The sequence below is a fragment of the Bos grunniens genome, chromosome 10 (assembly GCF_055505025.1).
Source record: "Bos grunniens cultivar Pamir isolate PY7600 chromosome 10, Bosgru_T2T1.0, whole genome shotgun sequence".
NCBI classification, from domain to species: Eukaryota; Metazoa; Chordata; class Mammalia; order Artiodactyla; family Bovidae; genus Bos; species Bos grunniens.
The window spans coordinates 75,753,172-75,809,020 of NC_141174.1; the positions used below are offsets into that span (position 1 = coordinate 75,753,172).

The 55,849-nt window shown below is 36.7% G+C and overlaps 2 protein-coding genes and 2 pseudogenes across 3 annotated transcripts; 2 read left to right on the forward strand and 2 right to left on the reverse strand.

Annotated features, from left to right (window-relative positions):
• The first annotated feature begins 10,824 nt into the window (after positions 1-10,824).
• LOC147364876 (olfactory receptor 4F15-like) lies at positions 10,825-12,305 on the forward strand (annotated as a pseudogene). The gene has a single exon (XR_015135056.1). The product of XR_015135056.1 is annotated as an olfactory receptor 4F15-like (transcript).
• Positions 12,306-22,621: 10,316 nt separating this feature from the next.
• Positions 22,622-27,952, reverse strand: LOC147364877 (olfactory receptor 4F4-like). The gene is made up of 3 exons (XM_086319048.1): positions 27,899-27,952; positions 24,727-25,649; positions 22,622-22,712 (listed from the first exon to the last, which is right to left on the reverse strand). Exons 1-3 carry the CDS (start codon positions 27,950-27,952, stop codon positions 22,622-22,624), a joined length of 1,068 nt encoding a protein of 355 aa, XP_086175174.1.
• Positions 27,953-39,295: 11,343 nt separating this feature from the next.
• On the forward strand, positions 39,296-40,231 carry LOC147364878 (olfactory receptor 4F6-like). Its single transcript, XM_086322104.1, has one exon. It carries the CDS (start codon positions 39,296-39,298, stop codon positions 40,229-40,231), a length of 936 nt encoding a protein of 311 aa, XP_086178230.1.
• A 6,901-nt stretch (positions 40,232-47,132) lies between these two features.
• Positions 47,133-51,434, reverse strand: LOC147364879 (olfactory receptor 4K14-like; annotated as a pseudogene).
• Positions 51,435-55,849: the final 4,415 nt, after the last annotated feature.

Sequence of the window (55,849 nt, forward strand, 5' to 3'; positions counted from 1 at the left end):
GTCCTTTCTCTTCCTGTGAGACTTTTAAACAATTATCTCACAAAATTTCTCAGCTACTTTTTAGCTCTCCGGATTAGGCTTTATGAAGACAATGGCATAATATTTAGTATCAGGAAATTAATTAATTGTAATTTCATTAACAACAATTAGTTTTTCATATTTACTTCAATTGAACCTATGTGTTTAAAGGGAACTCTTTTTATAGCTTTGAATACCTATGATTAAGATGTGTGTGATTGAAATTTGTACTTGCTAGATTTCTTTTCTGAGAAGAATTTCCAGTATTTAGTGTGTCTGGCATCGGTGCAGAATCTCAGGGTTAGATTATGAGTTCTTTCCTGTCTGCTGCCAAACTTATGTGAATCATGTATTATACATTCTCATTCTTAATTTAGTAAATCAGGAGAATATTACTCTTTTAATCCATTGGAGAATAGCCTTGCTATAAATGTGACATATTTTTCATATTTATTACAAAGTTTAAAAACTGCACAAGCCTGCAAACTTTTGTTAATATGTTATCACCATGATATACAGGGAAGCATAGTGGTTAATTACATGGCCTTTGAAATCAGACAGATCTGGATTTGAGTCTTGGCTCCACAATAAGCAGGGTGATGTAAATCAAGTTACTTACTTCACCTGAGGCTTAACTTCATTCAAAGGAGAACACACGCACAGAGTTTCTCAGTTAAGCTCTTTCAATGTAAATATCCTTCACAATAGAACTTTAAATTATGCTTAGTTAATATGTTCATCGCTAATCACTGATATTAGTTTCAAGGGTAATTGATAGACATTCTATTATCTGGAAATATTGACTCTAAAGGATTCCTCAGGTATGCTTGGTTGCACAAACATTTTTTGTTTTCCTTTAATTTAATTTAACTCTGTAGCAAACTTCTAATATTCCATGTTTCTTCAGGCCATGGGGATTTTAAGGCAGAATTCCCGTGTTGAATGGACTGAGGACTATTAGGTCACCACAGTATCAAGTGGTCACTGAGAGCTGATATTTATGATGAAGCAGCTATTACTTACTCTGGTTGTTGGTGGTTTAGTCACTAGGTCATATCCAACTCCTGAGACCTCATGGACTGTAGCCTGCTAAGCTCCTGTGTCTATGGGATTTCCCAGGCAAGAATATTGAAGCAGGTTGTCATTTCCTTCTATGGGATTTCCCAGGCAAGAATATTGAAGCAGGTTGTCATTTCCTTCTCCAGGGGATCTTTCCAGCCTAGGAACTGAACCCAGCTCTCCTGCATTGCAGGTGGATTCTTTACCAACAGAGCCACCAGGAAAGCCCCATAACTTACTCTAGATGTCCCAGTAAAAACCACAGGGGTAACAAAATTGAAAAAAAAATTTAAATGATACCGGCATATCTGAGGTTATTGCTTTCTACCAAACCTTTTTCTTCTTCATATTTTTTGTTTGTTTTGATATGGTAAGTAAACAAGCAAGATAAATTTGGTAGTCTGCTAAAATTCAGAATTTTATATTTTCTCTATTTTTCAATTCAATAAATATTTACTGAATACCTCTTGGGTGATAACATTTAGCAGGGAAAACTGAAACTTGTTTCAAGATATGTGGCTTGTTCTATACATCTGAATTTTACTCTTGAGTTATGGGAATATTTTTGTGTCTAGGTTGTAGCATATTCCAAGAGAGACTTGAATAATTTGTACAATTTATTATTACATGCACTGCTTTGGACTGGGCCATGAAGTTTTATGAAAACTCATTAAGATTAGAGCTGTTTTTTTTTTTTCCTCCGTATCACATACTTTTAGGTCAGATGAATTCTGCAGGTTGTTTCTATTTTTTCAAGTGTATTTCATAAAGTACTGGATTTTCTACCCAGGCTTGATATTATACTGTTCTCAAAACCCTACGAAAATCTGTGTGACCCTTGAGGTATTACAGGTATTGTGCATGTGGGTGAGCAGTGTAGGAGTGGGAAAGGAGTGAAATGGGCAGTATTCTACCAGCCACAGCAGGTTTGGTGAATACTCCTCTGGAAATAAAAATGTATTATGGGCATGAAACTCATTTAATAGAAATATACATTTTACGTAAGTTAGCTATACTTCAGTACCTTAGAAATTTCCTTATTTTAGGCATAGAAAAAGTTGTTTGAGGTTCACAAATCAGTGGATTCAAAATTATTAGAAAAATGTTCATACCTTCCCAGAGGGTTGACCTGTAGAAGGCAACAAAACTTCTCTGGTCATAGAATCTTGCTGGACACAAGTCAAGGAGTGTGTGATTCAGCTCAGTAAGGGAATGAAAACAGAAATGAAGGAGGCTTTCAGTGATTCTGCTTCCTCATTGCCAGGATCACATTGTGTTCCTTCATATTGTATTTTATTACTCTTTTCTGCACAGAATAAATTGAAGAAATAAACAGAAGCTTTCATTCCTCTGATTAAAAACAATTTAAACATGTAAATACATTATAGAATTTTCATAGTGATCTTTTTGCATTGCACAGGCATTAGAAATGTTTATAAACATGTACTCCATGCTTGTAATATTTCTTCAGTGGTATGGACAATATATTTGGATATTATTGGGTAGATCACAGACTTTTTAGTGAAAGGGATTTATTCAGAAGGAATCTCTTACCAAGACTTCTACAAATATTTTTCAGATAAAAATTTCTAAGATTATCTACAATGATTTCATAGTTTTTGGAAAAATGAGTCAGCAAACCAATATTAAAAAATATTTCCTGAAGACTCTTTCAGTTGTCATGACTATCAATTAATATAAGCATACCAAAGTTTTAGAAATTTAGGGAGGAGTTGAGAGTAGAGAAATACCAAATTGTTTATATCGAACATGTATTAAAAAGATAAAGGAGTAATAACAAAGGGAAGACACATCCAAGAAATTAAATAAAGACAAAAAGTTGTGTACATTTTCATAAAGGTTTTGATCTTTTTAAAATTGAAGTATAATCAATTTAAAATGCTATGTTAGTTTCTGTTATTCAGCAAAATGATTCTGATCATTTTGAAATAATCAACATTAGTAGAATATAGTGATGAACAGTGTAAAACTGCAGGATAGCAACACTTTTCTGTTTACTTTTTGAACATTTCAATTTTATTGGGGAAAGGCAATTTTTTCATGTAGCAATAACCAACTTTGTATACAATTTACAAGAGAAGTATGCATTGAGATAATTGTGGGTATCAGTAGGAGGATGTGGTAGATAAATCCACCATTCAGGTTAGAGATAGTTTTACGAAATAAAGGAAAGCACTTAGTATGATAATGACTGATTCACCAGGTCATTACTTGTATATGGTCCACAACATTCACTGCTTCTGTATCAGGAGTTTCTGGGTCCTGCTTCATTTAATGAGAATCAAAAATTGATTAGAAGCAATCAATGTAACTCTAAGCGGCAGTGAGGAGTGCTTTAGGATGTGAGGTCTAGAAGTTCCCTGAATTGATAGGATTCAGAGATGGGTGGATAAATAGAAATTAAAGTTGTGTGGAGGACTCTGAAACCTATTGTAATGTGCTTCCTAAGGGGGGAAAAAAAGTAGGACATAGACAGCTAGATAAATATTTAGCTAATAAATAGTAAAGTAAAACTCACCTGGACAGTGCAGTACCTAGAGGGAATGTCATCTCCATGTTCAGGACCCAGCCCCACTGGCTGTGTATCCCAACTTCTAAAAGACATAGTTTTTGACAATAGGCCCCGAGGACAGTTTCTTTAGTACAGCATGTTTCAACAGGGCTGTATACTTGTTAGGTCTCTCTCTTCTCTGACTTGCTGCTACTTGTTGGTCTGTGGGATATGATGCTATTTGAATTCCCTGTTATCAATTCTTTTTTGTTAAAATTAATTTGAACAAGAATGTATGCTTCAAAAGTCAATTTGGATTTATATTATTCTTTGAATGAATTGCTCTTTACTTGTTGGATTCAATTTCTTGGCTTATGATAAAGTGACAGGCAAGCTGTGAGGAAGTAATTTACACTGATGGTTGCTTAAAACAATGTTTTGATTAACAAAAATGAAATCCTTCTTTGGACAGGGTCAAAAATATGATAAAATATTAAACCAAAAATCTATCATCTTCAAATTATACATCCATTCATCCATCTATCCATGCATTCATAAACATTTATTGAACACTTACTGTGGGCCAGGGTTTGTTAATATATTATCTGTCCTTAGGGAACTCATATGTGTGATAGATGTCATACAAGATAGCCCAGGTGGCACTAGAAGTAAAGAACCCACCTGGCATTGCAGAATATTAACAGACATAGATTCGATCCCTGGGTCAGGAATATCCCGTGGAAGAGGGCATGACAACCCAGTCCAGTATTGCCTGGAAAATCCCATGGGCATATGAGCCTGGTGGGCTACAGTCCAAGGGGTCGCAAAGAGTCAGACATGACTAAAGCAACTTAGCACACATGCATCCATCCTAAACATTATGCTTGCACAACACATGGTTGTTGTTCAGTTGCTAAGTCATGTACGACTCTTTGCAACCCCATGAACTGCAGGATGCCAGGCTTCCATGTCCTTCACCATCTCCTAGAGTTTGTTCAAACTCATGTCCATTGAGTGGATGATGCCATCCAACCATCTCATCCTCTGTTGTCCCTTTCTCCTCCTCCCTTCAATCTTTCCCAGCACCAGGATCTTTTCCAGTGAGTCAGTTCTTCATATCAGGTGGCCAAAGTATTGTATATTCAGCTTCAATATCAGTCATTTCAATGAATATTCAGTGTTGATTATTGTCTGGTTTGATCTCCTTGCAGTCAAAAGGACTCTTAAGAGCCTTCTCCAACACTGCAGTTCGAAAGCATCATTTCCTTGACACTCAGCCTTCTTTATGGTCCAACTCTCACATCTGTACATGACTACTGGAAAAACCATAGATTTGACTATATGGACCTTTGTAAGCAAAGTAATGTCTCTGATATTTAACATGCTGTCTAGTTTTATCATAGCTTTTCTTCCAATGAGCAAGGGTCTTTTAGTTTCATCACTGCAGTCACCATCCACAGTGATTTTGGAGCTGAGGAAAATAAAATCTGTCACTGTTTCCATTGTTTCCCTATCTATTTGCCATGAAGTGATGGAACTGGATGCCATGATCTTTGTTTTTTGAATGTAGAATTTTAAACCAGCTTTTTCACTGTCCTCTTTCACATTCATCAAGAAGCTCTTTAGTTCCTCTTCACTTTTTGCCATTAGGGTGGTGTCATCTGCATATCTGAGGCTGTTGATGTTTCTCCTGGCAATCTTGATTTCAACTGTGATTCATCCAGCCCAGCATTTAACATGATGTACTCCGCATAAAGAAAGCTAAGTGCTGAAGAATTGATGCTTTTGAACTGTGGTGTTGGAGAAGACTCTTGAGAGTCCTTGGACTGCAAGGATATCCAACTAGTCCATACTAAAAGAAATCAATCCTGAATATTCATTGAAAGCATTGATGCTGAAGCTGAAACACCAATACTTTGGCCACCTGATGCAAAGAACTGACTCATTGGAAAAGACCATGATGCTGAGAAAGACTGGAGACAGGAGAAGAAGGAGACAACAGAGGATGAGATAGTTGGATGGCATCACTGACTCAATGGACGTGCGTTTGAGCAAGCTCTGGGAGTTGGTGATGGACAGGGAAACCTGCCATGCTGCAGTCCATGGGGTCACAAAGAGTTGGACACAACTGAGTGACTGAACTGAACTGAATCTGCATATAAGTTAAATAAGCAGGGTGACAATATACAGCCTTGACATACTCCTTTTCCAATTTTGAATCAGTCCATTGTTGCATGTCTGGTTCTAACTGTTGTTTCTTGACCTGCATATGGGTTTTTCAGGAGGCAGGTAAGGTGGTCTGGTATTCCCATCTCTTTAAGAATTTTTCAGTTTGTTGTAGTCCACACAGTCAAGGCTTTAGCGTAGTCAGTGAAGCAGAAGTAATGTTTTTCTGGAATTCCTTTGCTTTCTCTATGATCCATCAGATGTTGGCAATTTGATCTCTGGCTCCTATGCTAAATCCAACTTGTACATCTGGAAGTTCTCAGTTTGCATACTGTTAAACCCTAACTTGAAGGATGTTGAGCATTACCAGAGGAGCCTGTGAAATGAGTGCAATTGTATGGTAGTTTGAACATTCTTTGGCATTGCTCTTCTTTAGGACTGGGTTGAAAACTGACCTTTTCCAGTCCTGTGGGCAATGCTTATTTTCCAAATTTGCTGGCATATTGAATGTAACCCTTTAACAGCATCATCTTTTAGTATTTTAAATAGCTCATCCAGACCTGCTTATGAGTGTTTGGGGGTCTCCTGGAGAGGCATGGGTTGACAGTGGCCTGCCGTGGGGTCTCTGTTGACCTACTGGCAGCAGCTGTCCTGGGAGACATGGATTGTTGGCATAAGTCCTCTTGGAAGAGGTTGCCATTAACCCTACCATAGAGCCTCTAACCCTATCATAGAGATTTCAGACTCCAGGACTGGGCTGCCTTAGGCCAAACAACTAACAGGGAGGGAGCACAGTCCCACTCATCAGCAAAAAATTGGATTAAAGATTTACTTAGCATGGCCCTGCTTACCAGAGCAAGGCCCAATTTTCCCCACAGCACAGCATGACATGACCTCATAAAAGAAAAAGGTCAGTTTCAGCTGGAAGAAAGAGGGAGTTTTTCATGGATTGTACTTACAGGTGAGAAGCAGTCCACAGAACTAAGAGCATGCACTTGTCAATTCAGTCTTAAGCAAGCAAGAGGACTAACGTTAACAAAATGGGCTTATCCAAGTAGTTCCAGAAAGTTGGAGTGTATTCTTCAGGGGTAAGGGAGAATGAGCTGTGAGACTGGAGATAGAGGATGTGTGTGTGTGTTAATCACTTCAGTCATGTCTGACTCTTTGTGACCCTATGGACTGTAGGCTCTTCTGTCGATGGGATTTTCCAGGCAAGAATACTGGAGTGGGTTGCCATTTCCTGCTCCAGGGGATCTTCCTGACCCAGGAATTGAACCCACATCTCTTATGTCTCCTGCATTGGCAGGTGGGTTCTTTACCTCTAGTGCCTCCAGGGAAGACAGAGGATAGATCAGCTATATGAAGGAATCTGAACTTTTGTAAAGGAGTAAAGTTATTGAAAGAGTTTAGGCAAGACTATAAGCAATCAGATAACTCTTAGATTGCTTTCTATCTTTTCTTTTACTCTCAATAGCTTACCTATTTTTTCCTGTTTATTCTCCTTTTAAAAAACCCATCTCAATTCTTAATCAATGAAGAAATACATCAATACACATGCACACATATGCCTCCAGAAAAGATGGTGTTTCAAGCATAAAAATGCAAAGGTTACGCCTCAAAATGGAGCCATTGCTTAGAATTTTTGTTATACTACTAGTTTTGATTCAGAAAAGAGTTGATCATCTCTGTAAATTTTCATCTCATTTTTTTCAATACTCGTGTTATATTTTTTCATTTAATATGCTCAGCATCTTGAATTTTTATTTATATTTTATAAAATTAATGGTTTTTAATTACAAATGTTAATTCTTTGTAAAAGTTATCTGAAATACAGATGTAAGGATTTTAGGAAATTCAAATCACATATACTCATTCACAATTTACTATAGTAATATTTCTTAAAGGTTAAACATTTATTCTTTAAGGTGTTTTTACATGCATACAAACAGAATCATGCTATTGACTTTATTCTACAAGATTTTTCACTTTAGGCCTCTGTAATATAGAATTATATCACTGCTTTTACTATACTATATCAATATCAGTAACCTCAGTGATTGTCCCATTTCTTCTGTTCAATTCTACTCTGATTTATCCAGTTATTGTTTATACAGTTCTAAATCTAGTGCCCTTTTGTCAGGGTCTCCTAGTATAATCCCTGTCATGTTTTATTTTGGCTATAGTACCTGCTCCGTCTCCATAACCCTCATTTCTGCCTGGCCTGGCTGCCCTCAAATCTGTTATTGGCTATAGTGTTTCCATGGTGGTGCTCCTACTTGCCTATGTGGTGCAGGCTGTGCCCAAACTGGAAACTGGGCATGATGCACAGTGGCATAAGGAGAAGTGATGACCTGGGAAAGAACATGTGTTAGTGGTGAAGACCTGGAAGAAAGCTTGATGGTGGTAGTACAAGTGGAGGACACATGGTATTCAATTCAGATGTGGACTAAGCATTAATAATGTTTGGTTATAAAAAGGAAAGGTAGTTTAGAAAAACTTATAAGGTAAAAAAGAAATTAATATATTAGTTAGAACCCTTTGAAATTCATATTTTACTTTTTTAATCTAGTGAAATGCCAATTTGATATGATTCAAACTGATAGTTATACACACACACACTAACACACACACACATGCTGAGATCAACGTTCTTTTGCTTATCCTTTATGTCTATTTTCCAGGCTTAAGTTTTTAAAATTGTGTTTTCTATAATTTTATTTTGTATGCTGCTTTTTAAAATTTAAATTTCATTATAAATTTTTTCATGATATTTTTCTACTTATTAGGTTGAGTGGTTTTCCCATTTGAATGCACTATTATATTGAAATTTAGTTTCTTATTGTTTTGAATTTAGGTTATATACAATTTTTATTTTTCTCATAGTTGTGTAACGTTTGCCACAATAGCTAAGTATTTTATCTCATCTGTTGTTATTACCTTAAGAAAACTGCCTTGTAATGGGAGTCTTAACTATAAGGCAATTTTTAAATATTTGATACAGATTTTGAAATTGTGTTCTGGAGAAGGTGTATGAATTTGTACTCTTGAATTACATAGTATGAAAGAGTCTGTGCCCTCACAGCCTCAGAATTTTTTTTTAACTCTGACAGTTTTCTGCAAACATAATAACAACTCCATGTTTTGGTTTGTCATTATATTTAATAACTATTTCCCCACATTTATTTTTTAACTTATATAGATACTTTAGATTTTGAATCTTAAACTGTAATTTTTTTTTTTCTGCATGATTTGCACATGTGGGCATATGCTTAGAAAGAGATTTATTACATAAAGGATTATCTAAAAATAAGCCTCCATTTTCATGTAGGTTTCTTTAATTTTTTTAAATTATCAATTTTAGTTGTGGTTGTAAGATAAGATATTTAGTTTATTTTTGACAAGTTTGGTAAGCTGTATCAACACCCATTTATGGGAAAATTTATTATTTCTATACTGATTTGATAATGCCCCTTAGACTTCTAATCTGTCTCTCTCCCTTCCCTCTAATGCATTCTACTACATTCTTTTTTGTAAAAATTGATTTTTACTGGAATATAGTTGTTTTACAATGTTGTTTTAGTTTCTACTGTAAAGCAAAATAAATCAGTCATATGTATATATATAAGTATATATATATATCCCCTCCCATTTGGACGTCCTTCCAATTCAGATCATCACATTGAATTAAGTAGAATTCTCTGTACTATAAAGTATGTTCTCATTCATTGTCTCTTTTGTACATAGTACCATATATATGTGTCAATCCCAATCTCCCAATTCCTCCCATCTCTCTATTTCCCCCTTGATATCCACATATTTCTTCTCTATGTCTATGTCCCTATTTCTGCTTTTCAAGTAAAATCATCTATAATGTTTTTCTAGAATTAATATATATGCATTAATATATGGTACTTGTTTTTCTTTGACTTACTTCATACTGTGTGACAGACTCTGGGTCCATCCACATCTCTGCAAATGACCCATGTTCCTTCCTTTTTATGACTCAGTAACATTCCACTGTATATATGTACCATGTCTTTATCCATTCCTCTCTTGGTGGGCATTTAGGTTGCTTCCATATTCTGGCTATTGTAAATAGTGCTGCTGTGAATATTGGAGTGCATGTATTTTTCTGAATTATGGTTTTCTTTGGGTGTATGTCCATTAGTGGGATTGCTGGGTCATACTGTAGTTCTATTTTTAGTTTTCTAAGAGTCTCCGTACTGTTTTCCATAGTGTCTGTATCAATTTACACTCCCACCAACAGTGCATGAGGGTTCCCTTTTCTCCACACCCTTTCCAGCATTTATTATTTGTAGATTTTTTTGATGATGGCCATTCTGATTGGTGTAAGGTGATACCCCATTGTAGTTTTGATTTTCATATCTCTGATAATTGTTGATGTTCATGAGTTTGTTGGCAATTTGCTTGTCTTCATTGGATAAATGTCTAGATTTTCTGCCAAGTTTTTGATTGATTTTTTTTTTTTATGATACAAGGAGCTCTGCATGAGCTCCTTGTGTATTTTGGAGATTAATCCTTTGTCTGTTGCTTTGTCTGCAAATATATTCTCCTATTCTGAAGGTTGTGTTTTCATCTTGTTTATGATTTCCTTTGCTTTGCAAAAAGATTTAAAGTTTAATTAGTTTATTAAATTCTTTACTTTGCAGCTTCTGTAAATTTTTTAAAGCACAAATATGATATGCCACTCTTCTGCCTCAGTGGGTTTCTATCACTTCTAAAATATGGATTAAAATTCTTAACACACCTATGGAATTTTACCTTGATCAGACCTGTACTGGTTATCTTTTATTTATTGCACACTGTTCTCTTTCTTCAGAGAAGGCAATGGCACCCCACTCCAGTACTCTTGCCTGGAAAATCCCATGGACGGAGGAGCCTGGTAGGCTGCAGTCCATGGGGTCGCTGGGAGTCGGACACGACTGAGTGACTTCACTTTCACTTTTCACTCTCACATTGGAGAAGGAAATGGCAACCCACTCCAGTGTTCTTGCCTGGAGAATCCCAGGGACGGGGGAGCCTGGTGGGCTGCCGTCTATGGGGTCGCACAGAGTCGGACATGACTGAAGCGACTTAGCAGCAGCAGTTCTCTTTCTTCATGCTTCACAACAGTTTCCATACCTTTCCTATTTTTCCTCATTTACTTAACTCCGTTCCTCACATAGATCTTACCATGAACATCTTCCAGGTCAGGGTAGATGATATGACTATGAGCTCTTATAGTCTTCTAAGCACTTCATTTTTTTTTTCTTTTTTTTCCCAAATATCATAGCACCTTTTTATCCATCTGGTTATGTAAGCAGTTACTTAATGCCTAGCTTCACAACTAGGTTAATGACAGACTGCATTTTACCCCAGAATGTGGCACAGTGCCAAGAAAATGTGAGGTCTTCTTGGTAGCTTCTCCATGAGTATTTGATAATGAATAAACTCTTGTATGAATTTTTAAAAGACATTTGTGATCCAGAGTGAAGAGTTTCTTTAATATCAGAATTTGAAGCACAGTGATGTCTACTTCTTTCAGTATCTCTGGTGTGTTCCTTGTAACTAATTTATTTGTTCCTTTCAGGTAAATGTCATTCACAAAGTCAATGAGTAAAGCAAATTACTCACCAGTATCTGAATTTGTGTTCCTGGGGCTTTCTACCTCCAGACCAGTGCAGCATTTCCTCCTTGCCTTCTCTACAGTGTTTTATGTAATAATTGTTCTAGGGAACTTTCTTGTTGTGTTTACAGTGACCTTTGACCCTCATCTACATTCCCCCATGTACTTCCTTCTAGCCAACCTCTCATCTATTGATTTGTGTTTTTCTACCTTAACAGTGCCTAAGATGATCTCTGACCTGTACTCTGGGCACAAAACCATATCCTTCCAGGGGTGTGTCACCCAGATATTTGTCCTTCACACGCTGGTGGATCTGAGATGGTGCTGCTCACTGCCATGGCCTTTGACCGCTATGTGGCCATATGTAAGCCCCTGCATTACCTGACCATCATGAGCCCACGGGTGTGCCTTTTGCTTCTGTGTGGTGCTTGGGCTATTGGCCTCATTCACTCAGTGGTCCAGTTAGCCTTTGTGATCCATTTGCCTTTCTGTGGTCCTAATGAAATCGACAGCTTTTACTGTGACCTTCCTTGGTTTATCAAACTTGCTTGCATAGATTCCTATAGAATGGAATTCATGGTCACTGCCAACAGTGGGTTCATATCCATGGGCACTTTCTTCTTGCTGATCATCTCCTATGTTTTCATCCTGGTCACTGTATGGAAACACTCTTCAGGTGGTTTGCGCAAGGCCCTCTCTACTCTTTCAGCACACATCACTGTGGTGGTTTTGTTCTTTGGACCCTGCATCTTTGTTTACATGTGGCCATTTCCCACGGTGCCAGTGGATAAATTTCTTGCCATTTTAGACTTTCTGGTTACACCCATGCTGAATCCTGCCATTTACACACTGAGAAATAAGGATATGAAGACAGCAATGAGCAGACTGAGTAATCAGCTCCTAAGTTTGAGGAAGGTCTCCTAAGTAACTCATGAGAGCACAAATTACTTCAAACAACTTCATGTAATACAAATGTTGAAATAAATACGTAAAAATTGTTTGTTTTTTTTTTTTAAGACAGTCACCATTTTATAGTATTCAGACTAGACCATTGATTATGAGGTTACATTGAATTCTCTGGGTAACAAGTTGTTTGTCAGCCAAATTAAAACCCTGGGAAATGCTTGGTGGAAGATTTTGAAAAAGCATCAGTTGCAGACTCTGAATCTTCTGAGTGTACAGCCTTACACATTAGAATACCTGAATTCAGTTATTCAATTAAATTTGAGCAATTGATTAACATAACTAATATTATCAAACTTTGTGGGAACTATGAAACATCTAATTGTCTTTTGATTTTAACCTAGGGTAAGAAAAAATTATATTTTTTCTGAAAGACAAAAAAATATGTAAGGGAGGATTTAAAACCTGTGGCAGTAAAATGGTGTAAAAAAAGTAGCAGACAGAAGTGATAAGGTAGTATAAGGGGAGATTGACAGATGTCAGGAGGAAAAGTATCAGAGAAAGACTCAGAAATATTATGTTTCATGAATTGGAAACTATGCTCCAATTGTTTGCCTCAATTTCAATGGACTCAACTCATCTCCATTTGGCCTAGGGCAGGGAAATTTATGTATACATTGCTGTTTCATGCTGTTTGAAATTGTGACTTAATCCATCAATGAATGTTCCTCAAACATCAGAACATATTGACTTGATCATATCCTGGCTGGTATTATTATTATCCAACAACTGCTCTATTTTTCAATGGTAACTTAATTTTTATACCCCTTTTTGCCTCAAAACATGGTATCAAATATGTGTTAGTGTGTATAATCTGTATAAGTTAAAAAACTGATTTAATTTATAGTTTGCTTTGTTAACTAGAAGACTGAGCCAAATTCCCTGCAGAACTATGTTTGAGTGTTTGTGATCCGAGATTCTTTTAGGATTATACAATCAGTTGTATATTTTATATTTTTCCTGTTTGTTGCTTTTATTTGTATTTTTAGTGGATTCTTGTTAGGTACATTAATCAAAAAGAACAGTGTAAAGCCAGATTTCTATTTGAACAATTTATCTTACTTTTGAAACTAGCAAGAGAAGGGAAAAGACTAAAGTTCTAAGCACAAAAGTTCTGAGGGCAAAACTGAATCACCCGAACTCTTCAGAGTGAGGAGACAAAGATCTTTTAAAATCATAATCCAAACTTGGAAAGAGTATATTCAAGGAACAAGAACAAACTTGAGTGTACCAAGTCTTATAAAAACTGCATTCAGATTCAAATAGGCTCAGTACATGATTGGATTGAAGTGATCATACCTTAACCTTTTATGCCTCATAGAGGAGACAGTAGATAGGTTGTGGAGGAATATTATGTCAGAACTACCTGATCTTTTATGTACAATGTGTAAAATAAAAAAATAATTATTTTTATAATGATTATGGGATATGCGAGAAGAAAGGATATATGACTGAAAATTAAGAGGAAAATAGTTAATAGAAACAGACCACAGATACTCAATTGTTGAAATTAGCAAAGAATTACTCATAAAATCAAGAGCGACATTAGGAAGTTGAAAAACTGAATGTTAAATTACAGAGAGAAACATTATCTAACAAAGAACCAAGTTATATTTTAGAAGTGAAAAAGAAATATTCCTAACAAGATGGTGGAGGAGTAGGTGGAGGCGGAGTACATGTCTCTCCACGGATACATCAGGAATACACCTTCAGACACAGAAACGCACGCAGAACACCAGCTGAGAGTGGACAGGAGTACCTGACCAGCAGAAAAGAACATATAGACCCACACAAAACTCAGAAGGATGAAGGAACTGGGGAAAAAACAGGAGTGTTAGTAGGACTGGACTTGCCCTCGGCAGGTGGGGGAACTGAAGCAGGGGTCCAATCCCCACATTGGGGCAATTGTCTGAGTCAGAGGAGCATTTAAGGCTGAGAGTGAAACAGCTGATCTGTGACAGCCTAAACTGAGTGAGACAGTCCTTGCCACAGCCATACATACCCCAGACAGGGTCGCAGTTCCCCTGGAAGGTGTGGTGGCTGGGAGCTGGAGTTTAGGGATTGTGGAGGAATCCCAGGGCAAGGGCTGCTGTTGACTGAGGAGAGGTGGATGTGAGGGAGGAGACTGTGGTGGGAAACGCCTGTGGAGGAAAGCCAGGCAGCCATGGAAGGAAGGAAATACTGCTGAGTCATGTGTTAGAGGGTGGAGCCATCACCATAGCCTCTCTCCCCATACGCTAGCATCAGCAGCTGAACAATAGAGAGGCTGGCCCATCAAATTCCTGACGACTGAACTAAAGAGCAGGATCCCACCCAGGGTGCACTTTTAAGTGCCTGACATGCTGGTCTACAGAGTAGGACCCCAGCCAGTGGGGCCCCTCTATATGTCTGACCTTCCAAATAACAGAGAAGGACCTCAGGTAAGGGAGCCCTCTAAGTGCCTAAACAGGGTTGAGCAGGGGGAAGCTACAGAGAAAGACTGGCCAAAGAGGCCTTCTGATCCCTAGCTACAAGGGGCTCAAAAAAAGACTCTGATAGGGCCATAGCTCCTGCGGCAGAGGTTGTCCATGTCCTTGCACACCCGGTGCCACCTGGGTCCCTACAAGCCAAGCAACTGCCCTACCTTCATGCTCAACTCTCCTTGGGGCAGAGCTGCAACCAGCAAAAAGAGCCTTGTGTCTATGTGCGCAGGGTTGCTTCAGTAGTGTCCCCTACGACCCTGTTCTACGACCCTGTAGACTGTGGCCTGCCAGTCTTCTCTGTCAGGGAAGGGGGTTCTCCAGGCGAGAATACTGGAGTGTATTGGCCAATACTGGTTGCTATACCCTTTTAGAGCACTATATTTCCTGCTGCCTTAGCCACCAACTCCCCTGAGTACCTGGTGCTGCTCGAGCTCTGGCAACCCAAGAAGCTGCACCACCTCCACACCTGGTCCTCACAGGGCAAACCCAAGTCCTCCAGAGCAGCCTCAGGAGCAAACCCCAGTGGATGACCCACATACGGAAGTGGAAATAAAACCACAGTTGAAACCCAGGGTTAATGTGGCTAAGGAAGAAGACCCAAAACCTTCCCACCAGCTGTATAAGCTGCAGATTAAATCCACACAATCAACTAGGCAGACTCTGACTATGGAATATATAAAAAGTCATTTAGAGCTCCCACAAAAGAAAAAGCACTAGTTCTGATACCTGTGGACATTGGAGGCAAGAACACAGAGAAATATGACCTGATTAGAATCTGAGTTACCCCCATAGCATGTCCAGAGATCAGCATAGTGTTGGAGGGCATCCTAGGAAGATGAGATGGACTGTGACTTCCCAGCGAGGGAAAGGACTGACAGCAGTGACTCAGGAAAAACATTTACTACTCTTATGTTTTGACTTGATCTGTAGATTCTTTTGGATTTTTTCTTTTTCTTTTACCTTTCTATCCCCCTCTGTTGTAGTTGTCGATTTTACTGGCATTATAAAATCTAATTAATCTTTTGAGCTTTTTTTTTTCCCTCAGTCAAAATTTTTTATTGTTGATATAGACCTCTGCTTCTACTTGGGCTTTTGCAGTTCTGTGGAGTTCTCTTTCTTTTTTTTAATTTTTCTTTTCTATTTTTTTAATTTTTTAAGCCTAATATTTTGGTAAATTTATTCCTTTGTTTGCTTTTCCTACTGTTCTTTTCCCCTTGCAGTTAATCTTTAATGTATGTAAATCTTCTTCATCTACCTGTATTTAACTTTGCATATCTAGTCTTTCTTTCTTTTCTTTCTTTGCTTTCCTCTCAACATATTTGTTAGTTTTATTTTCATTGCTTTATTCCCAACTTGACACCTTGCTTTAGTTTTGTTTTCCAGTTTGTGCTTTAGTTAGTTTTATTCTGGTAGATAAAATGTTTGGTTTCCTTTGTTCACTGGGTCAATCTACTGTACTTTATTTTTGTTGGACTGTTTTGATTTTGTTTATGGGTGTATATGTATATGTGTTTATTCAGTCACACTTTTTATTGTTGTTATAAACCTCTGTTGGGCTTTTGCAGTTCTGTGGAGTTTTCCTTTTTTGTTTCTTCTTCCATTTTTTTCTTTTTTTTTAATAACTTTAAATTTTAAAAACCTATTTTTTTTTGGCATTTATTCCTTTGTTTGCCTTTCCTACTGTTCTTTTCCCCTTGTAGTTAATCTTTAATGTGTACAAATCTTCATCTAACTATATTTAACTTTGCATATCTAGTCTTTCTTTCATTTCTTTCTTTCCTTTCCTCTCAACATATTTGTTAGTTTTGTTTTCATTGCTTTATTCCCCACTTGACATCTTGTTTTAGTTTTGTTTTCCAGTTTGTGTTTTAGTTAGTTTTGTTCATAACTGGTAAGTATAAATATTGATTTGCTTTGCTCACCTGGTCAAACTACTGTACTTTATTTTTTTGGACTGTTTTGACAAAGGGGAATATTTTATATATATATATATATATATATAAAATGTATATGTGTATATTCCATTATTTTAATTATTATTTGCCTGATTTTCTTACTGCTATTTGTCTGAGGTTCACCTTTGGTTTCTCGTTTTTGGATATTTGTTTTAATCTCACTTAATGCCATAACAAAACACTTGTGGAATCCTCATTTCTGACCAGAGATAAAGCCCTGAGTCTTTGGAATGGGAGCACTGACTCCAAGACCCTAGACTACCAGAGAACTAACCCTGAAAGTGAAAGTGAATTTGCTCAGTTGTGTCCGATTCTTCACATACCATGGACTGTAGGCTACCAGGCTCCTCCATACATGGGATTTTCCAGGCAAGAGTAGTAGAATGGGTTGCCATTTCCTTCTCCAGGAGATCTTCCCAACCCAGGGATTGAACCCAGGTCTCCCGCACTGTAGGCAGATGCTTTACTGTTGGAGCCACCAAAAGTGAGAACTCACACAAAGGAAACCACTTGGAAAGAAGACCAGGTATCACCCAACCACCAGTGGCACCCTGTGCAGGACACCTCATCTAAACAACAAACAAAACAAAAATAAAAACCCAATCATCAGCAGACAAGATTACCAGCTCACTCAGCCTTGCCAATCAGAGGAAAAACAAACAAACAAAACTCAGCACAAATCTCACCCTATAGGAAGCTTACACAAACCACTGGACCAACCTTAAGAGGACAGAAACCAAAAGGAAGAAAGAATTCAACCTTGAAGCCTGGGAAAAGGAGACCTCAAGCACAGTAAGTTAAAAAAAAAAATAATGAAAAGGCAGAGAAATACTACATAAATGAAGGGATAAACTAGAAACACAGAAGTCCAAATAAATGAAAATGAAATAGGCAAACTACCTGAAAAAGAATTCAGAATAACGATAGTAAAAATGATCAAAAACCTTGAAAACAAAATGGAGAAAATGCAAGAATCAATTAACAAAGACCTAGAAGAATTAAAGAATAAACATAGAGACAAACAACACAATAACTGAAATTAAAAATACTCTAGAAAGAATAAATCGCAAAATATCTGAAGTAGAAGAACGAATCAGTGAACTGGAAGATAAAATGGCAGATATAACTTCTGAAGAGCAGAATAAAGTAAAAAGAATGAAAAGAACTGAGGATAGTCTCAGAGACCTCTGGGACAATATCAAATGCACCAACATTTGAATTACAAGGGTCCCAGAAGAAGAAGAGAGAAAGAAAGGTTATGAGAAAATGTTTGAAGAGATTATAGTTGAAAATTTCCCCAACATGGAAAAGGAAATACTCAAAAGGCACAAAGTGTTCCAGACAGGACAAACCCAAGGCAAAACATGCCAAGACACATACTAATCAAACTAACAAAGACTAAACACAAAGAAAGAATATTAATAGCAGCAAAGGAGAAGCAACAAGTACCATACAAGGGAAACCCTATATGCTTAACAGCTGATCTTTCAGCAGAAACTCTGCAGGCCAGAAGGGAATGACAGGATGTATTTAAAGTACTGATAGGGAAAAATCTACAGCCAAGATTACTGTACCTGGCAAAGATCTGATTCAAATTGATGGAGGAAAAAAAGCTTTCCAGACAAATAAAAGTTAAGAGAATTCAGTACCACCAAACCAGGTTCACAACAAATATTAAACAGACTTGAATAGTCAAGAAATACAAGAGAAGGAAAAAAAAAAAGATCTACAAAATCAACCCCAAGCAATTAAGAAAGTGGCAATAGGAACATACATATCAACAATTAAATGTAAATGGACTAAATGCACCAACAAAAAGACACAGACTGGCTGAATGGATTCAAAAACAAGTCCCATATATATGCTGTCTACAAGAAACTCACTTCAGACCTCAAGACACATGTAGACTGAAAGTGAGAGGATGGACAAATATATTCAATCAAATGGGAAGCAAAAGAAAGCTGGAGTAGCAATCCTCATATCAGACAAAATAGACCTTAAAATAAAGAAGATTACAAGAAATAAAGAAGGACACTACACATTGATCAAGGAATCAATCCAAGAAGAAGACATAACAATTGTAAATATCTATGCACCCAACGTAGCAGCATCTCAATACATAAGACAAACACTAACAGGCATAAAAGGAGAAATCGACAGTAACACAATAATAGCAGGAGACTTTAACACCCCATTCACACCAATGGACAGATCATCAAAACAAAAAATTAATAAGAAACACAAATCTTAAATGATACATTAGATGAGCTGGATCTCATTGATATCTTCAGGACATTCCATCCAAATGCAGAAGAATGCACCTTCTTCTCAAGTGCACATGGAACATTCTCCAGGATAGACTACATCTTGGGTCACAAATCAAACCTCAGTAAATTTGAGAAAATTGAAATTGCATCAAGCATCTTCTCCAAACACAATGCTATGAGACTAGATATCAATTACAAGAAAAAAAAAAAAAAGCTGTAAGAAACACAAACACATGGAGATCAAGCAACACATTTCTAAATAACCACTGGTTAGTCAAAAAATCAAAAAATTTCTAGAAAAAAATGGAAATGAAAACATGACAACTCAAAACCTATGGGATGCAGTGAAAGCAGTCCTAATAGGGAAGTTTATAGCAATACAATCCTACCTTAAGAAACAAGAAAAACATCGAATAGACGACCTAATGTTGCATGTAAAACAACTGGAAAAACAAGAACAAAAAAAAAAACCAAAATTAGTAGAAGGAAAGAAATCATAAAAATCTGAGCAGAAATACATAAAAAAGAAATGAAAGAAACAATGGTAAAGATTAATAAAACTAAAAGCTGGTTCTTTGAGAAGATAAACAAATTGACAAGCCTTTAGCCAGACTCATCAAGAAAAAGAAAGAGAATCAAATCAACAAAATTAGAAATGAAAAAGGAGAGTTTACAACAGACAATGCAGAATACAAAGGATTATAAGAAACTATTATGAACAACTATATGGCAATAAAATGAATAACCTAGAAGAAACGGACAGATTCTTAGAAAAGTTCAATCTTCAAATACTAAACCAGGAAGAAATAGAAATTATGAACAACCCGATTACAAGCACTGAAATTGAAGCTGTGATCAAAAATCTCCCAAAAACAAAAACCCAGGGCCGGATGGCTTCACAGGATAATTCTATCAAATATTTAGAGAAGAGCTAACTCCTATCCTTCTAAAACTTTTTCAAAAAATTGCAGAGGAAGAAACACTTCCAAACTCATTCTTCGAGACCACCATCACCCTGATACCAAAACCAGACAAAGACAACACAAAAAAAGAAAACTACAGGCCAGTATCACTGATGAACATAGATTCAATAATCCTCAAAAAAAATTTTAGCAAACAGAATTCAGCAGCATATCAAAAAGTTCATACACCATGATTAAGTTAGGTTTATTCCAGTAATGCAAGGAGTCTTCAATAGGCACAAATTAATCAATGTGATACTCCATATTCACAAATTGAAAGATAAAAACCATATGATAATCTCAATAGATGCAGAAAAAGCCTTTTACAAAATTCAGTACCTATTTATGATTAAAATTCTTCAAAAAATGGCCATACCTCCACATGCTGCTGCTGCTAAGTCGCTTCAGTAGTGTCCAACTCTGTGCGACCCCATAGACGGCAGCCCACCAGGCTCCCCACTCCCTGGGATTCTCCAGGCAAGAACATTGGAGTGGGTTGCCATTGCCTTCTCCAATGCATGAAAATGAAGTCTCTCAGTTGTGTCCAACTGTGAGCGACCCCATGGACTGCAGCCCACCAGGCTCCTCCATCCATGGGATTTTCCAGGCAAGAGTACTGGAGTGGGGTGCCATTGCCTTCTCCGATAGCTTAACATAGTAAAGGCCATATTTGGAAAGCCTACAGCAAACATTATTCTCAACGGTGAAAAACTGAAAACATTCCCCCTAAGATCAGGAACAAAATAAATGTTTCACCAGTGTTATTCAACGTAGTTCTGGAAGTCCTAGCTACAACAGAGAAGAAAAAGAAATAAAAGTAATCCAGATCAGAAAAGAAGAAGTAAAGCTCTCACTGTCTGCAGATGACATGATACTGTACATAGAAAACCCTAAAGATAGTATGGAAAAATTGCTAGAGCTAATCAGTGAATTTAGCAAGTTGCAGGATACAAAATCAATACACAGTTGCATTTCTATATATTAACAATGAACAATCAGAAAAAGAAATTAAGGAATCAATCCCATTCGCCATTGCAACAAAAAGAATTAAATATCTAGGAATAAACTTACCTAAGGAGACAAAAAACTATACACAAAAAATTAGAAGACACTGATGAAAGAAATCAAAGAGGACATAAACAGATAGAGAGATATTCCATGTTCCTGGATAGGAACAATCAATATTGTGAAAATGACTACTACCAAATGCAATGTACAGATTCAATGCAATCCCTATCAAATTACCTATGGCATTTTTCACAGAACTAGAACAAAAAAATCTCACAATTCATATGGAAACACAAAAGACCCTGAATAGCCAAAGCAGTCTTGAGAAAGAAGAATGGAGCTGGAGGAATCAACCTTCCTGACTCCAAGTTATACTACAAAGCTACAATCATCAAAACAGTATGGCACTGGCACAAAAACAGAAATATAGACCAGTGGAACAAGATAGGAAGCCAAGAAATAAACCCATGCACCTATAGGTACCTTATATTTGACAAAGGAGGCAAGAATATACAATGGGCAAAGACAGCCTCTTCAATAAATGGTGCTGGGAAAACTGGACAGCTACATGTAAAATAATGAAATTAGAACACTTGCTAACACCATACACATAGATAAACTCGAAATGGATTAGCGACCTAAATGTAAGACCAGAAACTATAAAACTCTTAGAGGAAAACATAGGTAGAACCCTTGATGACATGAATCAAAGCAAGATCCTCTATGACCCACCTCTTAGAGTGATGGAAATAAAAACAAAAGTTAATAAGTGGGACCTGATTGAACTTAAAAGCTTTTGCACAGCCAAGGAAACTAAAAGCAAGGTGAAAAGACATCCCTTGGAATGGGAGAAAATAATAGCAAATGAAACAACTGACAAAGGATTAATTTCCAAAATATACAAGCAGCTCATACAACTCAATGCCAGAAAAACAAACAACCCAATCAAAAAGTGGGCAAAAGAGACACTGATGTATAGAACAGTCTTATGGACTCTGTGGGAGAGGGAGAGGGTGGGAAGATTTGGGAGAATGGCAATGAAACATGTAAAATATCATGTAGGAAACGAGTTGCCAGTCCAGGTTCGATGCACGATGCTGGATGCTTGGGGCTGGTGCACTAGGACGGCCCAGAGGGATGGTATGGGGAGGGAGGAGGGAGGAGGGTTCGGGATGGGGAACACATGTATACCTGTGGCGGATTCATTTTGATATTTGGCAAAACTAATACAATTATGTAAAGTTTAAAAATAAAAAAATAAAAAAAAAAGTGGGAAAAAGACCTAAACAGACATTTCTCCAAAGAAGACATATGGATGGCTAACAAACATGAAAAGATGCTCAACATCGCTCATTATTAGAGAAATGCAAATCAAAACTACAATGAGATATCACTTCACACCAGTCAGAATGGCCATCATCAAAAAGTCTACAAACAATAAATGCTGGAGAGGGTGTGGAGAAAAGGGCACACTCTTGTACTGTTGATGGGAATGCAAACTGATGCAGCCACTATGGAAGACAGTATGGAGGTTCCTTAAAAAAAATAGGAATAAAACCACCATATGTCCCAGCAACCCCACTCCTAGGCATATACCCTGAAGAAACCAAAGTTGAAAAAGACTCATTGTTCATTGCAGCTATTCACAATAGCTATAACATGGAAGTCACCTAGATGTCCATTGATAGATGAATGGATAAAGAAGTTGTGGTACATATACACAATGGAATATTACTAACCCATAAAAGGAATACATTTGAGTCAGTTCTGATGAGGTGGATGAACCTAGAACCTATTGTACAGAGTAAAGTGAGTCAGAAAGAGAAAGATAAATATTGTATTCTAACACATATAAACAGAATCTAGAAAAATGGTACTGAAGCATTTATTTACAGGGCAGCAGTGGAGAAATAGATATAGAGAATAGACTTATGGACATGGGGAGAGAGGAAGAGAGGGTGAGATGTATGGAAAGAGTAACATGGAAACTTACATTACCATATGTAAAATAGATAGCCAATGGGAATTTTTTAAATGCCTCAGGAAACTCAAACGGGGGCTCTGTATCAATCTAGAGGGGTGAGATGGGGCAGGAGATGGGAGGGAGGTTCAAAAGGGAGAGAATATATATATATATACCTATGGCTGATTCATGTTGAGGTTTGACAGAAAACAACAAAATTCTCTAAAGTAATTATCCTTCAATAAAAAGAAAATTAAAAGAAATGTGAAATTATGAATTTTTTGTTTTTGTTTTTTTTTAGTCACACAGTCGTGTCCGACTCTTTGTGATCCCATGGACTGTAGCCCGCTAGGCAACTCTGTCCATGGGATTTCTCAGGCAAAAATACTGGAGTGGCTTTAAAACAGAATGTTAAAAGATAAGAAAAAAATCAATGTTATCAAAGACAAGTTAATAAATAGTATACAAACCGAGTATGCAGATGTAGAAAAATTTAAAAAAATCAGGATACATATCATATCACATACACATACACATACGAAAATGGCAATTATTTTATTTAAGGGTTTATTCCTGAGATTTTCTATTGTAAATGTTACAAAATACACAAGACTATGTCTTCTTTAAAAAGTAATGTGAAATTTGCAGTATATCTAGATCCATTGATTTCAGATAAATGGATATAAATTTATATAAAATTTTGAGGCCCAGAGTAGGAAAATTTCTGAAGAAAGTTTTGTTTTGTTATAGGTACTAATGAATAATTCACAAACTCTGTACATTATCTCGTTCTTAAAGATTATGTGAACACTTCAGTGAATTAAATGAATAGTTTATTCCAAAACTAGATATTTTGACTCACTTGTATAATGAACTGCCAACCCATTTATAAATAGGAAGGGAAAAAGCAAAATCTCCAAAAGTTGTTAATATAGCCATCTTTGTATTGAATATGTATCTCTTAAAGACACTGTTTCAGAAATGACTGAGACATGATGTTGGGGGCACAACACTCTCTCCAGATTATGATTATGACTCAGATTTCTTTCTGAATATGATTAGGAATACTTAATGATTCCCTCTTAGCTATCTCTCCAGAAGGTAACTAGAATGTTAACTAATCAATAGACTAATTTATCAATTTGTAAAATAAAGATAGCAGTATTCAGTGCACTGGCTCAGTGGTACAGAATCTGCTTGCCAATGCAGGAGATACAGGAGATGTGGGTTTGATCCCTGAGTAGGGAAAATCTTCTGTTGTAGGAAACGGCAACCCACTCCAGTATCCTTGCCTGGAAAATTCCATAGACAGAGGAGCCTGGTGGGCTACAGTCTGTGGCATCACAGAGTCAGACATGACTGAGCATGCACAAACCCCTGCATTCAGTGTGTAAACTTTAAAAAAAAAAAAGAGAGAGAGAGAAAAGATCCACATGAAATTCTTTGCTGAAAGAAATGCATAACAGATTAGAAAATTTCCAGGTGTGGTGGTCTGTGTTGAAGTAGCAGTACAGATAGTAATAATTAACATTAACATTGTTGTTAATTCCAAATCATTCTTGAGAACAACCAAAATCATTGCTCTAAAGACTTGCCACATTTCCCAAACAGGGACTCATTTTGATAATTCTGGAATGCTGTAGAATTGACACAAAACTTTCGCCAAGAGATACACATGGTTTCCATATGTGAATTGGGAATTATCACATTCTTATAATGCGAGATCATGAAATGCCAACAGAAATCCATAAGCTATCATCATAGTCTCTTAATGGCAATTTTAATCTCTTTGTTTCTTAAAGTGTAAATGACTGGATTTAGTAGTGGTGTGATGGCTGCATAAAATACAGCAAGAAACTTGTCCACCCAAGTGATGTTGAGTGGAAACAGGTAGATGAAGATACAGGGCCCAAAGAATAACATGACCACTGTGATATGGGCAGTGCAAGTGGAGAAAGCCTTGGATGCCCCATCCTTCGACTGATGGCAGAGAGTAAGCAGAATATAAGAGTAAGAGATCAGCAATAGAATGAAGCAGACTGTGGCAAGTACCCCACTGTCAGCATTTATCAATATTTCTAAAACATAAGTGTCCACGCAAGCTAGCTTGATCACCAATGGAATATCACAGAAAAAGCTATCCAATTCTCTGGGTCCACAGAAGGGCAATTGTATAATTATAGCTAGTTGGCTTATTGAATGCACAAAGCCAATGATCCATGATATCATCACTAGCCGAATGCACATTTGTGTGTTCATAATGCTAGAGTAATGGAGTGGCTTGCAGATGGCCACATAACGGTCATAGGCCATTGACACAAGCAGCACCATCTCACCCCCTCCAAAAAAATGTCCAAAAAAAATCTGACACATGCAGCTTCCAAAAGAGATGGTCTTGTTTGCCTTGAGAAAGTCTGTGATCATTTTAGGAGTGGTTACTGATGAAAGGCATAAGTCAATGAAGGAAAGATTGGCTAACAGGAAGTACATAGGACAGTGGAGATGAAGGTCAGCAGTAATTAGGAGAACAATGAAGATGTTGCCTAAAATGGTGATTAAATAAAGAGAAGAAAATATCACTAGGAGGACGGCCTGGAGTTCCCATGAATCACACAGCCCAAGAAAAATAAATTCAGACACTACAGACTGGTTACTTCTTCCATTTAGTTCAGTTTCTTCTAATTTTATCTGAAGGAAAGAATGAAAATATATTTTCTGAATAAAGCAGGTTTCTTATTTATTGCTGATGAAAGTGTATCCTTAAATAGGCACTTTGGAAAAAAATTTGTGATTTTCTTATAAAGCTCAATACTTACACATCCTATGGTCCAGCAATTTCAGTCTCATTTGCACACTCGAGATAAATTCTTACAACTGTATATATGGAGATATTTGTAATTATGCACATAAACAGGACTATGGAATATTCAGAAACATAGCAAATAAAGTACAACTATATACAATGACAGAGATGTAGCTTTTTGAGACATGGTAATGAAGAAAAAAGAGATTAGCATAATTTTTGCTAAATAAAATAATTCATTTTATTAGCAAATAAAATGAATAGCAATAGAAAATGCTGCATTTTGTAGAAACTTCTATATATTACTATGTATTAAAAAATGATGTAAGTAACTCCAACTCTGGTCAGCTAAGGATCAGGATGAAGATGCACATATTATCAGCTATATGATATTATAACTATTTAAGTCTTGTATTAGTTATGTTTTACAGTTATAGTTTTATTATTAAAAAAACAAGCAAATCCAAAATTGCCATTAGAAATGGTGTGAATATACTATGAATCAAGAATTATGATCAATTCAATGCTGTGGGCCTGAGGTTTAGTCTAGGTTTACCCTCCTGTTGTCTGTAACTGAAGCTATTGATGAGACTGTTTTTGTTTGAATCCAGAGAGTTATCAGGTACCAAGGATGAAAATAAAAATAGAATTAGAAAGCTATAGATGTAGGAGGGGCTTTTACTTTTTTATAGTGTGGTAAACAGGAATTTATTGAATATTTTCTTACTATGAACTGTGATCACTTTTGAGCACTTCAGTGAAAAAGAAATAAATTGTAGGTGGTATATGTTATATCAAAAAATAAAAGCTTATGCCAGCTTTTTCACCTAATACTAACTTAATAGGTTTTTAATATTACTTTAGTTAAATTAGAAAGGGCAAAATATTGCTACTAGGATAATCATTGGGCTTCCCTGGTGGGTCAGAGCTTAAAGTGTCTGCCTGCAATGTGGGAGACCTGGGTTCAATCCCTGAGTTGGGAAGATCCCCTGGAGAAGGAAATGGCAACCCACTCCAGTATTCTTGCCTGGAGAATCCCATGGGCGGAGGAGCCTGGTGGGCTATACAGTCCATGGGATCGCAAAGAGACGGACACGACTGAACTACTTCACTTTCACTTTCAGGATAATTATATTAAAACTATATTAACAACACGTTAAAATTACTTATATAAATCAGCATGTAATTTTCAACTTTACCTTAAGTAGAACTAACTGTAAAGATTCTAAGAGTATAATTATAAAATCAAATGAGTTAGAGCAGAATTCACAAAAAAAACTCAAGAAAAATCAAAAAGTAAAAATTAAAAAAATGGGACAACTTTAATTTTCATTTTTGAGCTGGTAATTTCAGTGTCATGGGAAAAGTAAACCTCTCTGTTTCTTTGTATCTCCCTGTCACTCTCTCTGAATACCTCTCATTATGCTAGAGATTTTCATCCACACTATCTATAAAGTAATCTTCACATTAACCAAATACAATAAAATGAATGAAATATATTGTACTATTCTGAGTTTGGCTCTTAGTGTAACCTGTTAGAGTCTCAGAGCTGGGAAATAGCATGACTGGAGTGCAATCCCGATGCTCTCTGATGCCAGTCCTGCATCTATGCTGTCATTCTGCAATCTCCTGTTCAGTTCCAAGAGCATAATTTCATTTCCATGGTAACTATTGACTATCGTAGGCTTTGAGAGATTTCTTTCCATAATCTCTATCAGGTTCCTTTCTGAGTTAAATTAGTAATCATCACTTTTCTCAATATTTGGAAATTTCTGTTAATTATAGTTATGTATCTGTGCCTAGAATATAGTTTTCCTTAAGTCAGGAAAACTGTAGACCCTATGACTGTGGATCTGATGATTGTGAAGACCTGAATACTACCTCAAAGAGGGCACCTATGGAGCTGTAAGACTGTGTAGAAGTTACTCGTTTTGATGATGTAGACAGTCCAGAAGTTCCAAGATGTACCTTGGAGAAGAAACCCTTGATATTTCTGAAAGCTATGCACAATTCCAAACCATTCTAATTAGTGTGCATGGAAGTATGGCATTAAAATATTTTCTTAAATATGACAGACGAAGGGAACTAAGGGAGAAGTTAAGAAATTAACAGAGTGTAGAGTGTATCTTCTTACCAGAGAGACACCGTATTTGACCACATTTTTTCCCCAGGATAAAACATTCTCCATATTCTAAATAGAATCTGAAATAGAATCATATTGCATCAAAGCAAAATATCCACTTTTTGTTGTGACCAGCATTTATGGGGGAGTGTGAGGCATATATTTAGTGTAGAGAGTGGCCTCCGGAGTAGGAAACTCTCAAACTACCCATGCTATGCTCCCTTGAGACCACTTTATTCTTGTCTCTCTGAATTGAGAATATCATCTGGAAAGTGTGCCTTTTGTCAAGGTCAGTGTTAGGACAATAATACAGTTCTAATGGTGGAGTTAAGCACAGTTTTAAAACATTTTTGGATTAACTTTCAAAAAAACAGAAACAGTATTCCAGAACTAAGTTGCCATTTCTAGTCCCAGATGACTTGGGTGAGTGGACATGGTCTGACTAGCAGAGGGAGAAGAACTAGTTAGTGTGCGCGTGCTCAGTTGCTCACTCAATAATGTACACCGAGTATGCCCATTGTAGAGCAGTCAGCCTTGGACTGCTTGTTTTATGGGGTTTTAAAGAAGAATAGAGCACACACAAATGAAGAATAGAGAGACAATTTAAAGTGTCAAAATTTCTTTGATTATTTGAGCAATGATCCTGATTTAAGATTGAGTACAAGACAATATTGGGACTTCCCAGGTGGCTCAGTTTCCCTGATAGCTCAGCTGGTAAAGAATCCGCCTGCAATGCGGGAGACCTGGGTTTGATCCCTGGGTTGGGAAGATCCGCTGGAGAAGGGAAAGGTTTCCCACTCCAGTATTCTGGCCTGGAGAATTCCAAGGACTGTATAGTCTACAGGGTTGCAAAGAGTCGGACACGACTGAGCTACTTTCACTCACTCATTCACTCACTCGCTTAGGTGGCTCAGCAGTAAAGACTTCACTGGCCAATGTAGCAGACACAAAAGACACAGGTACAATCCCTGGATGGAGAAGATCCCCTAGAATAGGAAATGACAGCCTACTCCAGTATTCTTGCTGGCACAGTCTTTTGGCAGAGGAACCTGGTGGGGTATGGTCCATCGGGTAACAAAAAGTTGGACACACCTGAGCACGCACTTATGCAAAAGGCAATATTATCAATATTCTTCAAAATAACAAAACAGTAAGGGAAGCCTACCTTTTATTTAGTTTTATAAAATATCATATAATTTTAGCCTTATGGACAAGAATCCAACACTTTAGAGATCTGAGAAGGAAATATGATAGTATGTCTCTGTCTGCCTGTTGCTGCTACTTTTTTTTCATCAGAAGCATAAATTTGTTCACATTTTGGTAGTTATATTCCACTTTTTTTTCTATGCTGTTACATACTCACATGTGCACATGTCAGTATATACATATGGAGGAGTCTTTTACTTTGGAAGATATAGAGTATGGAAAGATATTTTAAATTCTAACTTATTTAAAATAATATTATGCATAAATATATTCCATTGTAATGGTTGTGTAAATGTTTGTTTTTAGAGAAATAAATATGCTAAAATAATAGTGCTGCTAGGTGTATGCCAAACTTAGTCAAAAATTCTGTTCATACAAAACATGTATTTGAATGTTTGTGACAGCTTTATTCATAATTACCAAAAACTAGAGACATCCAAGATGTCCTTCAATCTTTTAATGGTTAAATAAAGTGTGGTACACTTGTACAACAGGATGCTGCTGCTGCTGCTGCTAAGTCACTTCAATCGTGTCCGACTCTGTGCAACCCCATAGACGGCAGCCCACCAGGCCCCGCAGTCCCTGGGGTTCTCTAGGCAAGAACACTGGACTGGGTTGCCATTTCCTCCTCCAATGTGTGAAAGTGAAACGTGAAAGTGAAGTCGCTCAGTGGTGTCCAACTCCTGGCGACCCTATGGACTGCAGCCCACCAGACTCCTCCGTCCATGGGATTTTCTAGGCAAGAGTACTGGGGTGGGTTGCCATTGCCTTCTCCAGCAATGGGATATTATCCATAATAAAAACAAATAATCTATCAAGTCATGAAAAGATATAGAAGATACTTAAGTGTCTATTGCTACATGAAGGAAGCCAATCTCAAAAGTCTATATATAGTATGATTCCACTTTTATGATATTCTGGAAAATGCAAAATTATGGAGATAGTGAAAAGTTAGGTGCTTGTCAGGGGATCATGAGTTCATGGGAATAACGAATACATGAAGCACAGGAGATTTTAGTACAGTGAAATTTTTTATGATACTGTATTTTTGACTATATTGTCTTAGGCATTTGCCATGTCATCTGTGAGGGCCTAAATACAATGAAACCATAGAAACAATAAGCATGTGTTTATTTCTAATACCATTACCAGTAAAAGGCGTTTTGGAGATATGGCTATTTGTAGGAATAGGAAATTAAGATATAAGATAAACCAGGAGCATCTTTTAGTCCTAGGAAATAAGGAATGCTCAAACATACATAAACTTAGAAAATTTGATGTGGATATACATCAAAGAGGCTTAAAAGCCAAATGAAAGTGCTCCCAATAGCAGTATTTGATTATAATCCAGATTATAAAATAAATATTCATGATTTCAAACTAATATTAATGATTGAATAAATTAGTACATGGAATAGAAGAGTAATCACCCATTCAGGAGAATTAGAGATAAATTGTGTAGCACGCTACCCTGATCAAGAGGAAAATAACTCCTTATTACTTAAGTATGGGCTGAGTATAGTGACTTTTCTCAAAATACAGTGTGAATAGCAGGGAGAGTAAATCTATACTGAGGCAACCTGAAATTTCAGTCAGTTGATCAAAGTCAAAATCAATAGACATAAATCATGGTGATGGTATAGACACTTGATGGAAGATGTCAAAAATGGCAGATCACCTGTGGTGTGCTTCCACTGAACCAGTCAGTTCAGTTCAGTCACTCAGTCATGTCCGACTCTTTGCAACCCCATGGACTGCAGCATGCCAGGCCTCCCTGTCCATCACCAACTCCTGGAGTTTACCCAAACTCATATCTGTTGAGTCGGTGATGCCATGCAATCATCTCATCCTCTGCGGTCCCCTTCTCCTCCTGCCCTCAATCTTTCTCAGCATCAGGGTCTTTTCAAATGAGTCAGCTCTTCTCATCAGGTGGCCAAAGTATTGAAGTTTCAGCCTCAACATCAGTCCTTCCAATGAATATTCAGGACTGATTTCCTTTAGGATGGACTGGTTGGATCTCCTTGCAGTCCAAGGGACTCTCAAGAGTTTTATTCAACACCACAGTTCAAAAGCATCAATTCTTTGGCACTCAGCTTTCTTTATAGTTCAACTCTGACACGCATACATAACTACTGGAAAAACCATAGTTTTGACTAGATGGACCTTTGTTGGCAAATTAATGTCTCTGCTTTTTAATATGCTGTCTAGGTTTGTTATAACTTTTCTTCCAAGGAGCAAACATCTTTCAATTTCATGGCTGCTGTCACCATCTGCAATGATTTTGGAGTCCCCAAAAATAAAGTCAGCCACTGTTTCCCCATCTATTTGCCATGAAGTGATGGGACCAGATGCCATGATCTTAGTTTTCTGAATGTAGAGCTTTAAGCCAACTGTTTCACTCTCCTCTTTCACTTTCATCAAGAGGCTCTTTAGTTCCTCTTCACTTTCTGCCATAAGGGTGGTGTCATCTGCATATCTGAGGTTATTGGTATTTCTCCGGGCAATCTTGAGTCCAGCTTGTGCTTCCTCCAGCCAGCGTTTCTCATGATGTGCCCTGCATATAAGTTAAATAAGTAGGGTGACACTATACAGCCTTGATATACTCCTTTACCTATTTGGAACCATGTTGTTGTTTCATGTCCAGTTCTAACTGTTGCTTCCTGTCCTGCATACAGGTTTCTCAAGAGGCAGATCAGGTGGTCTGGTATTCCCATCTCTTTAAGAACCTGAACCCATAACTCTTGTGAAATTATGAGAAAAATATCAAATAAATTTCAGTGCAGTGATACCCTTCATACTTCAAAGTTCCTCAAAAAGTTACAGAATTATCATAAAACTCATCAATTCTGCTCCTAGTCTTTAACCCCAAAGAATTAAAAACAAGTATTAAAACAAAATCTTGTACATGAATACATAGAACTATTCATAATGGGCAAAAGTGTTCATCCAAATGTTCATGCTGATGAATGGATTGACAACTGTGGTAATCCATACAGAGGAATATTATTCAGCCACAAATGTGTATCAGATACACATTTCAATATGGATGGATATAGTTTGGAACTAGGTCGAAGTGATGATCCCACAATATAATGAATGCCTAAATTGCATTGGTTTGTAGCTCTCAAATGGTTGATTTTACATTATGTTACTTTATCTTGATAACATAAAATATAACACTAAAAAGATAAATGAACAAGTATTATCTTCCATTACTATTAAGATTTTAGTTATTAACTTTTCCTTAGCTCATTTTTTGTTCAAAACCATTCTTGGCTAGTATGTACTTTTGACGTAAAAGAGAATGGTACAGTTCCAGCACTAAGTTTTGCTCATTTCTTTCTAGGCTGAATGTGATACAGAAATCAGTCTAAATTTTTGTAAAATGAGAATAATAGCATGTAACAAAAGGAATTTTAATAATATGTGTTGAAATGTAACTCTTATAATAATGTTAAATTTTATATGAATGGTGATATTTGATCTTCTGTGTGTACACATTGCTTTTCTGAGCAGTATTATAGAGTTAGAGATATTCAGTATGTCCAGACTTCGTTAATGAATAAAAAAATCACAGTGCTGAATACAAAGGTACACAAATTATTTCCCCTTTTCTAGTATTAACTGAGAAGTCACAGTCTTATTTCTCATCAGGTGTGGAAGAATATTGGATTTCCTTCTCACCATTTGGTTAGACATAATAAATGAGATCACACAGGTATCATACTCAGAAAAGTGAAAAGCTTAATAGGCATGTGAGCTCCTTTTTAATACGTCATGGCATTGATCTGAAAAGAGGCAGCATAGCACAGGGATTAAATTCATGGACTTTATAATTTCACTTGAATATTGGTTTTAACTTTAGCATTCTGACCTTTGCCAACATTTTAATATCTGTTTTTAAGATATTATCATGACCAAAATTGGTTTGGTAATTATATAAACGAGGTAAAAAAGCAGGGATAGGGATGCTAGGAATATATTGCATGAATATGCTTCTAATAGAATTCTAAAATAAGTTTTACTAATTCTGTTAATAGGCATTCCTTTTTCACTAGTATTGGTCTAAATGATATTTATCAATATGTATTAAAATGTTAGGAGATCTTGAATTTCCTTGAAGATATTGCTGTCGTAGTTTATTAATCACAGCTTCCTTTGTTTTGCCTTTACTTTTTAAATAAAGCTTGTAATATTTTTTCTTCTCTTAATGGCATGGGAATTCAAGGTAGAGATCTCATAATAAACGGCCTGGGGACTCTGGTCACTGACTCATCAAATGGCCACCCAAAACTGTTGTTAGAGCTGGAGTAGCTGTAAGGAGTACTAACCACAGAGATCAAAGAGGGAAACACTTCTTAAGAGGTTCATTTATAGTGAAAATATTGTTTTCTGGGGCCTTTTTTGGGGGAATGAGGTCAGGTAAGTGAGGACAGTATAATTTAAGTGAATAGCCTGTTAAAATTACCAGCTGCTTTCCCTCTATGGGCAAAGTATAGCAACTCTGCTTCAACATTTCAAAAATTCTCCCCCCTCCACCCCACCACTTTGCCTCCCACTCTCTCTTATCTCTATTTCTGTTTTTCAATTCAACATACATTTGTTGAACCTTGTTGAACCTATACAAGTGCCAGTCTTTCCAAGGGGAAGTTTTACTTTTCAGATTGCAAGAAGCTCTTCATGTGCCTGGATTGTATCTGAATTTACAAGGAAGTTTTTAGATTTGGATTATATTTCACTTAAACTAGGAAGGACCTTGGGATGGCACCCTACTCCAGTACTCTTGTCTGGAAAATCCCATGGATGGAGGAGCCTGGTAGGCTGCAGTCCATGGGGTTGCAAAGAGTCGGATACTACTGAAGAGACTTAGCAGCAGCAGCAGCAGGAAGGACCTTGGGAATTGGTTTTTATGTGAATCATCTTTGACCTGTCATTTTTTTCATGGCAATTTCTAGAATGAAAATTGCTTTTTAATTCTACTGGCATTAGTTTTTAATGAGAATAATATAAAAAACTAGTGTGTTTACCAAGAAACTATTATCAATTTTCAAGGTATATGCACATGCATGCCCACAAATTCTGTTTTTGCCATTAGAGGCTCTTGCTTTAATCCAGTATTTGGATGGTTAATTGTTTCCAGTTATTTAAATACATATAAAAAAACTGCCATCAGCACTTTACCAATTTAAGACATAGTATCGATCATCATGTAACAATTTTTTGCAGGAATTAATACTTGGCTATGGAAATACATACACAAATATCTTACTCTAATACTTTTGACTTCACATTTAGATGATGATAACCTTATGAGTACTCATGAGAACAGATCCTGAATTTTCATGTACCATCAAATTTAACTAGATTTCTGAATTGTAATGATATCTCATGTATGATAAAATACAGTGTTTTGCTTTCTGTGACTGGCTTATTTCACTTCCTCCCTGTTTAATCACAAGTTACTCTTGTGTTTGTTGCAAATGGCAGGAATTTTTTTTTAGGCCAAATATTATTTTGATGTGTGTGTGTGGTGTGTATGTGTATCACATTTGCTTTATCCATTCATTAATCATGAGAAAATTCATTTGTTTCCAGATTTGATTAATGTGAGTACTGCTGCAATAAACATAGCATTGTCAATATCTCTTCAAGATACTGATTTCATTTCCTTTGCATATAAAAGTACTGAAAATTCTGCATGAAAAGGTAGTTCTAATTTAATTTTTTTGAGAACCTCAACACTTTTTCCACAATGGCAGGCAGAATATTATTTTTATGTACTTTCCTTTGTCCCTTAAATTGAAAATCTTTCTAAATCTGTATATATGCTGCTGCTGCTCCTGCTGCTGCTGCGAAGTCGCTTCAGTCGTGTCCGACTCTGTGCGACCCCATAGACGGCAGCCCACCAGGCTCCCCAGTCCCTGGGATTCTCCAGGCAAGAACACTGGAGTGGGTTGCCATTTCCTTCTCCAATGTATGAAAGTGAAAAGTGAAAGTGAAGTCGCTCAGTCATGTCTGACTCCTAGCGACTCCATGGACTGCAGCCTACCAGGCTCCTCTGTCCATGGGATTTTCCAGGCAAGAGTACTGGAGTGGGGTGCCATTGCCTTCTCCAAATCTGTATATATAATTATATATATATATATATGTTTAATTTTTATAGCTTCATAGTATTACACAGTATATATATATATGTATATATATTCTGCAATGTGATTAATGCATTCTCTATTGATTGTCATGTATCAATAGCATTCTATTATATGTATGTGTGTGTACATGTATATATAAACATATATACATTTTATATAAATATAGGTGGTATGTAAGCATAATAGTTGCTCTGTACAGCTATGTCAAGAAGTAGATTTGTGTGTTTTAAACTCTAATAAACATTGTCAACTGGTTAATTCCATCAACAATGTATAATGTAGCTTTTATATTGAAATCCCAGTAATACTGGTAATATTTTTCATTCTCAGCTGTCTCTACTCTTTCTCTTTCTTTTCCCCTGTCAGTTGGTGAAGCAGAAAACTGTGTTTCCTAGTCACTCCTCATGATGAGGCTGGGCATCTGTCATTATGTTCACTGCTCACTTGTACATGTTGTTGTTATTGTTCCTATTGTGGGTGCCTGTGCATGTATCCCCACTTTTCAAAGTTTGATCTCCTCCTTGTGCAGTTACTATATTGACCTTTCTATCAAAAGCAATATTTTATTTGACTAATGCCAATATTTCCTCTTCTTATTGAACTATATCAAATGAAGAGACGTGTATTAATAATGCATTAACATTAGAAGTTTAGAAAAGAGAAAAACAGGAAAAAATAATCACCTAATTTCCTACTACCAGTTAAATTTTTAATTAGTACTTTTGAAAAAACTGAACTTTCTTTTGATCTTTGAAACCAAATTTGAAAATTTTTTACATATTCTTTTACATTTGGAAACAAAGTGAATATACATTGTTTTGTATACCAGACTATGTATATTTTAAAATTTGCATATTGCACGATCAAAGATTTTAGATAAGAGACTTGATTATAGCTTCTTTGAAATGTCACACCCACTGCAGTTAACTCTGATGATTATCCTTTTCATATGAGTAATAATGCTCTTCCAAGATAAAAGAACTATGAATATTTAATTCATATCATTTAACTATGAATATATTCAAGGCTGTTGCTTCCTGACATGACTGAGTGACTGAACTGAACTGAACCGATAGTGAAGGCTATGGTTTTTCCAGTAGTCATGTATGGATGTGACAGTTGGACTATAAAGAAAGCTGAGTGCCGAAGAATCGATGCTTTTGAACTGTGGTGTTGGAGAAGACTCTTGAGAGTCCGTTGGACTGCAAGGAGATCCAACCAGTCCATCCTAAAGGAAATTAGTCCTGAATATTCATTGGAAGGACTGATGTTGAACCTGAAACTCCAATACTTTGGCCACCTGATGCGAAGAGCTGACTCATTTGAAAAGACCCTGATGCTGGAAAGATTGAGGGCAGGAGGCGAAGGGGACCACAGAGGATGAGATGGTTGGATGGCAATCACCAACATAATGGACATGAATTTGGGCAGGCTCTGGGAGTTGGTGGTGGACAGAGAGGCCTGATATGCTGCAGTTCATGAGGTCACAAAGGGTTGGACATGACTGAGTGACTGAACTGAACTGAACTGATTATCCATTGCAGACCCTAATGTCATTTCTAATTTTTCTTTTGGAAATTTTTTTCATTAATGCCCCTTGTAACTTAACTGTGAACTTATCTAGTTCCAATATCCTAAGAAAATTTTCCTTTTTTATTGAAGCATAGTTGATAGTTTTGTGTGTTTTAAGTATACAGTAAAGTGGTTAAAAGTGAAAGTGAAGTCACTCAGTTTTGTCCGAATCTTTGCGACCCCATGGACTGTAGCCCACCAGGATCCTAGGTCCATGGAATTTTCCAGGTAAGAGTACTGGAGTGGGTTGCCATTTCCTTCTCCAGGGGATCTTCCTGACCCAGGGATTGAACCTGGGTCAATCTCCCACGTTGCAGGCAGACGCTTTACCGTTTGAGCCACAAGGGAAGCAAAGTGGTTAATTCATATATATATATATATATTTATATTTATATATGTAAATCTCTCTCTATATATATTCTTTTTCAGATTCTTTTCCATTAGAAATTATTACAAGATATTAAGTACAGTTGGCTGTGCTATAGAATAGTTCCTTGCTATTTGTCTATTTTATATATAGTAGCATGTATATGTTTTTACTTGACTTGAGATTCTTAGTCATAAGTAGGGAAAATTTTGAAGTTTAGTTATCTGTCTCTAAAGTATCTTCTAAACAAATTGAATTTCTTTTCTCTTTATCAGTGCATTTTATTCATAGCCTCATCCATGATTTCATCAATTTTTTAAACCTTTGAAATTAGTTAATACAGAATAGCACTCAACGCAATCTTCATAACATTTTTTTGATTACTAGTGAGAATTTTACTTTTTATAGGATTATCAGCTGTTAGGACATCTTCTGTGTCAGTAGTCTTATATTTTTTTCTCATTTTAAAATTGGTATACCACACTTATTTTCTTTATCTATCTGGAGGAACTAATTTCATAATAGAAATATTAGTCATCTGTCTGATATTTTATAACTTATTTTTCAGTGTGCTTTCAGTTTTTATTTTATTGTGCTTGTATTTCAATATAAGAGATCTCTATGTAGAAAGTGAAAATGAAGTTGCTTAGTCATGTCCGACTCTTTGCGAGCCAGTGGACTGTAGCCACCAGGTTCCTCTATCCATGGGATTTTCCAGGCAAGAGTATTTGAGTGTGTTGCCATTTCCTTCTCCAGGGGATCTTCCTGACTCAGGGATGGAACTTGGGTCTCCTGATTTGCAGGCAGACTCTTTACCATCTGAGCCACCAGGGAATCCCCATCTACATGTAGATATTTATACAAAACTAGATATAGGTAGCTCAGAGGTTAAAGCGTCTGCCTGCAATGCAGGAGACCTGGGTTCGATCCCTGGGTCAGGAAGATCCCCTGGAGAAGGAAATGACAACCCACTCCAGTATTCTTTCTTGCCTGGAGAATCCCATGGACGGAGGAGCCTGGTGGGCTACAGTCCACGGGATCGCAAAGAGTCGGACACAACTGAGCGACTTCACTTTCACTTTCAGGAATATATCTGTATCTAAGTATAGTAAGAACTGAATATTGTGAATATATATTTCCTTACTCATTTGTTAATTAGAGATATTCTTTGAAAGAATTTTCTATCTTAAACATTTGCTTAAATGTTGTTTTTCTCTCTTTTGGTTTGTTGCCCTTTTAGATGTTTAAATATCCTTTTGAAACTTTATTGAGTTTATGGTGAGAGGCAATAATCTATGTATTTACAAGTTTATCTGTTATGCCAACACCATTGACTGAATAATTCACCTTCTCCACATTGATGTGATTTGATTCTTCAATAGTCTCTTGAGGTCACTCTAAGTTTATTCTGGCCCTCTCCTTCCATTCTTTACATTAAGGCTTTTATAACTGTCTGAAAGCAGAGATATGATAAGCTGGAGCTGAATATCCCCACAGATTTTCTACTGCTCTTAGGGTAAAAAGCAAAATTCTTATCATGGATCCAAGATTTCATCCTGTTTGGCCTATTTCTCCAGCCTGATCTCAGTCATTCACATTCTTGCCTTTGTGTCTCAGGGCCTTTGCATATGGCCTTTCCAAAGTCTGGACTATTCTACTTACTTTCAGTGGTAACTCCTATTTTGAAGAGTCTGAATAAGCATGATGGTGATGTGTCACATTGTAATCATAGCCCTCTGATACTTCCTTCAAATTAGTTGTCAGAGATGTATCTCTAATTGAAATTATTTAATATCAATATCTACCTGTATCTACCCATCTAGATCTAGCCTGTAAAGTTTCAAAAGTCAGAATTACTGTTTCACCTCAGAACTTGACATTGGACTTAGAATATAGTGAATATCATTAGTATATCAGTTACACTCATTAGTTGTGTTACTTGAAAAAATAAATGCATGATATTTTCATAATATATTAATGGCTTTTAGTGAAGATTTTTTCTTCATAAAATTGAATTTGATAAAAGCTTAAATCTGTTTCTTTAAATATTGACATTTGATAAATTCTTTGGATATTTTGTTTCTGAATTTTAGGTATCATCAGAAAAAGTCAATGTATGAAAGAAATGACTCTTCTGTGTCTGAATTTGTTTTCCTGGGACTTTCTACCTCTAGACCAGTGCAGCATTTCCTCCTTGCCTTCTCTACAGTGTTTTATGTCACAATTGTTCTGGGGAATCTCCTTGTTGTGTTTGCAGTGACCTTTGACCCTCATCTACATTCCCCCATGTACTTCCTTTTAGCCAACCTCTCATCTATTGATTTGTGTCTTTCTACCTTAACAGTGCCTAAGATGATCTCTGACCTGTACTCTGGGCACAAAACCATATCCTTCCAGGGGTGTGTCATCCAGATATTTGTCCTTCACACGCTGGGTGGATCTGAGATGGTGCTGCTCACTGCCATGGCCTTTGACTGCTATGTGGCCATATGTAAGCCCCTACACTACCTGACCATCATGAGCCCACGGGTGTGCCTTTTGCTTCTGTGTGGTGCTTGGGCTATTGGCCTCATTCACTCAGTGGTCCAGTTAGCCTTTGTGATCCATTTGCCTTTCTGTGGTCCTAATGAAATCGACAGCTTTTACTGTGACCTTCCTTGGTTTATCAAACTTGCCTGTGTAGATTCCTACAGAATGGAATTCATGGTCACTGCCAACAGTGGATTCATATCCATGGGCACTTTCTTCTTGTTGATCATCTCCTATGTTTTCATTCTGGTCACAATGTGGAAACGTTCTTCAGGTGGTTTGCACAAGGCCCTCTCTACTCTGTCAGCACACATCACTGTGGTGGTTTTGTTCTTTGGACCCTGCATCTTTGTTTACATGTGGCCATTTCCCACGGTGCCAGTGGATAAGTTTCTTGCCATTTTAGACTTTTTGGTTACACCCATCCTGAATCCTGCCATTTACACACTGAGGAACAAAGACATGAAGATGGCAATGAGGAGACTGAGTTGTCAGCTCTTGAGTTTGAAGATCTCTTAAGTAACTCATGGGTGCACAAGTTACTTCAGACAACTTCGTGTAATACAAATGGTTAAATAAATATACAAAATTTGGGGCCCTTTTTTTCTGAAGTTAAGCTGGATTAAAACTCAGCATTCAAAAGACTATGATCATGACATCTGGTCCCATCACTTCATGGTGAAAAGGTGAAACAAAGCAAACAGTGACAGACTTTATTTTCTTGGGCCCCAAAATTACTGTGGATGGTGACTGCAGCCATGAAATTAAAAGACATTTGCGCCTTGGAAGAAAAGCAATGTCCAACCAAGATGACATATTAAAAGCAGAGACATTACTTAGCCGACAGCAGTCCATCTAGTCAAAGCTATGGTTTTTCCAGTAGTCATGTATGGATAAGTCATGTATTGGCCCATAAAGAAAGCTGAGTGCCAAAGAATTGATGCTTTTGAACTGTGAGTTTGGAGAAGACCCTTGAGAGTCCCTTGGACTGCAAGGAGATCAAACCAGCCAGTCCTAAAGTAAATCAGTCTCCTGAATATTCATTGGAAGGATTGATGCTGAAGCTGAAGTTCCAATACTTTGGCCACCTGATGTGAAGAACTGACTAATTGAAAAAGACCTTGATTCTGGAAAAGATTGAAGACAGGAGGAGAAGGAGATGACAGAGGATGAGATGGTTGGAAGGCAACACTAACTCTATGGGCATGAGTTTGAGCATTCTCTGGGAGCTAGTGATGGACAGGGAAGCCTGGCATGCTGCAGTCCATGTGGTTGCAGAGTCAGCCATGACAGAGCGACTGAACTGAACTGAACTGACCATTTTATAATATTTAGACTAGACCATTGGTTATGAGGTTACATTCAATTATCTTGTTAAATCTCTAGATAATGATTTGTTTGTCAGCCAAATTGAAGTCCCAGGAAATATTTGGACAGTTTTGGAAAAGCAGTGATTATAGACTTAGTGTTTACTGAAAGTATGGCCTTACGCATCAGACTGTCTGTATTCAACTAATCAACTGAATTTTATTAATTCAATGAATTAATTAGCATAGAAATAATATATGCAAACTTTTCAGAAAACTATGAAATATCTCTTTTTTGATTTAAGTGCTGGATATGAATAATTACATTTATCTTTCTTTCTGAAAGACAAAAATATGTATGAGGGAATATTTATGGCCCAGAAATAAAAACAGAGGGTGAGAATTGGAGTAGAAGGAAAACAGAACATATACTATAATAGAGATTGACAGTAGGAAGGAAAACAAAAAGGAGAGTCTCACAAACAGTATATTTTATGAGTTTGAAATACACTTTCTTGTTTGTCTCAATTCCAGTGGACTCAAATCATTCTCCAATTGACTTAGGACAGGGAAATTTATGTATGTGTTGGTATTTCACAGTTTTTGAAACTGTGACTTAATTTATCAATGAATATTCCTCAAACATCAGAATGTGTTGATCTGATCATGGACTAGATGTTATTATTAATATACAAAAACTATTCTTTCCAAATTGTTGCTGACTATTTTCTATAGTAACTCATCTTATCTAACTCTGCTGCTGCTACTGCTGCTAAGTCGCTTCAGTCGTGTCCGACTCTGTGCAACCCCATAGACGGCAGCCCACCAGGCAACTCTGTCCATGGGATTCTCCAGGCAAGAACACTGGAGTGGGTTGCCATTTCCTCCTCCAATGCATGATAGTGAAAAGTCAAAGTGAAGTCGCTCGGTCGTGTCCGACTCTTAGCGACCCCACGGACTGCAGCCCACCAGGCTCCTCCGTCCATGAGATTTTCCGGGCAAGAGTACTGGAGTGGGATGCAACTCTACTGTGTCTCAAAACATGGGTTTCAAATATGTGTTAGTGTGTATGGTCTGTGTAAATTATAAAACCTATTTAATTTATAGCCGGCTTTGACAACTAGAAGACTGAGTCAGGTTCACTGTGAAGCTATGAAAGGACCCTATGTCCTGAGTATTTGTGATCCACAATTCTTTCAGGATTATGCAATCAGTTTGTAATTTTATATTTTTCCTGTTCACGATTATTTCATTGTTTTGATTTATACTTTTAGTGGATTCTTGTTAGCTACATTAAATTAGGAAGTACAATATAAAGCCAGAACTCTGAGGAATTTGCCAAAAGTATTTGAAAGTAGCAGAAGAATGGAGAAGACTGAAGTTCTAAGTTCAAAAGTTCTGAAGGCAATACTGAATTACCTGAATCTGTCAGACTGAGGAGATAAAGATCTATTAGAATCATAAGCCAAACGTGGAAGGGTTATATCCATGGCACAGGATCAAACCTGAAGTGTATCAAGTCTTCTAAAAACTACAATGCAGATTTGAATAGAGTCAGTACTTGATTGGATTGAAGGCATTATGCCTTAACATTTTATGCCTCATAGAGGAAAAGAGTAGATTATTTCTGAAGAATTTATTATATCAGAGGTACATGATCTTTTATATACATGTATAAAATAGAAAAAAGTAACTATGGAATATGCAAGAAGTGAGAACATGTGATTGATAATTAGAAGGAAATGTGTAAAGAGAAGCAGACCAAATGTGGCTCAATTTGTGAAATCAGAAGAGAGCACAAAATAATTGATGTAGTTAAAAGAGACATTAAGAAGTTGAAAAATTGAAAAAATAATTATGCAGAGAAACAGAATATCTAAGAAAGAACCAATTGATTTTAGAAGTGAAAAAGAAATGTATAATATTATGAATTTAAGAAGGCTTAAAAATGGACTGAAGCCTGGCTTGGAGAATTTTGAGCATTACTTTACTAGCATGTGAGATTGATTGAGTGCAGTTGTGCAGTAGTTTGAGCATTCTTTGGCATTGCCTTTCTATGGGATTGGAATGAAAACTGACCTTTTCCAGTCCTGTGGCCACTGCTGAGTTTTCCAAATTTGCTGGCATATTGAGTGCAGCACTTTCACAGCATCATCTTTCAGGATTTGAAATAGCTCAACTGGAATTCTATCACCTCCACTAGCTTTGTTTGTAGTGATGCTTTCTAAGGCCCACTTGACTTCACATTCCAGGATGTCTGGCTCTAGGTCCGGGATCACACCATCGTGATTATCTGGGTCATGAAGATCTTTTTTATACAGTTCTTCTGTGTATTCTTGCCACCTCTTCTTAATATCTTCTGCTTCTGTTAGGTCCATACCATTTCTGTCCTTTATCGAGCCCATTTTTGCATGAAATGTTCCCTTCTACTGCTACTGCTAAGTCGCTTCAGTCGTGTCCGACTCTGTGAGACCCCATAGACGGCAGCCCACCAGGCTCCCCTGTCCCTGGGATTCTCCAGGCAAGAATACTGGAGTGGATTGCCATTTCCTTCTCCAATGCATGAAGGTGAACAGTGAAAGTGAAGTAGCTCAGTCCTGTCTGACTCTGAGCGACCCCATGGGCTGCAGCCTACTGGGCTCCTCCATCCACGGGATTTTCCAGGCAAGAGTACTGGAGTGGGCTGCCATCGCCTTCTCCAAATGTTCCCTTGGTATCTCTAATTTTCTTGAAGAGATCTCTAGTCTTTCCCATTCTCTTGTTTTCCTCTATTTCTTGGCATTGATCGCTGAGGAGTCTTTCTTATCTCTTATTGCTATTCTTTGGAACGCTGTATTCAGATGCTTATATCTTTCCTTGTCTCCCTTGCTTTTCGCTTCTCTTCTTTTCACAGCTATTTGTAAGGCCTTCCCAGGCAGCTGTTTTGCTTTTTTGTGTTTCTTTTCCATGGGGATGGTCTTGATCCCTGTCTCCTGTACAACATCACAAACCTCAGTCCATAGTTCATCAGGCACTCTGTCTATCAAATCTAGTCCCTTAAATCTATTTCTCACTTCCACTGTATAATCATAAAGGATTTGATTTAGGTCATACCTGAATGGTCTAGTGGTTTTCCCTACTTTCTTCAATTTCTGTCTGAATTTGGTAATAAGGAGTTCATGATCTGAGCCACAGTCAGCTCCTGTTCTTGGTTTTGTTGACTGTATAGAGCTTCTCCATCTTTGGCTGCAAAGAATATAATCAATCTGATTTCGGTGTTGACAATCTGGTGATGTCCATGTGTAGAGTCTTCTCTTGTGTTGTTGGAAGAGGGTGTTTACTATGACCAGTGCATTTTCTTGGCAAAACTCTATTAGTCTTTGCCTGCTTCATTCTGTATTCCAAGGCCAAATTTGCCTGTTACTCCAGGTGTTTCTTGACTTCCTACTTTTGCATTCCAGTCCCCTATAATGAAAAAGACATCTTTTTGGGTTTTAGTTCTAAAAGGTCTTGTAGGTTTTCACAGAACTATTCAACTTTAGCTTCTTCAGCATTACTGGTTTGAGCATAGACTTGGATTACTGTGATATTGAATGGTTTGCCTTGGAAATGAACAGAGATCATTCTGTCATTTTTGAGATTGCATCCAAGTACTGCATTTCTGACTCTTTTACATCTAGTTCTGCTTTATTGACTATGCCAAAGCCTTTGACTGTGTAGATCACAATAAACTGTGGTAAATTCTGAAAGAGATGGGAATACCAGACCACTTGACCTGCCTCTTGGGAAATCTGTATGCAGGTTAGGAAGCAACAGTTAGAACTGGACATGGAACAACAGACTGTTTCCAAATAGGAAAAGGAGTATGTGAAGGCTGTATATTGTCACCCTGCTTATTTAACTTATATGCAGAGTACATCATGAGAAACGCTGGACTGGAAGAAACACAAGTTGGAATCAAGATTGCTGGGAGAAATGTCAATAACCTCAGATATGAGATGACACGACTCTTATGGCAGAAAGTGAAGAGGAACTAAAAAACCTCTTGATGGAAGTGAAAGTGGAGAATGAAAAAGTTGGCTTAAAGCTCAACATTCAGATAACGAAGATCATGGCATCCAGTCCCATCACTTCATGGGAAATAGATGGGGAAACAGTGGAAACAGTGTCACATTTTATTTTTGGGGCTCAAAAATCACTGCAGATGGTGACTGCAGCCAGTCCAGGTTCGATGCAGGATAGTGGATGCTTGGGGCTGGTGCACTGGGATGACCCAGAGGAAGGGTATGGGGAGGGGGGAGGGAGGAGGGTTCAGGATGGGGAACACATGTATGCCTGTGGCGGATTCATTTTGATATTTGGCAAAACTAATACAATTATGTAAAGTTTAAAAATAAAATAAAATTTAAAAAAAAGAACAAGTAAAAAAAAAATAATGAAAAAAAAAGGAAAGTTATGACCAACCTAGATAGCATATTCAAAAGCAGAGACATTACTTTGCCAATAAAGGTTCATCTAGTCAAGGCTATGGTTTTTCCTGTGGTCATGTATGGATGTGAGAGTTGGAATGTGAAGAAAGCTGAGCGCCAAAGAATTGATGCTTTTGAACTGTGGTGTTGGAGAAGACTCTTGAGAGTCCCATGGACTGCAAGGAGATCCAACCAGTCCATTCTGAAGGAGATCAGCCCTGGGGTTTCTTTGGAAGGAATGGTGCTAAAGCTGAAACTCCAGTACTTTGGCCACCTCATGCAAAGAGTTGACTCATTGGAATAGACTCTGATGCTGGGAGGGATTGGGGGCAGGAGGAGAAGGGGATGACAGAGGATGAGATGGCTGGATGGCATCACTGACTTGATGGACGTGAGTCTGAGTGAACTCCGGGAGTTGGTGATGGACAGGGCGGCCTGGCATGTTGCGATTCATTGGGTCGCAAAGAGTCAGATACGACTGAACAACTGAACTGGACTGAACTGAAAAATGGACTGGACACAGCAGCAGAAAAAAAATCAATGGATTCAAGACAAATCAATAGATATTATCCAAAGTGAATACAAATATGTAAAAGAATAAGAATATCAGAATATATGTGCATATATACATACACATATGAAAATAGCAGTTATTTTATTTAAGATTTATTCCTGAGATTCTTTATTGGAAATGTTACAAACTACACAGGACTATGTCATCTTTAGAAAGTAATATGGAATTGGTAGTATATCTAGATCCATGGATTTTATATAAATGGATGTAAATTTGTATAACATTTTGAGGAAGATTTCTGAAGAAAAGTTTTGTTTTGTTTAATGTAGTAATGAATAATTTGCAAACTTTAAACATAATCTAGTTCTTACAGGCTATTTGAACACTTCAGTGAATTAAAGGATTGCTGATTCCAGAGCTACTTTTTGACCTACCTGTATGATGAACTGCCTAACCCATTTATGAATAGGAAGGGAAAACAAATTCTCCAAAGGTTGTTAATATAGACATCTTTGTGTTTAATATGTATCTTTTAAAGAAATTACATTTTTGCATATGACTAAAACATGATATTGAGGGAACAAGTCTCTCTCCAGATTATGATTATGATTCAACTTTCTTTCTGAATATGATTAGGAATACTTAATGATTACTTTTATAGATATGTCTACAGAAGGTAATAGAATGTTAACTAATTGGTAGACTAATTTATCATTTTGTATAGATAAATATAGCAATATAATGCACTAACTTATTAAAGAAAACTTTAGAGAAGTCTATGTGAAATGCTCTACTAAAAGAAATGCATAGAATAGTAAAAAATTTTCAGATATGGTGTCAGTGTTGAAGTAACCAAAGAAGAGTAATAATTAATTAAAATTCTTATTAATTTAAAGTCATTCTTGAGAACAATAAAAATAATACTTATAAAGACTGGCCAAACTTCCCAAACAAAAACTCATTTTGACAATTCTGGAATACTAAAGAATTGACACAAAACTGTCATCAAGAGATATACATGATTTCCATATGTGCATTGGGGAACTCTTCCCAGTCTTAAGTAACAGAATAGGTGTGACTAATTTAAAGAACTCACAGAAAACATTCTGATAATTTGAGATGATGAAATACCAACAGAAATCCACAGTCTGTCATACTCTCTTAATGGCATTTCTAATCTCTTTATTTCTGAAAGTATAAATGATTGGATTTAGTAGTGATATGATGATCTCATAAAGTACAGCAAGGAACTTGCCCACCCAAGTAGTGCTGAGTGGAAACAGATAGATGAAGATGCAAGGCCCAAAAATAACACAACCACCGTGATGTGGGTAGTGCAAGTGGAGACAGCCTTGGATGCCCTGTGCATTGATTGATGCAGACAGTAAGCGGAATAGAAGAGTAAAAGATCAGCAAAGAATGGAGCAGATGGTGGCCAAGTACCCCACTGTCAGCATTTATCAACATTTCAAGAATATCAGTGCCCATGCAAGCTAGCTTGATCACCAAATATTATAGAAAAAACTATCCAATTCTCTGGGTCCACAGAAAGGCAATTGTATAATTATAGCTAGTTGGCTTATTGAATGCACAAAGCCAATGATCCATGGTGTCATCACTAGCTGAACGCACATTTGTGTGTTCATGATGCTAGAGTACTGGAGTGGCTTTCAGATGGCCACATAACGGTCATAGGCCATAGACACAAGCAGCAACCCCCTCCCACCCCCGCCAAAAAAAAAGAGGAACAAAAACAATGTGACACATGCATGCTCTAAAGGAGATGGTCTTGTTTCCTTTGAGAAAGTTTGAGGTCAGTTTAGGAGTAGTTACTGTTGAAAGCCATAAATCAATGAAAAAAAAGCTTGACTAACAGGAAGTACATTGAGGAGTGGAGATGAAGGTCAGCAGTAATTAGGAAAACAAGAAGATGTTGCCCAAAATGGTGATTAAATAAAGTGAAGAAAATATCTCTAGGAGGAAGGCCTAAAGTTGTCATGAGTCACACAGCCCGAGAAAAATAAATTCAGACACCACAAATTGGTTATTTCTTCCATTTATTCAGTTTATTCTAATTTTATCTGAAGAAAAGACATAAAAATATTTTTTTCTGAATCAAGCAAGTTTCTTATTTATTGGTGATGGAAGCTTATTCTTACATAATCACTTTGGAAAAATATTTGTGCTTTTCTAATAAAGCTCAATACTCACACATTCTATGGTCCAGCAATTTCAGTCCTATGTGTATGCTTGAGAGAAATTCTTACAACTGCACATATAGAGATATTTATAATTATGCATATAAACAGGACAATGAAATATTATTCAGAATCATAGCATATAAGATACAACTATATAAAATGACAGATATATAGCTTTTTGATACACCATAATGAAGAAAAAAGAAGTTAGCAAAATTTTTGTAAAGTAAACAGCAATATAAAAATGCTGTATTTTGTGGGAACTTCTATATATAACTATTAAAAATGATGTAAGTAATTCTAACTGTGGGAGGCTAAGGATAAGGAAGAGTATGCACACATTATCAGCTATATTATTAACTGTTTAGGTCATATATTAGTCATGTTTTTATAGATATAGTTTTATTATTGAATAAACAAGCATAAAAATTCAAAATCACCATTGAAAAAGATGTTGAATATACTATGAACCAAGAATTATGATCAATTCAGTGCTGTGGACCTGAGGTTTAGTCTGGGTTTACCCTCCCTGTTGTCTGTAACTGAAGCTATTGATGAGACTGTTTTTGTTTAAATCCACAGAGTTATCAGGTACCAAGGATAAAAATAAAAATAGAATTAGAAAGCTATAGATGTAGGAGGGGCTTTTAATTTTTTCCAGTGTGGTAAACAGAAATTTATTGAATATTTTCTTACTATGAACTGTGATCACTTTTGCGCACTTCAGTGAAAAAGAAATAGATTGTAGGTGGTGTATGTTATATCAAAAAATAAAAGCATATGCCTGCTTTTTCACCTAATACTAGCTTAATAGGCTGTCAATGTTATTTTAGTTAAATTAGAAAGGGCAACATATTGCTGCTATATAAAACTATATTAATAATACTGTTAAAATAATTATAAAATAAGTATGTAATTTTTAACTCTAAGTAAAAGAAGTAAGCCAAATATTCTAACAGTATAGCTGTAAAATCAAATGAGTTAGAGCAGAACTCACAAAATAATCAAAAGTTAGGAAAATTAAAAATAAGAATTGAAAAAAAATTCATTTTATTCTTTGAACTGCTAATTTTAGGGCCATGGGAAAACTAAACATCCCTGTTTCTTTATATCTCCCTGTCACTCTCTCTCTGAATACCTCTCATATGATAGAAATTTTCACCTACATTGTCTAAAATAATCTTCACAATAACTAAATGAAATAAGTTAAATATTCTTACTATTCTGAGTTTGGCTCTCAGTGCAATCTATTGGAGTTTCAGAGTGAGAAATAGCATGACTAAAGTGTAATCTGAATGTTCTCTGATGCCAGGCCTTCATCTATGTTGTCATTCTTTCTCTCCTGTTCAGTTCCAAGAGTATAATTCCATTTCCAGGGTAACTATTAATTATTATAGGCTTTGAGAGATTTCTCTCCATAATCTCTATCAGATTCTTTCCAGAGTTAAATTAATAACCATCACTTTTCTAAATATTTAGAAATTTCTATTAATTACAGTTATATATCTGTATCCAGAACACAGTTTTCCTTAACTTAAAGAAAACTGTAGACCCTGATGATTGTGGCTCTGTGACTACCTGAATATTACCTCAAAGAGGGCACCTCTGTAGCTGTAAGACTCTGTAGGAGTTACTCTTTTTGATGCTATAGGGAGTCCAGAAATTTCAAAATGTACCTTGGAGAAGAAACCCTTGATATTTCTGAAAGTTATGCAAAAATTCTAAACCATTCTAATTAGTGTGCATGGAAATATAGCATTAAAAGATTGTCTTAAATATGACAGAGAAAGAGAACCAAGGGATAAGTTAAGAAGTTTACAAAATGTAGTACAGAGTGTATCTTCTTACCAGAGAGAAACCATGGGGTCACAAAGAGTCAGACACAAGTGAGCGTACATGTACGCAAAGGCAATATTATCGATATTCTTCAAAATATTTTAAGGGAAGCTTACCTTTTATTTTCATTTATACAAATTACATGATTTAGTTAAGGACAAGAATCCAATACTTTAGTGATCTGATAAGGAAATATGATAACATGTGTCTATCTGCCCATGGCTGTTACATTTTTTTCATCAGAATAAAATTATTCACATATTGGTGCTTATGGTTTCAGTTTGTTTTCTATGCAGTTACATACTTACATGTGCACATCTCTCTCTCTCTCTCTCTCTCTCTCTATATATATATATATATATATGCATACACACATATATATATATATACATGTATGGTGGAGTTTTTTCCTTTGAGATATAGAGTATGGGAGGATATTTTAAATTCAACTAATTTAAAATAATATTATGCTTAAATATATTTCATTCAATGCAAATGGCTGTTTTAGACAAAGAGAAATTAGAGAAAATTTATGCAACTTCACATTTTTAGAGTTCTCTTTGCACTTTGGGAATGAATGGCAGGGTTTGGAAAGCAGGCATGAAAAGAATGAAGTAGAAGAGTGGGATTATTACACTTGACATTAACTATGTGGATAGTGTCAGTGATGTCAATCCACCACTAGTCAACTCAGCTGATCAGGCATAGGAGGGTCTTCTATCTTGACACACTGGAGACAGTGAAAAGTTAGGTGCTTGTCAGGGGATCATGAATTCATGAGGATGAATGAATATGTGAAGCACAGGAGATTTTAGTGTAATGAAATTCTTTATGATAACTGTAATTAAGAATATATTGTCTTAGGCATTTTCTATGTCTTCTGTGAGGGCCTAAATGCAATGGCACTCTAGAAACAATGAGCACGTTTATTTCTAATTCCATTATCCGTAAATGGAATCAGGGATCTTTGGAGATAGGGCTATTATTGGAATAGGAAATTAAGATACAAGATAATCTGGGAGCATCTTTTAGTCCCAGAGAATAGAATGCTTAAACATACATAAACTCACAAAATTTGATGTGGCTATACATCAAAGAGGCTTCAGAGCCAAATGAAAATATTCCCAATAGCAGTGTTTGATTATAATCCAGATTATAAAATAAATATCCATGATTTCATACTAATATAAATGATTGAATAAATTAGTACATGGGGTAGCAAAGTATGCAGGAGAATTAGAGATAAATTGTGTAGCACGCTACCCTAATCAAGGGGAGCATAGCTACTCATTCCTTAAATGTGGGCTGAGTATAGTGACTTTTCTCAAAATACAGTGTGGATAGTATGGAAAGTAAATCTACAGTGAGGGAACCTGACATTTCAGGCAAACGATCAAGGTCAACATCAGCAGACATAAATCATGGTGATGGTATAGACACTTGATGCTGCTAAGTCACTTCAGTCGTGTCTGACTCTGTGCGGCCCCATAGACGGTAGCCCACCAGGCTCCCCTGTCCCTGGGATTTTCCAGGCAAGAACACTGGAGTGGGTTGCCATGTCCTTCTCCAATGCATGAAAGTGAAAAGTGAAAGTGAAGTCGCTCAGTCGTGTCCGACTCTTAGCGACCCCATGGACTGCAGCCTACCAGGCTCCTCCGTCCATGGGATTTTCCAGGCAAGAGTACTGGAGTGGGGTGCCATCCCCTTCTCTGGTGTAAAAAATGGCAGATCACCTGTGGTGTGCATCCCCTGAACCCCTAACTTTGGTATAATCATGAGAAAATGCCAAATACATTTTAGTGGGGTGATAACCTTCCTACTTTGCCCTTCCTCACAAAGTTAAACAGAATTATCATAAAACTCATCAATTCTGCTCCTAGTCTATAACCCCAAAGAATTAAAAACAAGTATTAAAATCTCGTAATGAGTATTTAGAACTATTCACAATGGGCAAAGGTGTTCATCCACATGTTCATCCACTGATGAATGGATTGACAAATGTGGTAATCCATACAAAGGAATACCATTCAGACACAGACACATATCAGATACACATTTCAATATGGATGAAAATAGTCTGGAACTAAGTCAAAGTGATGATCCCACAATATAATGAATGCCTAAATGCCATTGGTTTGTAGCTCTCAAATGGTTGATTTTACATTATGTTAATTTATCTTAATAACATAAAATGTAGCACTAAAAAGATAAACTAGTAAATATTATTTTCCACTATGAATTAAGATTTTAGTTATCAACTTTTTTTAGCTTATTTAAGAAAAAAAAACATACTTGGATAATGTGTATTTTTGATGTAAAAGAGAATGCTACAATTCTAACACTAAGATTTCGTTCATTTCTTTCTAGGCTGAATGTTATGTAGAAATTAGTCTAAATTTTTGTAAAATGAGAATAATAGCAGTTTAATAAAAAGAATTTTAGTATAATATGTTGAAATGTAGCTCTTATAATAATGTTAAATTTTATAAGAATGGTGATATTTGATCTTCTGTGTGTACACATTGCTTTTCTGAGCAGTATTATAGAGTTAGAGATATTCGGTATTAGTATTAGAATTAGTTAATGAATAAAAAAATCACAGTGCTGAATGCCAAGGTACACAAATTATTTCCCCTTAACTGTGAAGTCACAGTCTTATTTCTTATCAGGTGAGGAAGAATATGGGATTTCCATTTCACTGTTTGGTTAGACATAATAAATGAGATCGTATAGGTATTATACTCAGAAAAGTGCAAAGCTTAATACACTTGTGAACTTCTCTTTAATACATCATGGCATTGATCTAAAAAATAAGCAGCATAGCTAGGGAATGAATTCATAAACTTCGAGATCAGAATATTTTTTCACTTGAATATTCATTTTGATTTTAGTATTCTGACCTTTGCCAACACATTTATTTCTGTTTTTAAGATATTATCATGGCCAAAATGGGATTGGTAATTATATCAATGAGGTAAAAGCAGGGATAGGGTTTCTAGGAATATTGCATGAATATGTTTCCATTAGAATTTGAAATAATTTTTACTAATGAGTGTGTTAATAGGCATTCCTTTTTCACTAGTATTGGTCTAAATGATATTGATCAGTAGGTATTAAAATATTAGGAGATAAGTTTCCTTGAATATATTTTGCTGTCACAGTTTATTAATCATAGCTTCCTTTTATTCACATTTACTTTTTAAATCAAGCTTCTAATATTTTTTTTTCTCTTAATGGCATGGGAATTCAGGTAGAAATCTCATAATAAACGGCCTGGGGACTCAGGTCACTGAGTCATCAAAGGGCCACCCAAAAGTGTTGTTAGAGCTGGACTAGTTGTAAGGAGTACTAACCACGGAGATCAAAGAGGGAAACACTTCTTAAGAGGTTCATTTATAGTGAAAACATTGTTTTCTGGGGCCTTTTTTCGGGAAGTGAGGTCAGGTAAGTGAGGACAGTATAATTTAAGTGAATAGCCTGTTAAAATTACCAGCTGCTTTCCCTCTATGGGCAAAGTATAGCAACTCTGCTACAACATTTCAAAAATTCTCCCCTCTCCACCCCACCACTTTGCCTCCCACTCTCTCTAATCTCTATTTCTGGTTTTCAATTCAACATACATTTTTTGGAACTTGTTGAACCTATACAAGTGCCAGTCTTTCCAAGGGGAAGTTTTACTTTTCAGATTGCAAGAAGCTCTTCATGTGCCTGGATTGTATCTGAATTTACAGGGAAATTTTTAGATCTGGATTATATTTCACTTAAACTAGGAAGGACCTTGGGAATTGGTTTTGATGTGAATCATCTTTGACCTGTCATTTTTTTCATGGCAATTTCTAGAATGAAAATTGCTTTTTAATTCTACTGGCATCAGTTTTCAATGAGAATAATATAAAAAACCAGTGTGTTTACCAATAAACTGTTATCAATTTTCAAGGTATATGTACATGCATGCCCAGAGACATCCAACCCCTTGTCTTCTCTCCCAAATTCACATGATTTCGTCCCTGCTCTCAAGAAGCTCATACCCTTTGCAGAGGAGACAGAGAAACTAGTCAATTGTAAATTATACTGTCATGAAAAAGTTATCATGAGAACTTCACAAGTAAGATGTGATAGCAGGGTGGAGGAATATCTCATGCAGACTGGAGGAAAGAGAGGGGTATCACTGAGTAATAACTGACAGAAATTTTAGAACAAGAATTAATCAGCCAAGGGACAAATGTAGAGAAAACTATAGGGCAGAACAAAAGTATGAGTAACCCTCATATCAATGAAAGAACAATTGTCTTAGTAGTTCAAGTGATTTGTGAGGTGGAGTTGTGAGATCAGAGGCTGGGAAAATGGGTTGTAGGCTGTTGCATTATGTGCCTTGCTGAGACATTGTATTGAGAGAAGTTACTGAGAGTTTGTAATTGGTGAGCAGGCAAAAAAGACTCAGGAACCACTCCTAAGGTATGCTGTTCTGACTGCTTCCTTTTTAATTGTTATGCTATTCCTTCTTGCTTGCTTCTATTCTTTCCTTTTTCTTTTGACTACTGTGCCTGTGTCTTCTGTCTCCTCTCTTTTCATCTCTTTCCTTACTAGTATCAATCAACTAAATGATAGATAAATTTTACAGCCCTAGCAGTAGACTGCCACAAAGAGAAGATTTTTTTCTTGGCCGTTGATTTCTTATGGACAACACTTTCTGTTAAGGAGCTATTGTGATTTTCTATGAGTAAACAGTTGTTGACACACTTGTAAAACTTTATTTCAGTTTTTAAATGCTTGATTAAGTGGTACTACCGTCATGGCTCAGAGGGTAAAGCGTCTGCCTGCAGTGCGGGAGATCGATCCCTGGGTCGGGAAGATCCCCTGGAGAAGGAAATGGCAACCCACTCCAGTATTCTTGCCTGGAGAGTCCCATGGATGGAGGAGCCTGGTAGGCTACAGTCCACGGGATTGCAAAGAGTTGGACACGACTGAGCGACTTCACTTCACTTCACCATCACTACAATCTGAATTTGAAGGTTATACATCTGGGACTCTTATTCTGTATTTTCACAATAAATTTCATTTTTAAGTCAAAAGCCAATACCAGGTTGTTTTAGACCATTTGAATAATACAGAAATGTAGGTCTTAGGAGATGAAAGCCACGTGTATCCTATTTTGAGGATTCACTATTTGTAATATTTGGTGTGCAGTTTTGGAACTTTTTTCAAGTACAAACATATTTCATAAAAAGAATTCTGTTTTTGCCATTAGAGGCTCTTGATTTAATCCAGTATTTGGATGGTTGTTTTAGTTGTTTCCAGTTATTTGCTGCTGCTGCTGCTGCTGCTAAGTCGCTTCAGTTGAGTCCGACTCTGTGCGACCCCATAGATGGCAACCTACCAGGCTCCCCCGTCCCTGGGATTCTCCAGGCAAGAACACCAGAGTGGGTTGCCATTTCCAATTATTTAAATACACATAAAAAACTGCCATCAGCATTTTACCAATTTAAGACACAGTATTGATCATCATGTAACGATTTTTACAGGAATTAATACTTGGCTATGAATATACATACCCAAATATCTTACTCTAATACTTTTGACTTCACATCTAGATGATGATAACCTTATGATTATTCATGAGAACAGTACCTGAATTTTCATGTACCATCAAATTTAACTATGTTTCTGAATTGTATGATGCCTCATGTACGATAGCATGCAGTGTTTTGCTTTCTGTGACTGGCTTATTTCACTTTCTCTATGTTTAATTGCAAGTTGCTCTTGTGCTTTTTGGAAACGGCAGGAAATTTTTGTTCTTTTAAGTTGAATATTATTTTGGTGTTTGTGTGCTG

What these genes read in the sequence shown, in the direction of transcription:
- LOC147364877 (XM_086319048.1), bottom strand. Translation starts at nt 27,952, where the DNA reads ATGGAGAATGTTTTATCCTGGGGAAAAAATGTGGTCAAATACGGTGTC. An exon ending in TCAAATACGGTGTCTCTCTG is followed by an intron (nt 25,650 to 27,898) that starts GTAAGAAGATAC and finishes TCTTTCCTTCAG; the next exon opens with ATAAAATTAGAAGAAACTGA. An exon ending in ATTAAAATTGCCATTAAGAG is followed by an intron (nt 22,713 to 24,726) that starts ACTATGATGATA and finishes CATTGTGTATAT; the next exon opens with GTACCACAACTTCTTTATCC.
- LOC147364878 (XM_086322104.1), top strand. Translation starts at nt 39,296, where the DNA reads ATGTATGAAAGAAATGACTCTTCTGTGTCTGAATTTGTTTTCCTGGGA.